Here is a 72,089-nt window from a genome sequence, read left to right on the forward strand (position 1 = left end):
CAGCATTTTGAAGGCTCTGATGATGATGCCCAGCTAGAGCAAGGCAGTAACGTGAGACAGAGAGAGGGAGTGCTCAAGAAGGACAGCAATATGGCAGTCTTGTTGCCCCAGCTGCAGCATACGCCCAGGTTTGCACCAGTGATGAGGAGGGAGGGGATGGTGAGGTCACTGACTCCACCTGGGTGCCTGATAGGAGAGAGGAAGAGGCACATCTCCAATGACAGGTTGCCCTCCAGGGGCCAGCTTAAGGGCAGCACACCGACTGCATCACAATGCAGAGCTCCGCATGTGCAGGACGATGCTGTCTCTGTGCATTATTCCAAAAGTTCTTTGGTGTGGGCATTTTTTGAGACGAGTGCATAAGATCGCACCGCTGCTATTTGCAACATATGTCTCAAGCATTTCTCGTGTGGCCAAAACATCAGCCGCTTGGGCACCACATGCTTGACCAGACATATGTCAACCTGCCATGCAGTTCGTTGGCAAGCGTACCTAAAAGACCCACACCAAAGAACAAAGCGGACCTCTCCTTGGTCCTCGTCGGCTGGGATCTCCAACCCCACTATACATTCAGTCCTCTCTGAAACCTGTACTGAGAGGAATGAAGGTGTAGAATTAGGTGTGTCACAGTCATGTACCTGCAGGCAATCTGTTATTGGTACACCGATGTCCGATTGTACCAGGCAAATTTCCCTGCCCCAGCTGCTGCACCGCCAAAAGAAGTTCACTCACAGCCATCCACAAGCCCAGCGGTTAAATGCTAGCTTGGCTAAATTGCTAGCACTTCAACTGCTGCCTTTTAAGTTGGTAGACTCTGCCCCCTTCCGTGAGTTTTTGGAATGTGCGGTTCCTCAGTGGCAGGTTCCCAAATGCCACTTTTTCTCATGGAAGGCGATTCCGGCTCTCTACCGGCATGTGGAAGGCAATGTCTTGGCCTCGCTGGACAGGGCGGTCAGCGGTAAGGTGCATATTACTGCTGACTTATGGTCCAACAGGCATGGACAGGGACGTTACCTATCTTTCAAGGCGCATTGGGTGACTCGGATAAAAATTAAGGCTAAATGTCTGGACTTTTAAGGCACACTGATATGCAAACTAAAGGTAAAAAAGGTTGTTTTCTCTATTTAACTCTAGACGTAGATAAAATTTTTGAGAAATTATACAAAAAAAAAAAATTATATATATATATATATATATATATATATATATATATATATATATATATTCAATACAGCTAGGGATTCTAGTGCCCCCTATAGATAGACAGATCTGATCTGATATCACATTGCATAATATTGCCATGCTGTAACCACAATAGAAATCGATCAATTGGACTGGGTATAACAGACGATCTCCAGATAGCAGTGTGGTTGTTCAGCAATTGTGAGTCAGGTTGTAAAACCGGGTGAAAGATACTTTATCTAGTTGCTCGACATGTTGCGTGTATGGATACGCTTCTTCAGGAGCATAAATGTTCCTATAATCTAGAAAAATTTGAGTAATGTTATAGTAAAATGCTGGTACCCAGGCAGGTCTCTTTAAGTCCAGGATACAGCAAGTGCTGATAGCAAGACACTATAAAAGCAGGGTGCTTGGAATTCTAGGTGGCATATTTGTTTTCAAGCAGATAGCTTGTGCATTGTAGCGAAGTATATAGCCAAAGGTTCACAAGCAGGGTTAGATGCCTAGCATTGGTGTCAGAATGTATAAAAATCTGAACAGCAAGTGAAACTTGTAGCATCCCGGTGGTGTCAGCTGCATTGGGTAACTCTGCCTGCAGCTGGGAAGGATGCAAGACAAGGTGCAGTAGTGTTGGAGGTTGTTTCCGCCACCACGCCTCCAAAATGCTACTACTGGTGATTCTGACACACCTCTCTCCTCCACCCCCTCCTCTTCTTATTGCTCCATGGCCTCTTCCTGTGCTTTGTCCTCTGAACCAGCGGTGCTCCGTAGGCATTCAAGGGGCTACGCAAGTACACAGGCAAAAAGATGCCATGCGATGCTTGCGCTGGTGTGCTTGGACAGGAGCCACACTAGGGCAGAGATTCTGTCAGCTCTGCAGGGGCAGGCTGAGAGGTGGTTGACACCATGCCAGCTCAAGCCAGGAATGGTGGTTTGCGACAATGGCACCAACCTCCTCTCTGCCCTCTGACAGGGACAACTGACCCATGTTCCCTGTTTGGCTCACGTCATTAACTTGGTGGTGCAGCGGTTCTTGGGCAGGTATCCAGCTTACAGGATGTCCTGAGGCAGGCCATGAAAGTCTGTGTGAATTTCCGCTGGTTATATAAGGCCAGGGCTCGGCTGACTGACATCCAAAAGGAATTTAACCTGCCCAAGAACCGCCTAATCTTTGACATGCCCACCAGGTGTAACTCAACGTTAGCCATGCTGCAGTGGCTGCACATGCAGAAGAGAGCCATCAATGAGTACCTGTGCCATTATGGCACCAGGACAGGGTCAGGGGAGCTTGTTTTTTCCCCGCTCCGTGATCAGGGATGCATACACTGTCCTGTCATCATTTGAGGAGGCCACGAGGATGGTGAGCAGTGACAGTACATGCATCAGTGACACCGTACCTCTTGTCCACCTGTTGGAGCAAATGCTGCGTGGAATGATGGACAGGGCACTTGTGTCAGCATGGAGGTGGTGCCTGGCACTCAGCATCAGCAGCAGTCTTTTAGGGATCATTTACAGTCCCAAGAAACCCATGGACTTGTACGTGGCTGGGAGGAGATGGCTGCAGATCATGTCATCCTTAGTGACCCAGAGGACTCCAGACCGAATGCCTCAGCTAACCTATGCTGCAGGGCCTCCCTGATCCTGCAAAGCCTGCGTAAAGATCCTCGTATTAGTCGGATCAAGGAGAGGGAGGATTACTGGCTGACAACCGTCCTTGATCCACGTTACAAGGGTAAGGTTGCAGACCTTATCTTGCCGTCCCAGAGGGAGCAGATGATGAAACATCTCCGGAGGCCTTACAGAAAGGTGTGTGCAACGCGTTTCCCGGGCCTGGGAGGTTACAAATTCCAGCCGAATTTGAAAGATGCACAAAGTGTGTCAACATGTGCTATCTACCATCATGGGGAATCAATGTACATGTTTTGTGGTTGCAACCCCTTCCTTGCTACTAAAGTGGCTGAGTTGAAGGGGTTGCACCCCCAAAACACGTACATTGATACCCCATGATGGGATATTGCACATTTTGACATTTTAGGCATGAGATCAGGAAGAAAATGCCCCGTTTGATCCCCAATTTGTGTGCATCTTCTAAATTTGGCTTTTACAGGGGTCACACCCCATGTGATGAAGGCAATATCAACACAGGTTGGACATACTCACGCCTGATATTGTTTTCACTTTTCAAAGTTGAACTTTGTAAATCCCTGTGTTCTGTATGTTCTGCTTTGATACATGCCTGTTTTAGACATGTGCAAAAGGAAAAAAATCAGTTTAGTTTTGTTTTGTTTTAATTTGTTAATTAATTAATTTTGTTTCGTTATATTTGTAAAATTCATTAAATTTGTTTTCGGATTTCATTTCATTTTCTCCCGAATTCGAAAAATTGGTCGCATTCGAAAATATTTCAACCAAATTATATTTCTACTGGATTCAAAATGATTTCAACATGATTCGAAATTATTTCAACCGCATTCGAAAATATTTTGCGACCCAAATTTAGGGCCATGTATCTCAGGGTCACTTGGATCTAGAAACCCCAAATTTGGAAACTTTCTAGTGCTAGTTCTATTGTGTTTGCATACCAAATTTGGTGTTTCTAGATATATGTGACCCTGAGATATGTGGCCCCACATTCGGCTCGCAAAATGTAATTCTCTGCTGCAGAAAAGTGCTTGACATTTTGTGACCCGACTTTGGGGCCACGTATCTCGGGGTCACTTGGTGCTAGAAACCCCAAATTTGGAGATGTTGTAGTGCTAGGTCATTCTCTGCTGCAGAAAAGTACTTGGCAATTGCCCATATCTGGGGTCACTTGGTGGCAGGTGACGTGGCAAGTGGACAATCCACAACTTGGTCACGTGGCACTCGTGGCCGGTCACATGGCACTCATGTCAGGTCATGTGGTACTTGTGGCAGGTCACGTGGCACTCGTGGCAGGTGTCGTGGCAAGTGGACAATACACAACTTGTGGCAGGTGACGTGGTAAGTGGACAAATACAATACACAATATACTTGTGGCACGTGGACAATGACATACAGCATATGCACTTGCCTTGCGATCGACATCCGTGACTTCTTCAATCAGGCATGCTGACAACTTAATTGATACCATAAATATAAATGAAATAACATGTGTATGTTTTTTTTGCACTGGTACACTACAAGTATGAAAAGTTGATGTGACAGATATATATTATATATAAGTAAGTAACTAACCATCTTCCAAAAGTTCTAATTCAAATAGAAAAGATTAGAATAGAAAAAAATATAATTTAATAGTATAAAATAGAAAGAATATACAACTATCTTCTGAAATTCAAATTTGAATACAATAAATTAGAATTTCGAATAGTATGAATTAAAATTTTTAAATTATTAATTTTAAATTTGGATAGAAAAGATTATAATAGAATAGAAAATAGACTAGAAAAGGGATAGAACAGAACAGAATAGAATATATTATATTTTATTCTGTTCTGTTCTATTGTATTTCTAGTCTATTCTTTTATATTCTATTAAAATCTTTTCTTTTCAAAATCAAAATCATATACTAAATTCGAATTTCAGAAGATGGTGGTTTTATAATATATATATATATATATATATATATATATATATATATATATATATATATATATATATATATATATATATATATATATAAATATAAAATTTCTTTCCGACATTCGAATTTTGTTTAGAATGAATTTGAAAAGAAAAGATTAGAATAGAAATAGAATAGAATAGTATGTCATTGTCCACTTGCCACAAGTTGTGTATTGTGTTTTTTTTTTTTTTTTTGCTACTTCAGCAAATTTTTCCACGAGGCCCCAATCAACTTTACGTTTATTTACACTCTCCTCATCTTCACATCATTGTAGCTTTATTCTTATCCAATCCCTTGGACAACTCCACCACAGGTGAGTCATTGTTCCCGCAACCTTGCACCTTTGCCAACAGTCCCCTGATTTACTTGGTTGAAATTTACAGACTTTGTCTGGTGTGGCATACCATCTAGAAATGCATCTGCGGGACCTGTATGATGGCAGAACAGGTCCCTGGAATAATGATTCCCAGAGCCTGAGAGGAACTTGAGGTCCTGAAGGCTTCTCCCTATCGCCAAGTACTTCAACGTGGCAACTAGCCTCTGCTCCGGAGTGATGGCTTGCCGCATGCAGGTATCCTGCATGCTGATATAAGGGGTCAGCAAAGCCAACAGATGGTGAAAAACTGGGTCCGTCATTCTGAGATAATTCCTGAAATCATCAGGATTATTCTCCTGGATCTCACAAAGCAAAGGCATGTGCGAGAACTGGTCACGCTGGAGCAACCAATTCTTGGTCCACGAACTCCTCCTCGCCCTGTTAATGGACCGGGCTTGTGTCAAAGCTAAAAGCCCAACACCAAGCCCCCCACACAGCACAAACTCTATGACGAGTACATACACTCAACATGGCTTCAAAACGGTCGGCTGGTCAGAACGGACTAACAGAAAGCACAGATAAACAGCAAGGCCTGAAAGAATGAACTGAAAACCAGAAACGAGCGGACAATAAGCAATGAAAATCAAAGCTTACTATAGCAAGATATAGGCCGCTATGACAAACAAATGCGAACTGACTGCGTGCACTGATAAGCAGATATGCACCGACAAGCACAAACTGAAGAGCAGTAATGATCTGAAGCACAAGTCTGAAAAGCGCAAATCATCTCTAACCAAACTTCTACTAACACGTGATAAACATAAAATCAGCAGAAGGAGCCCAAAGGTTGCCGGACGTGGTGCTGAACTTCCTTTTTCTAGTCCCATCGTACGTGGTCCGACCGTGTGTACGGGGGCATATAGTTTTGTGCGTTACTGTCAGTTTAACGCCATTTACTTCTGTGTGCATTACAGCCAGTTTAACGCCATATAATTTTGAGTGCATTATAGCCAGTTTAACGCCATATTGCTTTGTGTGCATTACTGCCAGGTTAACGCCATATAGTTTTTTGCGTTACTGCCAGTTTAACGCCATTTACTTACTGCCAGTTCCTTGAGTCGGACCAAAGTAGTGCAGGAACTACTTTGAAGTCGCACAGATATTAACAGTACTCATAGGGAAACACGGGGTGCGACTTGTTGTGTGACTTTGGGGTCATCTTTTGCTGGTGTGACAGAGGCCCTTTCTACCTCCATCAGAGCCATACAATCATGAGAAAAACTCTCTGATTCTACATCAGTACCATTTGTTGCATTTTCCTCATCAATTATAGGAAGAAGAGTAGCCGGATTTAAAGTAACACATCGTTTGATTGTTAAATTTGTTGGAGCAAAAAGAGCAGACTGGTACTTGTCAAATCTACTGGCAGACACATGTCTGGTATTTACTTGATTCATGATTTCCTGTACTGTATGTGGCACATACAGGATCAGAGCAGAATCTAGTACAAGCTCAGTTACTTTGTCTAGCAGCAAAATGCAGGCTGTTATGACTCGCATACAACTGGGGGAGCCTTTAATGACAGGGTCTAATGAGGCCGATACATACATCACAGGCCTCTGTTTGTCTCCATGTAGCTGGGGGAGTACACCTGCAGCAAATCCATTGACTTTATGACAGAACAACGAGAAAGTCTTAGTATAGTCAGGAAGTCCAATGGCGGGAGCTTCAGACACAATTTTAATAAGCTCCTTCATCTGCATTTCATTGTCCCATGTGAGTTTGAAAGGGTTTCTAGTGGTAGCCTCATATAAAGGAGCCATAAGTTCTGATGCCTTTGGAGACAATATCCCACTAACTCCAGGAAGGCACGTAGTTGCCGTACATTTCTTGGCTTTTCAAATTTTTATAGAGTTTTAACTCTATCTGGGGTTAGGTGACGGATTCCATGTGAAAGGCAGTGACCCAGGAAGATCACTTTCTCTTGGCAGTATTGTAGCTTATCTTTGCCAACTTTGTTGTTACTGTTATACAGAAACATGAGAAGGCTTACTGTTTCTCTGCTACAAATGTCCTTTGTATCAGAACAAATAAGCAAATCGTCTATGTACTGAAGGAAAACTGTGTTTGGGTGTGAGGGGGACCATTGGTCCAATACTTGCCTTAACGCAGTATTATATTCAGAGGGGCTACTCACACAGCCTTGGGGCAGTCTTGTCCATGCTAACTTTTGGGCATCATTGGTAAAAGAAAAAAGGTGCCAGCAATCTGGATGCAGGGGCACCGAAAATAAAGCATTTGCAAGATCAATCACTGTAAAGCAGGTGCTGGAGGCAGGTTTTCCACTTAGTAAAGTGCGGGGATTGGGCACGATTGGGGTATCTGCCTCAATTATATTGTTAATGGCTCTCAAATCATGCACCATGCGGTATGTCACCTGCCCACCCTTCTTGTCTGGCTTCTTTGCAATTGGGAACATGGGTGTATTGACTTAGGACTTAATTGGTACAACAATCCCCTCAATCTGAGCAATACTCAGTGGGTACTGTTTAATCTGTGGGAGATGGGCTCCTGGGTTAATTTTTATCATGACTGGGGTGCAATCCAGCAGCCCTACATCATATTTTCTGGTGGCTCATAATTCAGCAGGAATCACTTTCAATTCTGGTGGAAATGGCAGAGTGGAGTCTTGGATTAAAAATACTCCACAGGCAGTATTTAAAACTTCTCCTGACAGACTACTGACCACTTGGACTCCTGTAGGAGTGTAGTCTATGTTTGCTAAAATTTGGTTCAAAATGTCAGCTCCCAAAAGATTGGTAGGAACTGTGTCTGAAACTAACACTTTAGTGACAATTTATGTTTACTGTCCTAGCTGGAGTTTAAGTGGCTTGGACTCAACCAAATCAGTAGAGGTCCCGGTTAGGCCAACACCAGAGATAACATTTATAGATAATGATCCTGGAGGTAAATCCTCTATATTAAAAACACTTTGGCTTGTACCAGTATCTATTAAACAGGTTAATTCTGTTTCTCCTCCAGGATAAGGGAGTTCTTGTAAAAATACTTTTACTCTGGCCTCAGGACCATTTTCTCCCCTATATAACATGATTGATACTGGTATGCCGTTTTTCTATGCCTGATCCACTGATTTTGGCAGAGAACTGGGATCAGCATGAGGTGCCTCTAAGCTCTTTTCCAGTCTACGGTCAGGAAGATGGCAGAATTTGGCCATGTGTCCTTCCCCATTACAATTGTAGCATATAATTGGTCCCCGATTGCCATGATTTTTGCCTCTTCCTCTCTGCTTCCCTACGTACATAACCTTGGGTTTGCTGTCTTTTTGGTTAATCCTGTTTTCTATGGATAACAGGATAGGCAGGATGTCTCGAATAGACATATTGCCTGCCTCAGGCCTTGGTGTGAACAACTTTTCTTTTAACTGGGGTATTAAACCATCAAGAAACCTTTGTTTCACCAGTTGTTTAGATGGACTTGCAGTTTCTCCCGCCTCCTCTTCCTCTATTTTAATGCCTGCTTCCTCAGCCATATCACTTAACCTCCTCCAATAAACCCCTGATGCCTCCTCTTTCCCTTGCTTAGCATTCATACATTCAGCATGTCTGGTTTGTCCATATATTTGGGGCAATTTTTCCTTAAATATCTCACAAACCTCCCGTCCACTAACCATCTTACCTAGATTTTTTTACGTCTACACCACATTCTTTAAGTATATAGCCAGACATGTTGCTTCCCACTGCTTTAATAAGAAGCTGATGAATGTCAGTAGCAGAAACCTCATATGCTTCCTGTGCAGTGCTAAGTTTGTTTGCAAACCCAATTGGATTCTTTCTAGGATCTCCCAATCCCTCTAATATGGATCTCATATCTTGGGGACTAAAAGGTACATGCCATTTAATTTGAGACTTACTGTCAACAGCATTACCGTCTTGGGTTAATGTGGAATACTCCCTATGTGGTGCAGACCTCTCGGTTGTTCCCTGGATCCCCCACATGCACAGACATCCTAGCCACAAAACCTCTTCGCTTACAACCTCTACCTTGACTGTATGGGACAATTTACACAAGAAATTCTCCTGGTCTTGCAGCTTCCCTTTAATGCCACTTCTTAACCATCAGTACTTTTTGCCAGGACTACTAGACCCAGAATTTCGGGTATGGTCCCCAGACCGACCCCTGTTACTATACCAGGTCCTCCGGGCCAATGCCATTAAGCCTTTATCAGATATCCTTGGTGCCAAGCCAATTACGTTCCTGGACAGGTGGAGGTATGCTCAGTTACAGTGCTTCCTACGAGCCCTTCCTCAACCATTAAGAGGACCTGAGAACCTAACTGAAATCAAAGAAGTGTTTTATCCTAAGGATCCTCCATTGCACTGCATATCGATTTTCTACAAGGCCCTTACCAAACTCCTTCACCATTCACACCTGCCTTACCTGGTTAAGTGGGAAGAGGACTTAAACACATGTCTTACGGACCAACAAAAGGGAAAGGTCCTGCAATTAACTCACGTCTCATCCCTTGCTTCAAAAATAGCTAAAGTTAATTACAAGCTGCTCACCAGATGGCACTACACCCCGTCGAAGCTGCACCGGATGTTCCCCTGAAAACTCCCCGCTATGCTGGAGGAACTGTGGGTCCAGGGCCACTCACGCACACATCTGGTGGTCATGCCCATCCATCAGGCCGTTCTAGTCCAGCGTTATTCAAATCATACAACAGATCTCTGGCATCAACCTTCCCAATGATCCCTGGGTTATTCTCTTCCACGCCACTACAGATCCCATTGGCTTGTACAAATGCTCCATAATTCCTCACTTGTTGAATACGGCCAAAGCACCAATACCTGCCCTTTGGGGCCAACCCAAGATCCCGTCAATGAAAAGCTGGATGCATAAATTTGCGGACGTTCACCTCATGGAGGACATTACTCATACCAATAAGAATACTTCACAAAGACACTCTTTTACTTGGACCTGCTGGAGGGAATTCACTACCACTTCATTCTATAAGGATCTTATAACACAATCCCATTGAGCTGTGCATACCTTCACAAATCTTCCTGAACATCTCCATCTACCATAGGAGTCGTTCTTTTCTTCTCTTTTTGAAGCCTAGTCTTACCTTACCTATGGTTTAATTGTTGAATTGTAAAGCTTCAGTTACACTGATTCTCTATGTGTAACCACACTCCCTTCTCTCTTCATCCTCCTCCCCTTTCTTTTCCCTCCTACACACTCTCTCGTTTCTCCCTGTTCTACTAGCGGTTTTCCCCTGCTTTTATATGACAGACAACTTGCAGCCCGGTCTTTGAACATGTGTTTTGTAGTACACCCATCCCTACTGAAATGTTCAGTATACTGGTATTGGCATTTTTTTTTTGGTGAGGAGTGCCCACATGTTCTGATTTCTGATGTTAGATGGTAATTAGTAATCTTGTTATCCGGCTACAGGACCTGGGTACTATCTGTTGACTTTATTGTAAATGTTTGTTATTTGTCTTTAATAAACATTTATTTAAAAAAAAAAAAACGTATTACCTTCAAAAACGAATTGGGTTCTGACAGGATAAACTGCAACAGATTGCTCTGTGATGGGGCAGAAGGGGTCTCTTCTTCCTCTCTTCATCTTGCTGCCACAATTTGGAAATGATGGTTTGCTCCGGAAGTTCAGACTCTATCTCTCTTTCTCTGGCCAAAGCCTTAAAGGGGTTGTAAAGCTTTGTTTTTATTTTCTAAATAGGTTCCTTAAAGCTAGTGCATTGTTGGTTCACTTACCTTTTCCTTCGATTTCCCTTCTAAATGTTTTTTTTCTTTGTCTGAATTTCTCACTTCCTGTTTCTCCTCAGTAAACTTCACACCATCATCCGAGCAGTGTTTAGTCAGCCAGTACAGCTTACTGAACAGCTTACTGAGGAGGGACAGGAAGTGAGAAATTCACACAAAGAAAAAAAACATTTAGAAGGGAAATCGAAGGAAAGGGTAAGTGAACCAACAATGCACTAACTTAAAGGAACCTATTTAGAAAATAAAAAATTAACCTTTACAACCCCTTTAAGTTCAGAGAGATCTAGTTTTGCATATGTGCCTTTGGATTTATGCCAATCATCTGTTTCTGGGATACGAGCCAAATTTCTCTTTGTAGGTTGATATGGGGCTGTTAAACCTCTGCTCTCTACTATATTTCCCAGCTCATCTTTTGTGTGCTCCATTTAATCTAATTATTCCTATCCACACACAGTCCAACCCGTGAAGGGGGACACAAACACATTCACACACACACACATTAGCCAACCAGAAAGGTCCGAGAGTGGTCTAGTTTCCTTGAGAACCGACAGATAGGATACATAGGAAAGGCAGAAATATAGAAAGCTTAAAGACAGCTTACCTAGCCAGCATTTAGATGTCTGCTTCCCGATAATCTCGATCAAAGCACGGTTCCTTGTGGAAACTCTGCCAACCTCCTGATATCTGACTCGCCAAATTGTTTTGACTAATTTCTGACTGGGACTCAAATAAAGTTAATACTGCAGCTGCAGGAACAGATTCACAGGACTCAATCACTGTGTTTAAAATGTCCGTTCAGTTTCAAAATTTATTATTACATGTTATTTTATACATAGATAAGTGAGGGGTGGTGTGAGATGTTATTAAAAGCTAACAAATAGAAATATATTATTAAATGCTAGCGAATAGAACAATTGCAAAAGTAAAACATCGAGAAGGGAGGGGGGAGTAGAGAGCGTTTAGTAGGAGATGTGTCTGTGTGTTAGGTGAAGGTTACAGAACACATTTCAACAGTGAGAACAAAATGGAGTCTCTTGTGCTTAAATGAACAGTACAGTGAATGTCCATGTCACAGTTAAATCTCAATTTGCTTGTTCCTTAAGGGCACTTGGAATATATTTACTATTAATTACAGTTCACGACCATAATAATGGTTAGAACAGAAGCTTATTGCAAAAAAAAAAAAAAACATGACATGGGCATTGTTCACCTTTGGGGTTTTCTATAGACTGGAAATTCAATGATCTATCCATCTTCACCTTTATAACCTCATTCCCACCCTTAGTCATGAAGACTTAATACACTTTAGTTACAATATAATGTTTTAATATAGTCAATATATAACTATAAAATTGTTAAATAAATTTGGAATGGGGTAGTATGTGCTAAATATGCAACTACAATATTTAGATATCACCTCATAGTAGTTCAGAGAAAATGATCTCTTAACCTTAACCTTGGCTTTTAATTTCCACCCACACCATTAACCTTAATGACATCTTTAATTGTTAAACCAGTTATATCAACAAGCTAAAAATCTGATATAAATATTTCAGAATGAATAACATAGTAATTCATTAAATACCTGAAACCAAATATTATATGCATCATTTAGATGCTTTTATTATAAGGCTTTTTCCCAGCATGCAGACGATCCGTGTGCCCCCTTTTGTGTACCTCGTTCGCCCACATATTATTAGTGGGAGTCCGACGTAGGCGATTTTTCCCCTGTTAGGGTTATATATTCCCGAGTCACTTATGAATCTTCAGACGCATCATTTGTCTTTAATAAAAATGTACCTTTTTAACCTTTTTTCGTTTCCATTTTTTCTTTTTCTTCTACCTTAGACTCCAATGAGCTCCTCTTCTCTCTCATATTCTTCATGTTCGCACAGGTCGCTCTACTGCACCAGAATTGTATACTTTTTGATAAGTCTTTTTCTCTTGATCAGTTGCCATGGCACCGATAAATATTCTACCCCTGAATGTTCAGGGTATAAAGATACCGCACAAAAGGGCCAAAGCATTTCGCACCTTCCACACACCAAAGGCGCACATAGTATGCTTACAAGAGACCCATTTTCCCAAAAACTCCACACCTAAATTTATGTCTCCTTTTTACCCACAAATTTTTGCCGCATCCGCTAATACCAAACAAAGGGGAACCCTTATAGCATTCCACCGTTCCACCCCTTTCACTTTATTGTCAGAATTTAAGGATCCAGAAGGACGATACATAATTCTTCTAGGACATATAATAGATACGGCAGTTACAATTGTTTCATATTATGCTCCCAATAAACAACCAGCAGCTTTCAGGTCACATCTTTTAAAAGTGGTGAATGCACATAAAATTGGAACGGTGATCATGGGTGGAGACTCTAACCAAATTCTCCTCCCATTTCTCGACAAATCACCATACATCCCACAAAGAACCTTGACCAAATTATCCTTTCTTCCAACTCCTGTCCAAGTACAACTTGGTTGATACTTGGAGAGAAAATAACCCGACAAGGAAAAGATACACTTATTATTCACATCCCCTCCAATCTTTCACCCGTATTGACCATATTTTTTTTAACATTGGTACGATACCAGAGATACTTGCATCTGATATAATCCCCATCTCATGGTCTGATCCCAATGTGGTGTATACAACTATAGCCTCCACCATACCAAAAGCGCATGATCCAACTTGATACCTACCGGATATTATGTTCAAACACCCGCTTCAATGTCAGAAATTTGAACAGGCTCTAAAGGAATATTTACTACACAACAATACACCAGAAATGCCCCCCTTAACTCTCTGGGAAGCCCATGAACCAGTATTACATGGTGCAATACAGAGACAAATGGCTCTGTTCAAAAGGGAACGAAAAAATCTTGCTCGGAAATTAGAAAACAAATTCAATACAGCATCCATAGCTTTTCAGGATAACCCTTCTTTGATTACAAAATCCCATTTTGAAACAAAACACGCCTAGAATATGACTTATTTCTCACGGAATCTACAGATAAAACCTTCAAACGCACTAGACATCATTTTTACATAATAATAATAAGAATAATAATAATAAAACAGGCACATATCTAGCGCGAACTCTAAATTAAATTAAAAAAATCGTACAAACCAATCCGCTTAACCTCCCTGGCGGTATGATTCAGTCTGGAATAAGGTGCTGAAAGCGGTACAATTATTTTGCATGGAAATCTGGCTTTTATTTTGTAGTCCTGTAATTCTTAGGAATAACGCTCTGAAATCTCTTCAAACCAGAGTCTAGCGGACATCCCGGGTATGATAAAGTTTATAATATAATAAAGAATAATAAAAATTATTCAATAATATAATCAAATCCAAAAAAAAATGAAAAAGGGACATGTTTTGGTTGCTATGGACAATCTCCAAATTACAAGCAGTAAAAAACAGTATTTATAATATAAAAGTGCATGCAGGGCATTGCACAGACCACTAGGGACTAGTGATGGACGAACTTCCGACGGGACGTTTCGCGAACGCGAAATGCGAACGGACCCAAACGTTCGCGAAACAGAACGTTCGCCGCGGGCCCCATTGACTTCAATGGGAGGCGAACTTTGCAAACCTTCATGTCGAATTTGCGGCCACGTGGTAATTATTAGGGGGTAAAACGTAGTCCCACCATCTGGACAATGACATAATACATGTATGAGGTGAATTTGGGATCGATAACTACAAGCATTTTTATTTTATTTGGGAAATTGTTCTAACAATTCAGGACTATGGAGCTAATGAAGGCAATGGAGGAGAGGGAAGGTCAGGGACCAGGGTAGGCAAAGAAGAGGGTGCAGGAGATGATCACCAGCAGCGTGACATACCGGAATGACACATGCACCGTGATAGAGGCATCTGACAGCAGCACCGTAATACAGAGCACTGACAGCAGCACCGTGACATACAGCGCTGACAGCAGCACCGTGACATACAGCGCTGACAGCAGCACCGTGACATACAGCGCTGACAGCAGCACCGTGACATACAGCGCTGACAGCAGCACCGTGACATACAGCGCTGACAGCAGCACCGTGACATACAGCGCTGACAGCAGCACCGTGACATACAGCGCTGACAGCAGCACCGTGACATACAGCGCTGACAGCAGCACCGTGACATACAGCGCTGACAGCAGCACCGTGACATACAGCGCTGACAGCAGCACCGTGACATACAGCGCTGACAGCAGCACCGTGACATACAGCGCTGACAGCAGCACCGTGACATACAGCGCTGACAGCAGCACCGTGACATACAGCACTGACAGCAGCACCGTAAGCAGCCCCAGGAGGAAGTCAGCACAGCACAGGGATGGTGTGATCCCCTCATAATAAGAACCCCCAGGAGGAAGTCAGCACAGCACAGGGATAGTGTGATCCCTTCATAATAAGAACCCCCAGGAGGAAGTCAGCACAGCACAGGGATATCATAAGCAGCCCCAGTAGAAATATGACACCGCTCAACCTCTTCAAAGAGGAGGGTAGGGGCATATAGTACGGTGTGCTTTTTTGGGTCAAGGAAGTGAGCCAAATGAATTAAGAAGGTCTGTGTGCTTGATTAAAAAAATAGTTTATAGACATATACATGGTCTACTGGTCACATGTGTTGAATTCCTCCGAGATCCATGCCTCATTCATTTTTAGAAATGTGAGGTAGTTAACACTGTGGTGAGCTAGGCGAGTACGCTTATCGGTCACAATCCCCCCTGCTGCGCTGAACGTCCTTTCGGACAGGACACTGGATGAGGGGCAAGCCAACAGTTCGATTGCAAATTGGGCAAGCTCTGGCCAGAGGTCAAGCCTGCCCACCCAGTAGTCTAGGGGTTCATCACTCCTCAGAGCGTCCACATCGGCCGTTAACCCAATGTAGTCGGACACCTGACGGTCTAGGCGTTCCCTGATGCTGGATCCGGATGACACCTGTCGATGGGTCGGCTGAAAGAATGACCTCATATCCGAAGTCACCAACACATCTTCAAACCGGCCTCTTCTTGCAGGTGCTGTTGGATTGGTACCCGCAAATCCTTCTCTGGGAGTGGGAATTGCTCCTCTGCCAGCGCACGCAAAAGCAGAATGCAGCATTTCTCGAAGCAAGGCCTGGAAGTGCTGCATTCTGACAGCCCTCTGCGACGGCGGTAACATTTCCGCCATTTTGTGTTTGTACCGGGGGTCTAAGTACGTTGCCACCCAGTACTGGTCCTTGACCCTCATGCTTTTTATACGGGGGTCCCTATTAAAACACTGGAGCATGAAGGCCCCCATTTGCACTAAAGTGGAAGCGGTGTGGTGGCCTGGCTCCTGCTCATCATCCAGGATAATGTCGTCCTCTTCATTCTCCTCTCCCCATCCACGCACAACAGGGATCCCAGAAAGGTTTAAAGCATGCTCTTCTTGCTCCTGCTCATCCGCCCCGGCACCATCCTCCTCTGACTCCTCATCAGACTCCTGTTGTTGACTTGTCTCAGATAGAGTAGCCCCCCCTGGGAATTCATCCAGCATTGCGACTTCCTCATCTTCCCGCTCCTGCTCCTCCACAGCCTGATCAATGACACGACGCAATGCACGCTCCAGAAAGAAGGCATAAGGTACCATGTCACTGATGGCGCCATGGCTGCGACTGACCAGTTTGGTGATCTCCTCAAATGGCCGCAGAAGTCTGCATGTGTCGCGCATGAGCAGCCACTGGCGCGGTGAAAAAAAACCCAGCTCCCCAGAACCGTTTCTTTCGCAGAGTTCATACAGGTAGACGTTAACTGCACGTTTCTGCTGGAGCAGCCTATCAAGCATATAGAAGGTTGAGTTCCATCGCGTCGGGCAATCGCAAATAAGACGTCTGACCGGCAGATGGTGTCGCCGCTGAATGTCAGCAAGGCGAGCCATGGCCGTGTAAGATCTTCTGAAATGGGCCGAGATTTTCCTTGCCTGCCGCAAGATGTCCTGGACCCCAGGGTATTTGACAAGGAATCGCTGCACGACCAAGTTTAAGACGTGTGCCATGCACGGCACGTGCGTGATTTTGCCCTGTTTCAATGCGCTAAGCAGATTGGCACCGTTGTCACACACCACTTTACCAACTGTCAAATTGAGCGGTGTTAGCCACTCATCTGCCTGTGAACGCAAAGCTGAAAGGAGTGCCGGGCCAGTGTGGCTCTTTGCTTCCAGGCACAACAGACGCAGCACGGCATGGCAACGTCTCACCTGGCATGTGGAATAGGTTCTGGGGAGCTTGGGCGGTGCAGTGGAAGAGACGCTAGCAGCGGAAAAGGAGGAGGCAGCTGAGGAGGAGAGGGAGGAGGATGGAGTAGGAGGAGGAGAAGAAGAGTCAGGCCTGCATGCAATCCGTGGCGGTAAAACCAAATCTACACGGGTGCCACGGGTTACATGCTTGACGGCCGTCAGAAGGTTCACCCAGTGGGCAGTAAAACTGATATACCTTCCCTGCCCGTGTTTGCTAGACCACGTGTCTGTGGTCAGATGTATCTTGGCACCGACACTGTGTGCCAGAGATACATTCACTTGCCGCTGAACATGGCCATATAGCTCTGGGATGCCCTTCTCTGAGAAATACTTCCTTCCTGGGACCTTCCATTGTGGTGTTCCAATGGCCACAAATTTGCGAAAGGCCTCCGAGTCCACCAGTTTATATGGCAGTAGTTGGCGGGCTATGAGTTCTGACAAGCCAGCCGCCAACCGTTGGGCAAGAGGGTTATCCGGCATCATCATTTTTTTACGCTCAAACATTAGGCCCACGGAAGCCTGCCTTTTTGCAGAAAAATGTGAGCTTGGCGTGATGGAAGGTGGAGTGGAGGACAATTGTGAGGAGAGAGGAGAAGGAGAAGTAGAAGACGAGGCTGGACGGTGAGAGCCTGCAGTGTGGCTTTGTGTGTTCCGTTGCTCCCACTGGGCTCGGTGATGGCTGCTCATGTGCCTTCTTAAGGCGGTCGTCCCTAGGTGAGTATTGGGCTTACCGCGACTAACGCGTTGACTGCAAAGATTGCAGATGGCAACGCTATTGTCAGCAGCGGACACGTTAAAAAAAGCCCACACTGCGGAGCCATGTGCCGGTGTCCTGGGAGCGCCAGATGTGACCGTACATGGTCGATGACTCGCTCCTGATACATTTGCAGTCTGCTTTGTCCCTGCTGTGCAATGTAAGTCATTGCTGCTTCTCCTCCCTATCTGCTGGTCCATATCTCCCTCTGAACTCCCCTCCTCTTCCTCTCTTGTGGGCACCCACGTGACATCACTAGACACGTCATCATCAACGTCACCTTCCCCACCGCTATAAGTAGAGATCTCGGAGTAGGCAGCAACACCGGGGACCAACCTCCTCCTTGGGCTGATCTGGGTACTGGCGTCAGACTGCTGAGTAGCGCTTGTTGCTACCTCCTCTTCCTGATCCAATACCAAGAGTGGCTGCGCATCAGAAATGTCCTCTTGATATGGATCGGAAAATAATTCCAGTGACTCAAGCGGAAGGTATGTGGTGGTGGTGGTGGTGGTCGTGTTGTTCGTGGTAGTGTCTTTGGGGGTGCACATAGCAGAGAGTGAAGAAGAGGGTGCAGATCGAGAGGATGAGGAGGGTGCAGAAGAGTAAGGCTGAGCGAGCCACTCAACCAAGTCTGGTGCATCCTTTAAAGTAATTGAACGCACCTTCTGCAACTTCCCACTTTGGCTCAAGCCTGTTGCTCCTGCCCTACCCCTACCACCCCTGCGGAAGGGCCTGCCTCTTCCTCTGCATGTCATTTTTTAAATGACCCTGTGACAAAACTCTTAGTCCCTATACCGCTGAAGGACTGCTGCAGTATAGGTGAGCGGTCAGCAGTGGTGCACGTCAACCCTATCTATTGTGGACCTATAGCGGTCCTTACAGAACAGCAGACTGTACCGCACTCAAGCCTATGTACCGTAGCACCCTATACCAAGTTACCAGTCCTTATAAGAACTTTTGTGGAACAAGCAGGTTGTGTGTTAGTGATTAGCAGACTGTACGTCAGTCCCTATACCGCTGAAGGACTGCTGCAGTATAGGGCAGCGGTCAGCAGTGGTGCACGTCAACCCTATCTATTGTGGACCGATAGCGGTCCTTACAGAACAGCAGACTGTACCGCACTCAAGCCTATGTACCGTAGCACCCTATACCAAGTTACCAGTCCTTATAAGAACTTTTGTGGAACAAGCAGGTTGTGTGTTAGTGATTAGCAGACTGTACGTCAGTCCCTATACCGCTGAAGGACTGCTGCAGTATAGGTGAGCGGTCAGCAGTGGTGCACGTCAACCCTATCTATTGTGGACCTATAGCGGTCCTTACAGAACAGCAGACTGTACCGCACTCAAGCCTATGTACCGTAGCACCCTATACCAAGTTACCAGTCCTTATAAGAACTTTTGTGGACCAAGCAGGTTGTGTATTAGTGTTTAGCAGACTGTACGTCAGTCCCTATACCGCTGAAGGACTGCTGCAGTATAGGGCAGCGGTCAGCAGTGGTGCACGTCAACCCTATCTATTGTGGACCGATAGCGGTCCTTACAGAACAGCAGACTGTACCGCACTCAAGCCTATGTACCGTAGCACCCTATACCAAGTTACCAGTCCTTATAAGAACTTTTGTGGACCAAGCAGGTTGTGTATTAGTGTTTAGCAGACTGTACGTCAGTCCCTATACCGCTGAAGGACTGCTGCAGTATAGGTGAGCGGTCAGCAGTGGTGCACGTCAACCCTATCTATTGTGGACCTATAGCGGTCCTTACAGAACAGCAGACTGTACCGCACTCAAGCCTATGTACCGTAGCACCCTATACCAAGTTACCAGTCCTTATAAGAACTTTTGTGGACCAAGCAGGTTGTGTATTAGTGTTTAGCAGACTGTACGTCAGTCCCTATACCGCTGAAGGACTGCTGCAGTATAGGGCAGCGGTCAGCAGTGGTGCACGTCAACCCTATCTATTGTGGACCGATAGCGGTCCTTACAGAACAGCAGACTGTACCGCACTCAAGCCTATGTACCGTAGCACCCTATACCAAGTTACCAGTCCTTATAAGAACTTTTGTGGACCAAGCAGGTTGTGTATTAGTGTTTAGCAGACTGTACGTCAGTCCCTATACCGCTGAAGGACTGCTGCAGTATAGGGCAGCGGTCAGCAGTGGTGCACGTCAACCCTATCTATTGTGGACCGATAGCGGTCCTTACAGAACAGCAGACTGTACCGCACTCAAGCCTATGTACCGTAGCACCCTATACCAAGTTACCAGTCCTTATAAGAACTTTTGTGGACCAAGCAGGTTGTGTATTAGTGTTTAGCAGACTGTACGTCAGTCCCTATACCGCTGAAGGACTGCTGCAGTATAGGGCAGCGGTCAGCAGTGGTGCACGTCAACCCTATCTATTGTGGACCGATAGCGGTCCTTACAGAACAGCAGACTGTACCGCACTCAAGCCTATGTACCGTAGCACCCTATACCAAGTTACCAGTCCTTATAAGAACTTTTGTGGAACAAGCAGGTTGTGTGTTAGTGATTAGCAGACTGTACGTCAGTCCCTATACCGCTGAAGGACTGCTGCAGTATAGGGCAGCGGTCAGCAGTGGTGCACGTCAACCCTATCTATTGTGGACCGATAGCGGTCCTTACAGAACAGCAGACTGTACCGCACTCAAGCCTATGTACCGTAGCACCCTATACCAAGTTACCAGTCCTTATAAGAACTTTTGTGGAACAAGCAGGTTGTGTGTTAGTGATTAGCAGACTGTACGTCAGTCCCTATACCGCTGAAGGACTGCTGCAGTATAGGTGAGCGGTCAGCAGTGGTGCACGTCAACCCTATCTATTGTGGACCTATAGCGGTCCTTACAGAACAGCAGACTGTACCGCACTCAAGCCTATGTACCGTAGCACCCTATACCAAGTTACCAGTCCTTATAAGAACTTTTGTGGACCAAGCAGGTTGTGTATTAGTGTTTAGCAGACTGTACGTCAGTCCCTATACCGCTGAAGGACTGCTGCAGTATAGGGCAGCGGTCAGCAGTGGTGCACGTCAACCCTATCTATTGTGGACCGATAGCGGTCCTTACAGAACAGCAGACTGTACCGCACTCAAGCCTATGTACCGTAGCACCCTATACCAAGTTACCAGTCCTTATAAGAACTTTTGTGGACCAAGCAGGTTGTGTATTAGTGTTTAGCAGACTGTACGTCAGTCCCTATACCGCTGAAGGACTGCTGCAGTATAGGGCAGCGGTCAGCAGTGGTGCACGTCAACCCTATCTATTGTGGACCGATAGCGGTCCTTACAGAACAGCAGACTGTACCGCACTCAAGCCTATGTACCGTAGCACCCTATACCAAGTTACCAGTCCTTATAAGAACTTTTGTGGACCAAGCAGGTTGTGTATTAGTGTTTAGCAGACTGTACGTCAGTCCCTATACCGCTGAAGGACTGCTGCAGTATAGGGCAGCGGTCAGCAGTGGTGCACGTCAACCCTATCTATTGTGGACCGATAGCGGTCCTTACAGAACAGCAGACTGTACCGCACTCAAGCCTATGTACCGTAGCACCCTATACCAAGTTACCAGTCCTTATAAGAACTTTTGTGGAACAAGCAGGTTGTGTGTTAGTGATTAGCAGACTGTACGTCAGTCCCTATACCGCTGAAGGACTGCTGCAGTATAGGGCAGCGGTCAGCAGTGGTGCACGTCAACCCTATCTATTGTGGACCGATAGCGGTCCTTACAGAACAGCAGACTGTACCGCACTCAAGCCTATGTACCGTAGCACCCTATACCAAGTTACCAGTCCTTATAAGAACTTTTGTGGAACAAGTGAGTTGTGAATGTTTAGCAGACTGCAGCAGAAGGGCAGCAGTCAAGTATAATATCCTTTCTATATTTGGAAGAAAGAATATTATACATGTACAAGCCTATTACTGTACCACTGATACCAGTCCTGAAAAGAACCTTTGTGGAACTAATAATAACAGCAAGTCTTTAAAATTACCCTCACTGCCTGACAACACTGCTTCCTTCCTGTCCCTATACAAATTGGCAAAAAAAGAGAACGATTAGTGGTTACTGGAACAGCTCTTTTGTGGACCTTGATAGTAACAGCTAATGATGATGATGATGATGATGATGATGAAAGACTAATCTGGCTGTCCCTGTAGCATACACCGTCCTTTCCCTTTCTCTAAACTAACAAAAGACACTCAGGCTGCTGCAAGAATCAGCAGCACAGCAAACCTATCAACACCTAACACCTATACCAGTCCTGAAAAGAACTTTTGTGTACCAAATAGCTAGTGGTTTATCTCTCCCTACTCCACACAGGAACCTGTCCCTATCGTAACAGAAGAAAGAATGTAAAATGGCCACCGGATCGGGTGTATTTATAGGTTAGGGGGAATGTACAAGTGTCCATGTGCTGTCATGTCTCAATTGGCTGTCCTGTATCACATGATAAACGTGTCACCAAAGGTTAAAGTTCTTGTATACATTAAACACGTAAGTCCGCCGCGGCGAACGACGGAAAAAGGCGTTCGAACGTGCGGACCGCGAATGTCGGAAATTCGCCGCGAAACGACCGCCGGGCGAACCGTTCGGCCATCACTACTAGGGACAAAGGGGGTGTGTATTTTTTACTACAGCACTGTAATCTGTAAGATTACAGTGCTGTGTGTCTTTTGTGTCTTTTTACATTTTTGAATTTGCCGCCGTTCTCCGCTCCCGTGCGCCGTAACGTCGCAGGGAACGGAGCTCGGCGGCATTCGGCACTGTGAATCGAGCGGAGGACAGCTCAAACACACAGCGCGGCGGACATCGCTGGATCCAGGGGACAAGGTAAGTGACGTTACCTGTGTCCTCCCCTGCATCGAGCGGTGCAAGCCCGAGTCTGGCTCGGGGTTACCGCTATTGTAATGAAATTCCCAACCCGAGCCAGACTCGGGATTACCGCTAAGGAGGTTAAAAGTATCAAAAGATTGCTACACTTGTAACCCAGTCAAAAATGTTCATAAATTCAAAACCCACCTCGCATCTTTATATGAGTCAACCAAGGATTTCAATATCACCGAAGCTGACGCTTTCTTTTCCAATATTACCTTACCAGCATTATCTTGTGAACACAAAAAATTCATAGAAAAACCTATAAAAATTGAAGAAGTAGCTGACTCCATTATAGATTTGAAAATAAATAAAAGGCCAGGTCCTGATGGATACTCGGCGTTATATTATCGTACGTTTACAGATCTTCTGTCCCCTGTACTGTCTAAGGCATTTAATGTACTGTTAGAAGGCCACTCTTTCAGACAAACGCTAACGGCTATCTTATGTATGATCCTAAAACCTCTTTCTGATGATACCTCCTGCATAAATTATCACCCCATCTCTCTGTTGAATCTAGATATCAAACTATTAGCAAAAATTTTAGCAAAACGTCTTAACCAATTCATAAATAAATTAATTTACAGTGATCAAGTAGGCTTTATGCCAAAAAGACAAGCGGGTGACTATGTGCGCAGGGCGGTACTTCTGGCACAATTTGCTAAAAAAAAAGACAACTCCCTTTCTGTTTTCTATTGCTGGATATTAAACGGGCATTTGATACAGTGTTGTGGCCCTACATGCAATACTCTTTACAAAAATGGGGGTTCGGCCCACATTTCATAAAATGGATAGAGGCACTCTATAATAGACATAAGGCGTATGTCAAATATGCATGGTACAAAACCGAATTGTTCAATATAGAAAGGGGCACCCGTCAGGGTTGTCCATTATCTCCCCTTTTTATTTGCCCTTATTTTAGAACCATTAGCCCAACAAATTAGGACCAATCCTACAATAACGGGTATAGAGGTAGGAGGTATCCCACACAAGCTCTGTATGTTTGCGGATGATATTCTTCTTTTTTCTGTCATCTCCACAAATTTCAGATCTTAACCTCTTACCTATTCTTAAGAAGTTTGCGATCATTTCAGGCCTGGTCATAAATTCCAAGAAATGTATTGCTCTTGATATATCATTAACTGAAGCAGAACGGACTCCTGCAAAAGTGGCACTCCCCTTTATCTATCCCATATCTAGGAATCCATTTGACAGCCTCACATAAAGATTTATTTTCAGCCAACTACCCTCCCTTACTGAAACAGATCACTAATCTATTAAAGCAATGGTCACAACTTCCATTATCCTGGATAGGAAGGATCAATGCAACCAAAATGTCCATTTTACCCAAATTATTGTACCTATTTAGAATTTTACCAATACCAATTCCATCATACTATTTAAGACTGGTGCAAAGAAGAGTGGCAACATTTGTCTGGGGAGCTTCAAAACCACGTATACCTGTAAACATGTTATATTTACCTAGACCCAATGGAGGCCTTGGTTTACCTAACTTTACTAACTATTATAAAGCCGCACATTTAGCCAGTATATCCAAATATCACACTAAATAGAACATTCCATTATGGGTAATAATAGAAGCATCAGAATATGACCCTTTATCTATTTCAAATTTATTATGGCTCCAACCTAAAGATCGCCACAAACTATGTAATCCCATAATGAAACATTTCCTATCCCTTTGGGATAGTCTAAAAATGAAATATCAGCTACAATCAAAACATAACCCCTTTGTAATCCTTTGTCAAATAGTAGGGAAAAGGGAATGGGGAAAATTGGGACTTTAAATGAGGTCATAGCCTCCATCCCTATCACTATAAGGCAAAAATTAAAAAAAAGAGCTTAACGGGACTTTATATGAAGCACGGGGTTAAGAAAGGAAACAAAACTAGCTATTAAGAAAAAGATTTATTATTTATTTGTCTATCAAAACATGATTACATATATTTAATGAGGTGCGCAAACATACATATCATTAATATCAAAATTTTCTTTATACACTCATGGTGACCGATAAAAAATAGGTTATAAATGCGCACCTCAATTGTATACATAGAAACAACCAAAGGTAATGATGGAATAGACAATTAATAAAGTATTACAGCTACATGAACCTGTGACTTCATGATTGTTACATTAAATAAAACAAACATAATTGATACAATATTACAGAAATAAATACTGTAAGAGTTGGGATACCAAAATACACGGCAACTAGTATCTCTACGCATTTCTCGGCTTACTGCCGCTCATCAGGAGCAAGCTCGTGATTGGTCTGAAAATACAGGGTAGTAATCAATTAATATTTATAATAATGGGAGATTGAAAGGCCCACCTAATAATCACTTACATACAGCCATGCAGTCATAGGCGCGGTATCGGGGGCCACCAAACACCCCAAGAGACGGCACGGGAGCTGAGCAGGCCCATCCAGCAGCAATGGGGCCTACGGGGTGCGTACATAGGCGGGCCACTGGGACAAAAAGGGCATTTCTCAAGCTTGAACATAATCAGCATGTAAGTGTATGCCTAATGGGTGAAAAAATGCATAATGGGAACTACAGATGAGAGGATATATAATGTGGAACATATAAATGCAGGTTGAAAAGAGGAGAGGAAGGAAAGTATGCAGTAAAAAGAAAGTGTAAGGTGGATGTAGAAGTGAGTAAAATTAGCGAGGGGAGGAAGGATGGCCAGTATATACCGTCCCCCACCCAAATTCCCAAGCAACAAAGTGACAAGAAGAAGAAAATGGTCAGAACTGTTCAGATACCTCCAAATTAAAAATTTCTTCACACCACTTATAAATATTGAAACGTTCTTGACTCACCTTTCCAGTTTTGAATCAATGTGTAAAAAAAGATCCACTTGCCAAAGGTACAATTTCATCTCTTTATGCAAATTTTTTGACAAACTCTAAGTCTGATAAACCAATATATTCAGAAATGGGAGGAAGATCTGGGATGTAATTTAGCGGACACAGATTGGTCCAGAATCTGGTCTACAACCAAAACATCCTCGCCCAATATTGTGGCAATGGAAACTAATTTTAAAATACTAACCCGCTGGTACCTTGTACCCGCGAGAGTAGCTAAATATGCACCTACTTACTCAGCTCTCTGTTTTAGGGGTTGTTCAGACTTAGGCACTCACCTACATACGTGGCGGACCTGCTCCATCGCCCAATCTTATTGGAAATACATTTTTGGATTAGCCTCAGTAATGTTTCAAACTCCTATGTAACCAGACCCATTCACGGCACTACTTAATTTGAAACCAGAATTTCTAACATCTTCCCAATTTAAACTTTTTGTCCAACTTTCAACGGCTGCTAAACAAACAATAGCGTAAGTGTGGAAATCGCCATTACTAATACTAGCTGAAACGAAAAACAGAATGCATACAGCTATGTCACACGCCAAAATGACTGCTATTGATGATAACCAAATTTTACAATTCCAAAAATTAAGGAATCCATGGATAAAATACCATTTATCATCAAGTTTTGATGATTTGTTCCTTTTGCCATGGTAACTGATTAACCAATTTCAGAATTCACTCTTCTATCTACTTACCGAATAACTACCTTGTATTTTATACCGGTGTCCGGTCCGACCTTGTGAACCTCCTCTTTGTCTAATATCTTTCCTTTCTTCCTCTCCCTTTCTGTTCTCTTTGTTTGTTTTATTATTAAATTTATAAACATTTTATTTAAATATATAGGCTCTATATCAGAATACATTTGCTATATATGCTTATAGTTTAACTGTTATAACCATTTGTAATTTGAATTTTTTTTTTTAAACAGATTAAATGAATCAAATAATTATTTTGGTTATATGAAATAGATTGACTCTAGGAAGACATTCCATGTCATCTGTTTATTTACTTTATATATTTTATTACTCAATTGTATAATTAATTGTACCCTCATATAAGTATGTAATGTATCTTTATTTTGATGTGTAACCAATAAACCTTTTTGACAAGGAAAAAAGAAAAGAGAAATAAGATAATACGGATACGTTCCACAGACAGTTCTTGCGTGACCATGCTTGTGGAGACCATGAGGCTAAGAGAGGCCCATCAATGGGAGCTTTGATTTTTATGTTCCCTCTCTACCCTCCCCCACCAATTACACAAATGGACTACTTTCATTGGTTCAGAGTTGTATCAAATTCTGATTGGCTGTACCTGAAGCCTAGTTGGCCATCATGCTTCTCACATAAGCATTAGACTCTCTTCGGTGCCTCTCTGTCTACCATGTTTCTGGTTGTTGGGTAAGAAACCCTCTTTGATCCGAGTATAACCAGTTCCTCTGATATGTCCATCTCTATAAACAATCGGGGGACTTAGTTATCACCCGACTATTGAAGACATCAAACTGCTTTTGAGAAACATGAAGAAGTCTTGTGAGCCGGACCCAAATCTCATCATAATATCATAAAATATATTATGTACATCATCTTCCTGTAAAAATACACTATATACCGTATATACTCGAGTATAAGCCGAGATTTTCAGCCTCTTTTTTGAGGCTGAAAGTGCCCCCCTCGGCTTATACTCGAGTCATCGCTGTCTGCCCGCTCGATCAGCGTGTCGAGCAGACAGACAGCGGCCATTCTGATTCAAAAGCCGCGCCTCCGGCTCCCCCTTCGCCTGTGATAGGCGGAACACTGAATTTCCCAGCAGCCTGTGTTCCGCCTATCACGGACTTCGTATCATCCTCGTACTACGGACGAGGATGATACGACGTCTGTGATAGGCGGAACACAGGCTGCTGGGAAATTCAGTGTTCCGCCTATCACAGGCGAAGGCGGCGGCGCAGCTTTTGAATTTTACAATGGCCGCCGACGAACGAAGAGGGCACGGGACGGAGGCAAGGCACAGGACGGCACGGCACGGGACGGGACGGGACGGGACCGGAGGCAAGGCATGGCGGCGAGGCACGGCGGCGAGGCACGGAGGCAAGGAGGCTCGGCACGGGACGGAGGCTCGGGACAAAGGCTCAGGACACAGGTAGGCTGGACACACACACACACACACACACACACACACACACACACACACACACACACACACACACACACAGGGATGGATGGATGGATGGAGACACACACACACAGGGATGGATGGACGGACACACAGGGATGGACGGACACACAGGGATGGACGGACACACAGGGATGGACGGACACACACACAGGGATGGACAGGCATGTCTTACCCTCGGCTTATACACGAGTCAATAAGTTTGCCAGTTTTTTTGGGGGTAAATTGGGGGCCTCGGCTTATATTCGGGTCGGCCTATACTCGAGTATATACGGTATATATATACCATCTAACGGGGCATGGTAATATAATTAGAAAGTCCTCACAATGGTTCCCTTGAAGCCTCTTGATATAAATATGAAGCTCAATATTTCCACATCATTGATAATAAACAAAATATATCAGACATTCCAGCGAGAGTCTGAAGTCACCGGATATCAATGAACTGTCACTGAAAGTTGCACTGCGGTGGAATTTTGTCAATATTTGGACTTGATTTATGAGTTTTTGGTTGCACTGCACTATATATTTTGTTTAATAAAATACCCGTCACCGATTTTTATTACCATGAAGGTGAACTGACTCTGTAATACAAATCATAATAGAGAAATGATATAAAAATATATTAAAATCTGCAACATTTCCAGGGACAAACCTCCAAATCCCGGGACTGTCCCTGGAATCCAGACACACCTGGCAGTTTATGAATGACATTTATTATATGTAATTATTTTCCCATTACCACCACCATACATAGTACAGCTGTCATATGGAAGCAATCAGGTGGTGGCACCACAATCACTTCCACCCACCCACAAAGTGCGGTCCTCCCTGGGTGTGCTCCCGCCCATTTCCTGGGCTCATCGGTGGTCCTGTGACCGGCATGGTGGGGCCACCAAGGTAGGGGGAATGGAGATCAGTAAATGTCCATTCTCTGATCTCCCCTTCCTGCTAATGACCCGGAAGTGATGTATAAAATGTCACTTCTGGGTATTGCTGGCACTTTCACCAGCCGGTATGGCCGGGGACTGGGATCTGTGCTCCATTAGCTTCAATATGGAACAGGTGGGACATCAGGGGTCTTTTATACCTCTGATGTCTCATTAACCACTTCAGCCCCGGAAGGATTTACCCCCTTCCTGACCAGGCCATTTTTTGTGATACGACACTGCATCGCTTTAACTGACAATTGAGGGGTACGTGTGACGTTGTACCCAAACAAAATGTATGTCCTTTTTTTCCCCACAAATAGAGCTTTCTATTGGTGATATATGATCACCTCTGCTTTTTTTTTATTTATTTTTGCGCTATAAACAAAAGAAGAACAACAATTTAGAAAAAAAAAATATATTTTTTTTTGCTTTTCCATATTTTTTTATATATTTCCCCATCAGTTAAGGCCGATATATATCTTCTACATATTTTTGGTAAAAAAAAAAAAAAATGATAAAAATCACAATAAGCATATATTGATCGGTTTGCACAAAAGTTATCACATCTACAAAATAGGGGATAGATTTATGGCATTTTTATTATTATTATTTTTTTTTTGGGCGAAATTGCAGCAGACAGATCGGACAATTTTGACACTATTTTAAGACCATTGACATTTATAAAGTGATCAGTGCTATAAAAATGCACTGATTACTGTATTAATGTCACCGGCATGGAATGGGTTAACACTAAGGGGTAATCAAGGGGTTAAACATGTTCCCTGGGAGGTGTTTCTTACTGTGGGGGGGATGGGACTGACTGGGGAAGGAGAGAGATCGCTGTTCCTAAGCATTAGGAACACAAGATCTGTCTCCTCACCCCTTACAGAACACGGATATATGTATTTACACACACAAATTCCCGTCCTGGCTCTGTCAGGTGCGATCTCGGCTGGCCAGTGGACATTGCGGGCACCGAGCACACGCATCGGCTCCTAAGTGACGCGGCGGGTGTACGCACGCTCCCTGTACCCCCTAAAGCACCCGCCATACAGCTACATCGATTCACACAGGGGAGTCATTCTGCCACCGTATAATGACGGCGGACGGTCGGCAAGTAGTTAAGGAGAACCAGTTACCCAAAAAAGCATCACATTGTCTTCATGTGACGAAAAAAAAAGTTTAGTAAATTAGAAATGTAAAAATATTACTATACCGACCAACATTATGAGATGGGAATGAGGGACACCTACCAGCAAATGTATGTAGGCATAGGACACGCCCCCTGCCACACCCCGTTAAAGGAGAAATAACCAAAAAAAGGTTAATTAAATCCACAAGGGATTTCTTTACCACGACTCTTCCTTCATATTGGCTTTTAACATTTACAAATGTAGCAATTTAGAAATTGGATGAAAGTGGGAAACACTTTTTGATAGATAAAAAGTGCATTTTCTATACATCTATATAGATCAGACCAAAATGAGGGACAGATGAGGAGGAAAGAGGGACAGAGGGACTTTGCTCCAAATCAGGGACAGTTGGGAGCGATGATATTACACATAAATTGCCCCTAAAGTCACCCCTACCCCAACATTTTTGAGTGCCCCACCCCCCAATACACGTATGAATGTAAATGCATGTTTCAGGGACACCTACACACAAGGCCATTGCTTGCACTGCACATTACATATCACCACACACACCGGAGTGAGAGAAGAAATTCTCAGCCCATTACTCACAGTTATCTCTAAACTGATGACCTGTAGGGGCTTGTAAAGTGTCGTCTATGAAAATAAAGCGCACCAAAGATTGTTGTCATTTCAGGGACACACACAATTTTAACCTCTTGCTCACGCCGATATACGTCGGCAAAGTGGCACGGGTGCACAAAATGACGTAACCATACGCCGCTGCGTCACCGGCGGCAAGCGGGCGCGCGCGCATTTTTATAGCACTGATCGCTGTATAAATGTCAATGGTCCGAAAATGGTGTCAAAAGTTTCCGATGTGTCCGCCGCAATGTCGCAGTCATGATAAAAAAATCGCAGATTCGCCGCCATTACTAATAAAAAAAATTATAATCAGGGGCCCTTTACCAAGATTGATGTGGCGGTGTGCTAGACTGACACACCTCACCACCGATCGCCGTGATGCGCACCCCAACGGGCGCACGAGAGCGGTCATTTTGGGAGGCCGTCATATGATGTCCACCCAGAACAAGAGCCGCGCCGCCCCCAGCTGTCATATGACGTCCGACGGGCAGCAAGCGGTTAAACATGTGTGCAAAAATGCTAAAACGGTTGTGGAAGAGAAAGGGTTAAAGGGCCCCTGTCATGAGAGAATCATGGGGGCCGCCATTTCTACCATTACTCTCCTTGTGAGAATGCTAGTTCCCTGGCTGTCATGCTGATGCTTTGCCTTCATTACTGTCTCAGTCTGTGACCCGGAACAAGTATAGAGATAAGGAATGCTGACTCTTTTCTGATTCTTATTCCCCCCATGCTTGTTCCGGGTCGGAGACTTAAATTGGTAATAAATCCCAAAAACAGAAATGACAATTATTGGAGCTTACCAATCCTTAGATGTGGTGGCTGCATTCCTTTTCTGTTTTTACCTTTATTTTCCCCTGGTGATCCTGCCAGTAACACACTTCCTGTCTTAGGGCGGCTCCTCTATCTATGGAGGGGCAGTGGAGACCCCCTTGGACAGCAGCCTTGTCTGGAGAGGGGGGTGTTGGACGGACTAGTAGATTTAGATGGACTTTACATAAGTGACTAACAAATTAAAGGAGAACTCCAGATAACACTTTATAAGCCGTTACACCAACATTTGTGTCTCCTTTTGGGATAAAGGTTTTACATCAATGAATAAAAGCTGATCATTGTAAGCACCTCTGTCAGTGGTGAATGGTTTGTCCCAACCCTCTAACTGCCACTTTTGCTGGACAGATTGGTCTGTTATAGGAAGTTGGGAAATAACAGCAGAACCAACAGGTAAAAGAACAAAATTCCAGGAGGACTCCGAAAAACAAAGACTGCTGTGTTCATGTCAGTGACAGACGCCGTCATATCCGTCATTTTATATTTTGTCTTTACTACCACTTTATAAGTTCTTACATTACACACAGCCAGGGAACTAGTATTTTCAGAAGGAGGCCCTCAGACTTCTCCCAGGAGCCACCACTTCCTCCAATCATTGGCTGATCAATGAACCAATCCTACCACCCGTCCCTGTGATGTCACCAGACTGTGGGCGGAGTTCTCACATCTCCCGCCTCCCTCCACATATCTTTATACAACCTCCCCGTACACCTATCACAGCATGGAGGGGCTCAGTGAAGGTGGTGGTGAAGGTGTGGAGGTGTCGGATCGGGTCACACAGATCATAAAAGGAGATCCGCCCGGCCTCATAATCCAGATCTATCCTGACTCTGTTACTGGAGGGATTGGGGGGTAAGAGGATCTCTTTCCTGTCATATATCACCTGATACTGATTATAATACCTGTACAATCCCCAGGACTTCTTATTCCATCCAATCCCTGACCCCCCCCCTCTCCTCTCTATACTGGGGTAACACATCCCGACTCTCCACCAATCTGACCCCCCGACATCCACTTCCCAGTAATGTCTCCCTGAGAAGAAACTCCGACTGCTCAACACCTGAGGACAATGCTGGAATCTCTCTGGTGTTTCTGGGTGATTCTGGACTATATGTGACCCGGATACAGTTTTCCTGTCATCTGATATCTGTAGATAATTACTAGCCGTGTCTCCATCCAATAATATGTCTGCAGCTCCCTGTATATAGAAGTATACATTTACCTCTGTTATTATATCAGATAAACCTGTGTGTAAGACCCCCTCCACATCCAGACCCCCTCCATCATGGAGGAGCTCCTCATGTCTCTCTCTGTCCTCATTATCTCCATCCTCAGTATCACACAAGTCACCTGTGTCTGATTCCTGTAAGACAGTCAGTGGATCCGTCACGTTACACAGCTCCTCAATGTGACGCAACTTCCTGGACAGCTCCTCCTTCTTTATTTCCAGATCCCGGATGGAGATGGAGATCCGCTCTGCCCTCCCGGAGATTTCCCTCAGGACTCTTTTCTCCAGGTCTTCCAGACGTCTCCTGAGATTAGACATGTGCAATTTGTTTAATTCTGAATTCGTTTTTTTAACAAATTTTGACAAATTTGTCAATTTGAAATTTCCAATATTCCGAACTTTTTAATTTCTGAGTTTCTGAAATTTAGAATTTCCAAGTTTCCGAATTTCCGAGTTTTGAATTTCCAAATTTTCCAAAAGTTTAAATTTTCGGAAATATGGAATTCAGAAATTGGAAAATTCAAAAATGTGAGATTTGGAAATTTTCAATTTGGAAATTCAAAAATTCTATATTTCATACATTTGAAAATTCTAAAATTTGTAAATTTGAAAATTTGTAAATTTGAAAATTCCAAAATCCTATATTTCATAAATTTGAAAATTTCAAAAAAATTTAAATTTAAAAAAAATTAGAAAATTAAAAAATAAGAAAGAAAATCTGAAAATTCAAAAATGTGTAATTTTTCAAATTCCAAAATAAAAATGAAAATCTGAAAATTCCAAAATTTGTATATATGAAAATTTCAAAATTTGTAAATTTGAAAATTCAAGAATAAAAATGAAAATCTGGAGTGCGCATGCGCGAGAGCTCCGACATGGCCGCTTAAGCCACGAGCTCCGCACCACCCTGGACCGCCGATCAGCCTTACGCCGCTCTCAGCGCACGGAGCCTCGCCCCAGATATTCCCCCGAACGTGGGAAAGAACGGAGTACTTCAACGGATGCCTGGTCCCCCTGCCCGACGTGATCTCGGGCCGCACTTCAACCGTACAGCGGGAAAAGGGTGTAACAAGATGGCCGCCGGCGCCTCAGCCACACAGTCTCTCGCGGCCTACAAGGACAAACCGCCAGAACCCAGGCAAGTTTTAACCCCAGCCACACTGTCCTACTCTCAGGTGGCACGGAGCGGCTCCCAACGCAGGCATAACCCGCCTGATGATCCCTGCTCCCCTCAGGTTCCGTCACCTGCTTCCACCGAATCCCTCATAGGCCACCACATGGAGGACTTCCCCCCTTCCCCAGAAAGCCCAGGCACTCCGCAGCCACTGGGACCTGCACCTCAGCACATCTCCATGACGGACATTTCCACTCTCCAAGCTAATCTGTTCTCCAAATTCTCTGAGCTCTTGGACAGGGGACTTGCTAACACTGCTACTCAGATTACAAACAACATCAAATCTGACTTTGCCAATCTGGGCTCCAGAATTGAGGCCATAGAAAACAAAATGGACACTACGGTCGCCAGGACCAACCAAAACGAAGCACATATTAAAACTATCCAGGACCAACTTGACCTTGCCTTTGCAAGAATCGATGACCTTGAAAACAGGTCAAGGAGGTATAACTTCCGAATCCGTGGCCTTCCAGAGTCCTTTGATGACATCCCCCTTACAGTTCGGGACATCATTTCCCACTTGGCCCCACAAATACCTCCACAACGTCTGGACCTAGACAGGGCGCACCGTTCTTTGTGACCCCCCAGGAAAGATGGCTCCCCAAGGGATATTATTGTGAAACCACATTACTATACCACTAAAGAAGAAGTGATGCGTCAATCTAGATTGCAGTCAGATCTCCAATTTCAGGGCCATCGTCTACAGATTTTTGCTGACCTGGCTCCCTCCACCATACAAAAGAGAAGGGCACTTAAACCACTTCTGGTGGTGCTTAACCAGCATGACATTAAATACCGATGGACTTTCCCGTTTGCAGCGAAGTTTTCCTTCAACGGTAAATCTTACACTTTCTCCAATCTGACGGATGGTGAAAAACTCTTTCTACACTTGAAGCTGATTTCTCAGGAGCTCCCCATGGACTTCTCTTCTTCTTCAGCCGGGTCAGCCAAGAGACCCCCCCATCTAGCCCGGTTTCCCCACTCTGGCTTAACGGTCGCAACAAGAAGAGCAAGGATGGAGGTCCCCCCTGATGGATGTCTATTGCGAAGCTGACCTTTTCGTTGCTTTTCCTAACCTCGAGTGGTCTTCCTCGGGCACTAGCCCACTCGCTGGCCGGAGGGATAACCTCCAACCTCACGGTTGTATTGACATTTTCATCCTTGTTCCCGATTGATCTTTTAAGGCACTTAGTTCCGGTTTTGTTTTTATAATTATTTTTTTACATGTACACTTTTTCTTATAGGGTTGGCCTCCGGGCAATTAAGCGGGTTTATCTCCCTATAGCCCCTCAACGGTATGGTCGTGGATGGGCTCTAGGAACACTTTACTGGTGGCTGCTGGGTCTTTTGGGAGGAGTCCATCTGCCCGCCTGGGGGCCCAGGCCTAACCCGGTCCTGTCCCTCGGGGTCGGAGCAGACCCCCTTTGTATTTGTAGGTCTTTGTGGCTCATAAGTCTACCTGGTATGTGTGGGTTGAGGGTTCCACAAATCCCCAGGCTCCCCCTCCCCCTACTCGGTATCCTGTTGCTCCCTAGTTTATTAGTTTGGGGGCTGGAGGTGGATGTGGTTTAATAGGACCAATGGCTCGGGGATGGGCGGTAGCCCGTCCCATCATTTCAATGTCTCCTCGCCACAGCCATAGATTTCCGCACCTTGGGCTTGGACCTAGCTGGACCAGGTCGGACTCTCTCCTCCCTCGACAGTTGCTCTCCAGAAACAGCCAGGGTCCAACGGCTGGCAGGATATTGATGCTCTTAATTTTATAGCGTTCAGTCGCCATGTTTTCTAATGTTTTATATAGTTGTATGTTAGGGTCCGGGGTGGGCCCAATGTGCTCTCACCCATCTCATAGAGGTAGTTTTCTCCTCTCTGACATGGGCCTTTGGACGATCCATGGGATCGCTCAAAGCATTTTTGTTGAGGGTCGGTGGGTTCTGTCGCACCGACCCTACACCAGTCTTCGTAGAAGACATGTTTCTGTGTTTTGTGTCTCCCTTCCCTCCCAACCCTCATGTTCTCTCCTTCTCTTCCCCCAAGCGTGTCCGCAGACGAATAGAGTGATTGGCTCTGGGGTCATCCGTGTTTTCGGAATCGATCTGGGGACTTCGACTCGGAGGGTCACCACCCAAAAGGTTAGTGGATGTATTTGGTTGATCATCTCCCCTCTCTGTTCTCATGGCTGATACCCCATTCTCAACAGGGATCTGAGACTGGTCTCACACAATGTCCAGGGGCTTAATTCCCCCAAGAAGAGGAGAATAGCATTCGATCGGTATAGAGCCCTTAAAATTGATGTCGTCCTGCTACAGGAAACGCACTTTCCTACGCGATATAGACCTAACTTTATTCACTCTTCCTACCCCACGTTTTTCCTGGCAAATGCCCCTACAAAAACCAAGGGGGTCGCGATCCTCTTCTCTAGACACTGCAACTATACACACATTTCAGAATATAGGGATCCAGAAGGCAGATTCATTCTAGTGAAGGGTACGTTTGAAGGAATACTATATTCCATAGTCTCATACTATGCTCCCAATAAGGGTCAAGCCAAATTTTTCAATTCTCTCTATTCAAAATTGGGGCCAATGCTGGAAGGTAAAATCATAATGGGTGGTGACTCCAACGTAGCCTTCGACCAGGGTCTTGACAAGACTAAACCCATTAAAGATCAAGCGATCAGACCCTCAAAAATGAGCAGTAAAATTGCAAAATTCCTCCACTCTAAAAGCCTAGTAGATATCTGGAGGGAATTAAACCCTAAGAGTAAGGACTACACACATTATTCTCCCCCGCATCAGTCCTATGCCAGGATCGATCATATTTTGATCCCCCCGACGCTAGTTCCTTTGGCCCTGAAACCATCCATTATTGATTCCTCATGGTCGGACCACTCGCTGGTCTTTCTGTCCATCCGCAATGTCTTCTCCAACAAAGGAGGAACACACTGGCGCCTAAACGAGTCTATCCTCAGTAACCCTATTCACGCCAAATGCATAGCCGATTCCATCAAGGAATACTTTTCCACCAACGCAACGGAAGGCATCTCCCCAGAAATTATTTGGGCGGCCCATAAAGTTACTATCAGAGGTGAACTGATTAAACTATCCTCCCGTCTCAAGAAAGAACGAGTCGTAGAAATCCGGGCTCTAGAATCCAAATTTGCGAACCTAAAAAGGGCACATAAGCAGCACCCCTCTAAGGCCTCGGCGGACCAACTAGATAAAGTTAGACTAGAACTTAACTTAAAATTAACCGCATCAGCAGAGAAACAAATCAGATGGAGTGGGGCCAAATACTACATGCATAAAGACAAAATAGGAACCATGCTTGCACGTAAACTCACCCCTAAATTCAAATCGCTTGCGTTCCCCAAACTCAGAGTGAATGGCCAACCCCCTACTTCTAACCCAACTAAGATCCTGAAGGCTTTTCAAGATTATTACGCCAAACTATATAGCCAAGACACCACAGGGAAGGCCCCAACTATGTCGGCCTTCTTTCAAGGCATTAGCCTGCCGTCCTTGTCTTCAGCACATAAAGACATTATGGAAGATTCCTTCTCGGAGGAAGAAGTCTTGGCAGTCATTAAGGCCTTGAAACCTGGCTCAGCCCCCGGCCCTGACGGACTATCTACCCCATACTATAAGACCTTCGGAGACATCTTAGCTCCGCACATGGCAAAATTCTTTAACTCTAAAACGGAAGGATCCCCCTTAGACCCACACCTCAACACCGCCTTTATCACGGTAATTCCTAAGCCCAACAAAAATCATGAAGAAGTTGAAAATTACCGCCCTATCTCCCTTATTAATAATGACCTCAAAATTCTAACCAAAATTTTAGCCAATCGCCTCTCTTCTTTCATTAAATATTACATCCACAAAGACCAAGTAGGCTTCATACCGGGCAGACAGGGACCTGACCAGATTAGAAGAGCAGTTGACATTGTCTCCCTACTCCAATCTGGCTGGAACGGTAAACAAGCTCAGGAAGGGATGATTCTATCCCTAGACCTACACAAGGCCTTTGACGCAATAGACTGGACATATATTTTCCTTCTTCTAGACAAATGGGGATTTGGTCCCCGCTTCAAAGGAATCCTGGGCTCGTTGTACTCGACTCCTACAGCCCTGATTCGTATACAGGGTCAGCACTCAGAACCACTAAAAATAGCGAGGGGCACTCGGCAGGGCTGTCCGCTCTCCCCCCTAATTTTCGCTATGGCGATCGAGACCTTGGCTATTGCAATCCGCTTAAATCCAGATATTCAAGGTGTCTCAGACGGGACAAGGGTTCACAAATGCGGCCTCTTTGCAGATGATTTACTTCTCTTCCTTACTTCACCGACAGTCTCCCTACCCAATCTATGTAAACTCCTCCAGGATTTCTCAGACGTCTCGGGTCTCAAGGTAAATTACACTAAATCACATGCCCTGAATATCTCTCTTAGACACGAAACCAGATTAGCTCTACAGAGCTCGTTCAATTTTAAATGGAACGACTCCTCTATAGAATACCTGGGCATCAACCCAACGGCCAGGATAGAACAGTTGTACGATGCAAACTTCCCCACCATTTATCGAAAACTTGAGGAAGATCTGAGACAATGGGAGAAGGGAGGGTTATCATGGTTGGGTAGAATACATTCAATTAAAATGACTTTGCTTCCAAGATTGTTATACCTCTTCAGGGCTATACCCATCAATATCAAATTGGACCATCTAAGGTCTTTCCAAGCTAAAATAAACAAATTAATTTGGGGAGGTAGAGGCTATAGGATCCCCCAGCAAACTTTGTACGTCCTCAAATCACAAGGTGGCCTGGGGTTGCCAAGATTGCTCTGGTATTTTCAGGCAGCCAGAATAGCTCAGCTCTCAATAATTTATAATAACCCTGAAAAACCTGACTGGGTATCCCTTGAAAATCAAGCTGCCCCAGACTACACCATTGAGTCGCTACTTTGGTCCCCCCCAAGGCTTCGGCCCCCCATTCTTTCCCCGATCCTCTCACAATCGCTCCTCCTGTGGGACAGGTTGAAAAAATCCCCCCACCTCATCTCTTATCTAAAACCACTAGCTCAAATATTCAACAACCCAGATTTCCCCCCGGGCCTGGACCCCACGGTTTTTAAATGGTGGAGGGATAAGGGTCTATATCGCATAGGTCACTTTCTGGGCGCTCGGGGCCCTATTACCCTGGGACATTGTGTGAGCCAACTAGAGATGCCTCCCTCAGAACGCTTTAGGTTCTACCAAATCCGCCATTTCCTTCTACAGCTTTGGATGGGTAAGCAAGCCTCCCCAAGCTGCACTCCGTATGAATCATGGTGCGGACAAGCCTCGGAACAGAGAGGGGCAGTCTCAGTGGTATACAAGGCCCTGGCCCATCAACCTAATAGATCCTCTTACATGACGGCTTGGGAGACCGAACTGGCATTTGGCATGACGGTAGAGCAGTGGCAGACTTCCTTCTCCAGAGCTTTTAAAGGCATTAGAAATGTTTCACTAATCGAGGCCAATGTCAAGGTCCTCACCAGGTGGTATCTAACCCCCTCAAGACTCTCCTTGATGTTTCCCTCAGCTGACCCCTGCTGCTTCCGGGGGTGCCATCTGACGGGGACCATGGCCCACATTTGGTGGGAATGCCCCAGAATTAGGCCTTTCTGGAACAAAGTCCTAACCTTAATAAAGAATGTCACTAAACATGTTATCCCGAGAAGTCCTGCCATTGCACTACTCAATGCTAATCTCCCTGGGATTCCGAAATACACTCGTAAACTAATTCACTCTATATTCCTGGGAGCCAAAATGACAATAGCCAAAGCTTGGAAACTCCCTAAAGTTTCCTTTGCAGCCGCCGTCAAAAAAATCTCTTGGATTATGGTGCAAGAGAAACTTTCCGGCATTCTACTAGACAATACGACTCAGTTTGAAGCTACGTGGGAGCCTTGGGCTCAACATGTGGGCATTTCGCTCATTCCGGGTGTCCCACCCTAGTTCCCTGGATTACCCTCGATTGTGAGGGACGCTCAACTGCGGACACGCTCCCTCCCCCCCCCTTTTTTACCCTGTTCCTCACCCCTCTCACCCCCTGTCCACAGGTACAGATGCCTGTTGTATTTTGTTAAGTTGGGTTTCAGTGGGTTGCCTCAACCCCCAAGACCTGCACGGCTCTCTCCTTTTATGCCTTATGTGTTATATACTACTGCAGAGACGAGGTGCGGGCAACGCACTCACACCACTAAAATGATACCTCACCACCTGGTTTCGGGAGGTCTCCTCACCTCTGGCGGTTAGCGTCGGTTACCGAGAGTCCCCTCCACCGCACAGTGTGCTCCCAGTCGGGGTGCGGGGGAGGGCTAGTTGGTGATATCCAGAGTAGACCTCGCTCTGCCTTAAGCAAGCAAGAAAACGTCTTCTACGGAGTGTGTTTATGCCTTATTTCCCTGTTGGTATACTAGGTCACCCCTGAAACATTTTATTTCTATATCTGTTACCTATAACAAGTTTGTATGTTCATTTGTTTTGTAATGTTCTGTTTTGATTCTCATGTCTGTCAAAACCAATAAAAAATTTTGAAAGTAAAATAAAAAAAAAAAAAAAATGAAAATCTGAAAATTCAAAAAAATTGTAAATTTGAAAATTCAAAAATTTGTAAATTTGAATATTCCAAAATTTGTAAATTTGAAAATTCCAAAATTTGTAAATTTGAAAATTCCAAAATTTGTAAATTTGAATATTCCAAAATTTGACAATTTAAAAATTAGAAAAAAAAAAAAGAATGAAAATCTGAAAATTAAAAAATGTGTAAATTAAAAAATTCCAAAATAAAAATGAAAATAAGAAAATTCAAAAAATTTGTAAATTAGAAAATTCCAAAATTTGTAAATTTGAAAATTCCAAAATTTGTAAATGTAATAATTAGAAAATTAAAAAATAAGAATAAAAATCTGAAAACAAAAAAATGCGTAAATGTGAAAATTCAAAAATAAAATTTAAATTTGAAAATTTCAAAATTTGTATATTTGAACATTCCAAAATTTGTAAATTTGAAAATTCAAGAATAAAAATGAAAATCTGAAAATTCCAAAATGTGTAAATTTGAAAATTCAAAAATAAGAATAAAAATCTGAAAATTCAAAAATGTGTAAATTTGAAAATTCCAAATTAAAAATGAAAATAAAAAAATTCTAAAAATTTGTAAATTTGAAAATTCCAAATTTTGTAAATTTGAAAATTCCAAATTTTGTAAATTTGAAAATTCCAAAATTTGTAAATTTGAAAAGTCAAGAATAAGACATCTGAAATAAAAATGAAACAATAATAAATATTAAATTATAGGTAATGGAATTTTCTTTCAAATTTGGCTGTTAGTGAACGTAATGAATAGGAATTCATCCAAAGTTACAAATTATCTCAAATAACGGATCTAAACAAAAGGAATGTAAGGATCTAATAATAATAAATAACAATAATAATAACAAAACCTTTTATTATTATTTTTGTTTAGATGTGGCATTCATTATTTCGGATAATTCATAACTTCAGATACATTTGTATTTGTTACATTCACTAACAGCCAAATTTGAAAAGAAATTCCAATACCTATAATTTAATACTTAGTTATTATTTCAAATTTTACAGATTTTTTTGCTTTTTTTCATAATTTCAAATTTTTGGATTTTCTAATTTTTGAGTTCCAAAAATTTGGAAATTGGAAAATTCAAAATTCGGAAATTGGAAAATTTGGAAATTAGAAAATTTGAATATTCAGAAATTTGAAATTCACAATTCGGAAAGTTGAAAATTCAAAAATTTGAAAATCAGAATTTTCTCATTTCCAAATTTCCGAAAAAAGCAAAAAAAGAATGACAAGAAAACAAATGAATTTTTTGTCAGTGCACATGTCTACCTGAGGTCTCTAAACAGGGCAGTGACTCTCTCGGTGTCACCGGCTGCTTCTTCTTCTACTTTCCTCCGGTGTTCCTGCAGACTCTGGACTCTTTCCTCCGTCTTCTCTCTCTTTGTCAGAAGTTTCTGCAGAACATTCCTCAGTGTCTCCTTCTTCTTCTCCGAAGCCTCATCCAGTGACTCCATCTCATGTCCTGTGTGATCTCCAATCACATAACAAGACATACAGACACAGCTACCATCATTAGTGCAGAAATACTTCAAAACTTCCTTATGGACGGAGCATTTCCTGCTCTCCATGGACAAGGTGGGGTCACATAAGACGTGTTCTGGGGACTTTTTGTGGACTTTCAGGTGTTTATCACACAGAGAAACCTCACAGAGCAGACAGGATCTAACAGCAGGTACAGGATAGTCCACACAGTAAGTACAGAAGACCCCGGACTCCTCTTGATCTTGATGAGCAGACAGGAAAGGCTCTGCTATGTTATGTATTGTTATGTTCCTCTGCAGTGCAGGCCGATCCGGAAACTTCTCTCTGCATACAGGACAGGAATATCCTCCAGACCCCTCCTGTGCATCCAGCACACCATCAATACAGACCCGGCAGAAGTTGTGACCACATTTCAGGGTTACAGGATCCGTATAAATGTTCAGACAGACGGAACATTCCAACTCAGCTCTCAGATCACCAGACGCCATCGCTGACAGCAGAAGAGAAAGGAAACTGAAAGTCTCTGACACCGGAGAGAAATGTGGATGGGGGAGGGGTGATGTCCTCCTACACAGGGTGAGGCTGAGCTCAGCTCTCTGTTGACTTAGAAACCTTTCTATGTCAGATTAGGACACGCCCCATGACTGTGTACATTTACACTTATAAACATCTATTTAACCCCTTGAAGGCCACCATGACATACTTTTCTTCCAGCATTTGTACCCACAGACCACATCTGGGTGCAGCACCTAGGGGTGGGGCACATTTTTCTGGCAGCAAGCCTGTTATACACCCAGAGCTGAAGAGAAGACCGTGGAGTCTAATCAAGTCTTCATCCTCCTCCTCCTCTGTCTTCCAGGATCAGGATAGATTGAAGTCATCAGTAGCTGCTAAAGCTCCCTGTTCTTCCTCCTCATCCACAGATACTCCTGTCATTGCCCCACCAATTGGCATGGAGAAGTCATCTGAGATATTTCAGCACAGTGTCAGTCACTTGCTCCATGAGGATGCACAGCAATTAATGAACGGCGAGGTTGGGGAGGAGACCAATGGGAGCATAGAGGGGAGTGACATAAGGCAGGATCAACCAATTGGCACCAATGTTCCTGCAGCTGAGACCTACTGCCACGTTGGAAAACATAAAAGAACATAGGCACTCAGTAAATCAATGTAATCAATCAGTGAAATATTAACACAAAATTCATATACAAATATATATAAAGATATTGCCTAATTCTGACTTTTTTTTAAAACTTAGTGGGAGAAATGAATAAAAAGTCTATTAAGATACTTATAAATGTCCAATCAGTCCCAGGGAGAGGAAATTCTTGCTGGACAGGCAGGCAATAATATATGCTCTTTCACTGAAGGCTGCTGATCTTAGAGTGAAGCCGGCTCAATCACATAGAAGAAAACAAGTAGAAAAGCGCCACTTAGTAAAATAAGCTTTAATTCATTAAATATCAAGTTTCTGTCACTTACATTTACCGAACAGAAAGCTGGGGATAAACATAGTCAAGTCCTGTGGTCCTCAGCATGTCCTTAAAGCATCCAAAAAATCAATCGGAGCCCCTAGTGTTGATGGCGAGACGCCGGGGGAGAACCCAGCTGTGTCTCACTGCTGACCGATTGCAGAGCGGCTCACGGAGACGGCGTGTGATGTCACAGGTACAAGGGAACACACAACGCGTTTCTGAGCATGTGCGGGTTCCGTACGGAGCCAGAGTGCTCCTTTGTCAAGTGTAGAAAAAGAAGGGAACGGAGTGACGGCTATTAAATACCTGCATTCATTAGACAAACAACGGTGTATAGTTTGGGCCGAAAAGGTTTAAGAAAAACTAATGCTGGCCATATCAAATAAAGAAAATACAGTGTTGCCATGTCAAATGATAAATCAGCTCATAAGTAAATAAATAAACAACCTCTTAGCATTATGTTCTTGATCTTGCAAGAATCTTGACATAAACCACTGTATGAAAATTAAAAAATACTAATAATAAAAATAATAACGAGAATAATGAATCAAATAAATAAATAAACGATAGAACAAAAAACTAATGATAATAATAAGTATGAAATTATTATTATTGGAGGGATCCAAGATGGCCGCCAGCGCCTGATCCTCCGCACCACGCCGGACCAACGGAGCTTACAGAGCGGCGAATAGCTCTCCAGGAAGGTGACACTCCGAGGCCCCTGTCTCCCGAATACCCAGGGAGCCCCCCCGAATGTCCGCCGTAGCGACCAGGCGCGATCTAGTGCCGCAATTTGAGGCGGCCTCCAGAGCGGGGTGTACCAAGATGGCCGCCGCGGCCGAAGCACACAGACAGCCTGCAGCCCACAGCGCGGAACACGGCGCTGACCACAGGCAAGTGCTGTCCCCGGCCATCCTGAATTATACTCCCACTATCCAGGGGAACTTCCCCATGCGCAGATCCCCATCACCGGCCTCCACAGAGTCCCTGATAGGCATGACTATGGCGGACCAGGCCTTGTCTCCCACGGAGGACTGCAGGCCTTCATTCCAAGGCCCCATCATATCAGGTCAGTTCCCTCAGGAACAAGACCTGTCCACAGCAGACCTTTTTATTAAACTCTCGATGTTACTGGAAAGGGGATTGGCCTCTACAGCAGCGAAAATCACAGGGGAGATTAAATCAGACCTACAAAACATTGGCCAGAGAATGGAAGCTATAGAATCTAAGCTAGATGTTACGGCCGCAGTGGCCAATCAGAACACTGACTTGATACATTCAATGCAGGACCAGTTGGACACTGCGCTTTCGCGTATTGACGACCTTGAGAACAGGTCGAGACGATATAACTTCAGAATCAGAGGGCTGCCGGAATCAATCACGGACGTGACTGCTGCCACCCAGGACCTGATCAAATCGCTATTGCCCAATATTGATCCTCAGCGACTGGAACTTGATAGAGCCCACAGGGCCCTGGGTCCTCCCAGGAAGCTGGCCCCGTCAACCATTCAACGTAGACGTGCTTTGAAACCACTTTTGAATGTTCTTATACAGAAGGACATCAAATATAAATGGGCTTTCCCCTTTGCGGTTAAGTTCACACATAAGGGATCAAACTACTCCTTCGTCAACTTTTCATCTGGCGAACAAACCCTTCAACGCCTGAAGCTTATCTCCCAAGATGCCGGAATGGACACATCTGCAGCTCCACCGACTTCGGCAAAAAGACCTCCCCCGGCCAGCCCATCAATCCCACTTTGGTCCAAATCCAAATCGCGACGCTCCAGTGATAACGGTCACACCTGAAATTTACTGGACGAGTCCATTTCCTACATCTCCCGTGATCAGAGTTGGTCGCGCAACTCGACTCACCTCTTGTTGACTTTCCCTGGGTAACCTCACCTCACCTCAGAAGCATCCCATGTTTGAAGGGGGCCTGTGTCCCCTACTATACCACCGGAACTCCTATGTTTTCCTATTTCCCACCTTTTTGTGGTTTTTGTTTTGTTTTTGTTCGGTACTATACTTTTTCTTCTACGCGGCTCAAGATATTTACCTTCATAGTACATGAACGGAAGCTGACCATGACTGTTTAAATTAGAAACTAATGTTTTTTTTTTTTTTATATATATACTATCTGCTCCTTTATATATCTACTCTCCTAGGAGGTGCACTTGTTTACATCACAAGTTAATGTTTTTACCTTTGCTTTATGTGAGTTCCTGGTGGTCTTTTCATGTTTAACTTCTTCAAGCCGTTTTAGCACCATGCTATTTACATTTTTCAGAAGCCCCTTGGTCCGGGGCGGTACACATGTGCCTTTGCCTACCCCCTGCAATCCTGCAGGCTTTCAGGGGATAGGACTTCCGAGAGCACGCTCTCGGTGATTTCTTTTTTCTCTTTGGAGATTTTTGACCCCGGAGTTTCTCTCTCCCCTCCGGAGGCAGACGCTTTTCTTGGGAGACTATTCTCTACTCTCTTCCCTCCCCCCCCCCTCAGGTAGAATGCTTTGCGTTTGCTATATTACCCTCATTATTTGTTTTTTGCTTAGCAGATTCTCCGCTACTAGAGATGGTTACAGCACGACTCCTTTCGAGACTAGAAGTCTCCTCTTCGGTCCCAGAAATTTTCTACTAATGGTAAGTGAAGATGTTTATGCCCGAGATCCGACCCTCTGCTCCCATGGCTAATACCATTCCTAAGTTGCTGAAGCTAGCTTCTCATAATGTGCAAGGGCTAAATTCTCTCCTTAAACGCAAGAAACTGTTCAGCCTATACAAATCCCTTAGACTAGATATTTTATTCCTTCAGGAGACGCATTTCCCGAGCCGGTACAGCCCACCTTTCCTGCATGCCAACTATCCTAAATTTTTTCTTGCGAATGCCGAGAACAAGACAAGAGGAGTTGCGGTTCTTCTGGCGAAAGACTGTAACTTCACGTTGACTTCTGTTTTCAGGGACCCAGATGGCAGGTTTATCTTAGTGAAAGGCCTTGTGGAAGGGCAACTGTATTCTCTGATATCATACTATGCCCCTAATAAGGGGCAAGATAAGTTTTTTGAGAAACTCTTCCACACCCTTAACCCTATGCTCGAAGGTAAAGTGATTCTTGGGGGGGACTCTAACGTAACTTTTGAACAGGAACTAGACAGAACTAGACCCTTGGGGCTACAGCTTATTCGTCCACGCAGAGTCAGCCACAGAATAGCAAAGTTGTTACACTCTCAGGGCTTAACCGATGCATGGAGGGAACTAAACCCGTCCACCAGAGACTACACGCATTACTCAGCTCCTCATAACACATATGCTAGGATTGACCACCTTTTTGTTCAAAGTCACGCGCTCCCTTCTGCTGAGCGCTCTTTGATAAAAGACACGGTCCTCTCAGATCACGCGATTGTGATACTATACTTACGCCTCAATTCCCAACCCCCGGGTTTCAAGACTTGGAGACTTAACGAATCCCTTCTGACAGACCCTAGCAGAATCCCCGATTTAGAATCAGTCCTACAGGATTACTTCAAACTCAACACTACTAAAGATACTTCTATGGAGACAGTGTGGGCGGCACATAAGACAGTGATTAGGGGTGAATTCATAAAGCTGGCCACTCATCTAAAAAAGGAAAGAACCTCGGCAATTACCAGACTAGAATTGGAATACGCAAATCTCAGAGCGAAACATAAAAAAAAAACCCTAAAAGAAAACATCCCACAATTGGATAAAATAAAGCTGGAACTAAACCTAGCCCTCACGACCCGTGCGGAGAAAAGTATTAGATGGAGTGGTAATAAATTTTACACTCAAAAAGATAAAATTGGTACTATGCTCGCCTCCAAATTATCCCCCAAACCGAGATCTCACGGTATGCCCCACATCAGAATGCCAGGGACAGGACTTTCGTCTAATCCAACGAAAGTCCTGAAAGCTTTCCAAAATTTTTATTCTGATCTCTACTCCGCTCCTAAGACTGACCTCCAAGAAGACATCAACTCCTTCTTAGACACGCTTCCAATCCCTCGTATTTCTAATGCACACCGGGATGTCCTCGAAGCCCCCTTTACGGAAGAGGAGGTTCTCGAAACTATTAAGGGACTGAAAGGTAACTCAGCCCCTGGGCCGGATGGGCTATCTAACACCTATTACAAAAAGTGCAAATATTTTAGCACCACACTTGGCCAAATTTTGTAACCACAAGACCAAAGGAGACCCGCTTGACCCTCTCCTCAACTTAGCTTTTATTACTGTAATTCCCAAACCAGACAAGAACCCAGAAATTGTAGACAATTATCGCCCGATCTCACTTATTAATTGCGACCTTAAGATCCTAACTAAAATTCTAGCAAACAGACTAGCTTCTTTCATATCCATATACGTCAATAAAAATCAGGTCGTGTTCATCCCTGGACGGCAGGGGCCAGACCAAATCCGAAGAGCTATTGATATCATTTCAATATTACAATCAAACTGGGACGGCGGTCCTAAACAAGAAGGTATGCTCCTATCGCTAGACTTAAAGAAAGCCTTTGACTCAGTTTCCTGGAACTACCTCCTTCTGCTCTTGGACAGATGGGGATTTGGAGATAGGTTCATGGGGCTGATCAAATCCTTATACTCCACTCCTCAAGCCAGAATAAGGCTTCAGGGCCACTACTCTGAGCCTATACAGATAGCTCGAGGGACCAGGCAGGGGTGCCCTCTCTCCCCGCTGATTTTTGCCTTGGCAATTGAAACTCTGGCTATCGCACTGAGGGAGAATCATAATATAAAAGGAGTGAACTGCGGATCGCAAATACACAAATGTGGGTTATATGCAGATGATATCCTCTTGTTTATCACTTCCCCTATCACCTCCCTTCCAAATCTTCTTCAAACCCTTGGAGGGTTCTCTAAAATCTCTGGCCTACAAGTGAATTATAACAAATCTCTGGCAATGAATATTTCGCTGCAGCCGCAAATGGTTGTTCAACTGCGTCAGTCCTTTCCTTTCGAATGGAATGACACAGCCATCAAATATCTGGGAGTGTACTTAACACCTAAAATCGAATCCTTATACAACACTAATTATCCCCCGATGCTCTCTAAGTTAGCCTCTGATCTTAACACTTGGGCCGGATACAATCTATCATTATTAGGAAAAACTAATTCTATTAAAATGACCCTCATGCCTAGACTCTTATACTTATTTCGTTCCTTACCCATCCCTATCATCAGAAAGCATCTGCAGTTATTCCAGAGTAAGCTACTTAAGTTTGTATGGGGCAAGAAGGGGTACAGGATACCCCAGAGTATCTTATTTCATCACAGGAAGAAAGGAGGACTCGGTCTTCCCAACCTCCATTACTACTTTATAGCTGCCAGACTGTCACAGATTTCGATTATTTACTCCAAGTTTGAAAAGCCAGATTGGGTTGGGATTGAGAGACAAGCTGCTCCACGTCACACTATAGACTTTTTAATGTGGTCCTCTCCTAAAGGAAGACCCCCGATACTAGCACCCACTCTATCACACTCTCTAGCCCTCTGGGATAAGACTCGCAACTTGGGCTCCATCTCATCTCCGTCCACTCCGTTAGCACATCTGTTTAATAACCCAGCCTTCCCCCCAGGTCAAAATATATCAGCATTTAAATGGTGGTTGAACAAAGGGCTGTACCGGATCGGGCATTTCTTCTCCAAATCGGGACCTCTCCCTCTGAAACACTACATTAAAAATCTAGAATTACCAATGTCGGAGAGGTTCAGATTCCATCAAATCTCCCACTTCCTACATTCTATCTGGTTCGAAAAACCTTTTCCTCCTAGTTTCACAGAATATGAGACATGGTGTGGTCAGGGCCCGGAGCAGAGGGGAGGTATCTCTTGCATATACTCTTCACTGACGCAGCCCAAATCTAAGACTTCAGTCATGATCAAATGGGAAGAGGATCTCCAGTTTAATTGGGACCTGGGGCCCTGGCACACGGCGATCTCGTTGGCCTACAAAGGAATACTAAACACGTCTTTAGCAGAAGCTAGCCTAAAAATTATTCTACGCTGGTACTACACCCCGGCTAGGCTGGCCGGCATGTACCCCTCCGCTGATCCGCTGTGCTTCAGGGGTTGTCATCTCAGGGGTACTCTGGCCCACGTTTGGTGGGAATGTCCCAGGTTACGATCCTTTTGGAAAAGAATTTTCGAAATTATTGACGGGATCGCTGGGTTCCGGGTCCCCCGGTCCCCTACCATTGCTCTTCTTAATGCTCCAATTATCAAGACCCCCAGGCATTCTATGAAACTGATAAGATTTATTCTAATAGGAGCCAAGCTCACCATTGCAAAAGCTTGGAAACAGCCCTCAGTTTCGGTCAAGGCGGCTCAAAGGAAAATCTCATGGATCATGGCTCAAGAGAAATTGACTAGCATTATATCTGACACACGCCCTAAATTTGACATTGTTTGGGAACCATGGGCTTTGCTCGTGGGCATCTCCTTAACCCACGCCCCAACGAAGCTATGATCACCTGTTCTTGTTTCTAGAGCATCGGAACTTGGGTAGTTAACACAGACTTTTGGTTTAACTATGGACCATTCTACTTGATCCCCCTCCCCTTTATCTCTTCCCCTCTTTTCCCCTTCATCTTCCTTCTTTACTTCTCTTTTTTTTGTTATGTTTGGCTCGGATGGCCGACAGCTGACCTCAAAAAATTTTCACATGTCTTTATAGTGATGTCAGATATGATCCGTTTTGTGAGTTTAGGGGTGGGGGGATTGGCCTCCCATTTATGGGGGCCCTCTGGCTAGGTCCCTCACTTGGCACAGCATGATCCCGCGAGGGGTGCCGAGTGGCCCAGGGACCGCTAGGGCTTTTCCCCTATCCCGGGTCCTGGAATCTGTAGGGGATATCTTTAGATTGTTTTCTTCCCTGGACAGTGCTCTCCCTTTCTAGAGTACTGGTATAGGTTAGGTTTCTGGACCTTAATAATACTATGTTGGTTGGATCAGACTCTAATAGGCTTAGCTTTTCTTTGGTCAAATGTATGATTGTGCATGGTTCAAATGCTCTGTTAAATCATCTGTTGGCCATGTGGGCCTATTTCTTGTTTCCTATGCTGTATTCAAAAATAAAATATTTTGAAAGTAAAAAAAATAATAATAATAATAATAAAAAAAAAAATAGAAAAACTAAAACGAAAAACGAAAAATAATAATAAATATAAAAACATAAATAAAAAAATATATATAATAAAATAATAATGAGAATAATGAATCGAATAAATAAATGATAGAATAAAAAAAAAAAAATAATGATAATAATATGTCTGAAATTAATTTAAAAAAAATTAGAAAAACTAAAAATAAAAACGAAAAATAATAATAAATAGAAAAAAATAGAAATAAAAAATATATATAATAAAAATAATACGTAATAATTAATAAAATAAAAACATTAACAAATAATCTTTACAGAAAAAGCAATTTTCCAGTGTCTTTGTTGGTTATATCCGCGATAACGAGTCACAAGATAGTGTTTATCTCAATTTCCTCGTTAAGGCCATTAGGGGCAAGCGTATCCAAAGTAAAAATCCAGAACGTTTCACGCTCACACAATTTCGTGAAACGACATGCTTCAGAGATGTCACCAGGTATTGGTTCAATCAACCATACCTGGAGGCCCAACGTGGACTGATTATGAAACTCTAGAAAGTGTCGTGGCACACTGTGTTTATCACTGCCTAATTCTGTGACCCGACGATGCTTGCCAAAGTGTTGTCTGAGGGGACAGATAGTACGACCCACATATAGCATTTTACATGGACACATCAAGCAATAAACAACATAGTCACTAGAGCAATTATGAAATTGATTAAAATGATGGGTTATTCCTTTATGGGTAAACATTTTTTTGGCCATGGTTACCAAATTGACAAGTTTTACAGAGAGGCTTATTACACCTATACATCCCTTTAAGTGGAATAAGACACAGAGGATTTGTGTCACGTTTATATTTCAATTTACTGGGGGCAATCTTATTGTTACGTATGGGGGCCCTTCTATAGGTGACCTTGGGTGTAGAGCTCAGATGAGGATCTTGTTTCAAAATACTCCAATCTTCCATTCTTTTATATTGTCTGTGAAACCCTGTAATAAAACGCACATTAGATTCTACTTGGGGTTTGGCCACCTTGGACTTCTTCCCCGAGAGGAAGGTGATGTAAGTGTGTTCTTCTAGCTGTGAAGGATAGCCTTTCTCAATGAACTTTTCTTTGAGAGATACACTCTGTGCTATATAATCACAATCCCTGGTGCAGTTCTGTCTCAATCTACAGAACTGCCCTTTGGGGATATTGTTCAACCATACAGGGTGATGGAAACTGTCATAATACAAGTACGATTTGACAGTAGTTGGTTTGGTATAATTTCGAGCAAAGATGCTGTTTACTTTACTTACATGTATACTGTACATCTGCAGATGCCTGTATTACAGAAACAGAACAACACCAGCAATACGGGGTATTTTGATGAGTATATATTCCCCAGTGACGTGTGGGTGACCCCGCCCCCTCTGATGTAACGCAGGTTTCCATTACATCAGAGGGGGCGGGGTCACCCACACGTCACTGGGGAACCCCTGGCTTCCCTCTCCTGTGTCAGAGGGGCGGGGTCAGGTGACGGGTGGCCCCGCCCTCCCAATATAAGAAATGTCAGCGCTCGGCTCTCTGCAGTGTCTCCAGAGAGGAGACAGAAGACGGATGTATGGACAGCGCTGGACTGAGAGATCCCCGTCGCTGGATATGATCATCCATCGCTGGACCCCGGAGACCCGTCGCTGGATAGCAAGAGTGGATTAGCACCGCTGGAATTTTTTTAAAATTTTTTTTATTTTTAATAAAGGAATTTTTCAAAAGTGTGTTTGTCTTATTTAACCATTTTGACACTTTCTTTGTGAAATGGTAGGGGTACCTTTGTACCCCCTTACCATTTCAAATGGGGGGGGCGGGATCTGGGGGTCCCCTTGTTAAAGGGGGCGTCCAGATTCTGATAAGCCCCCCGCCCGCAGACCCTCACAACCAACGGCCAGGGTTGTGAGGATGAGGCCCTTGTCCTTATCAACATGGGGACAAGGTGCTTTGAGGGGTCACAGACCCCCAAAGCATCCTCCCAATGTTGAGGGTATGTGGCCTGGTACGGTTCAGGAGGGAGGGGGGGCCACTCTCCCAACCCCCTCCTCTTTTCCTGCGGCCTGCCAGGTTGCGTGCTCGGATAAAGGGTCTGGTATGGATATTTAGGGGGACCCCCACGTCAATTTTTTTTTAAAATTTGATGCGGGGTTCCCCTTAATATCCATATCAGACCTGAAGGGTCTGGTATGGATATTTGGGGGGACCCCCACGTCAATTTTTGTTTTAAATTTGACACGGGGTTCCCCTTAATATCCATGTCAGACCTGAAGGGCCTGGTATTTAAATTTAGGGGAACCCCCACGCTTTTTTTTTTTTTTTTTTTTTTTTTAATCAATGAATGAATGAATTGTCGGCTAATACAGAGAACACTCATTGAGTGTTCTCTGTATTACGGAGACCCGACAATTTAGCCGCAAGTGATTTTAAAAGACTTTTTTTCCTGCACAAATGACACTTTGTGCAGCGACAGTTCTAAGCACCAGAAACATGCGCCCCTTCACAGGCATACTATAGATACCCCCCAGCTACGAAATTTAAAGGAATATTACACTTTTATTGTTTCACTTTAATCATTATTAAAATCACTGCTCCTGAAAAAACGGCCGTTTTTAAAACTTTTTTTTGCATTGATCCATGTCCCCTGGGGCAGGACCCGGGTCCCCAAACACTTTTTAGGACAGTAACTTGCATATTACCCTTTAAAATGAGCACTTTAGATTGTGAACGTTCGAGTCCCATAGACTTTAATAGGGTTCTAAAGTTCACACAAAGTTTAGGTCTGTTCGCAGGTTCTGGTGCGAACCGAACAGGGGGGTGTTCGGCTCATCCCTAAACAACACCAGCAATAAGAGTTAGCTTCAGGTGTATACTGTGCAGGAGGCACACAACACCTACTTTAACTGCTGCAGATGCCTGTATTACAGAAACAGAACAACACCAACAATAAGGGGTAGCTTCAGGTGCATACTCTGCAGGAGGCACACAACACCCACTCTAACTGCTGCAGGTGCCTGTATTACAGAAACAGAACAACACAAGCAATAAGGGGTAGCTTCAGGTGTATACTGTGCAGGAGGCACACAACACCCACTTTAAATACTGCAGATGCCTATATTACAGAAACAGAACAACACCAGCAATAAGGGTTAGCTTCAGGTGTATAATGTGCAGGAGGCACACAACACCCACTCTAACATCTGCAGATTCTTATATTACAGAAACAGAACAACATCAGTAATAAGGGGTAGCTTTAGGTGTATACTGTGCAGGAGGCACACAACACCCACTTTAACTGCTACAGATGCCTTTGTTACAGAAACAAAACAACACTAGCAATAAGGGTAGCTTCAGGTGTATACTGTGCAGGAGGCACACAACACCCACTTTAACTACTGAAGATGCCTGTATTACAGAAACAGAACAACACCAGCAATAAGTGGTAGCTTCAGGTGTATACTGTGCAGTATACATGTGGTTCCAAATCAAAATTCGGATGATTACAATGCTAACAAATTCAACCGAATTCGGACGAAATTCAAATCAAATTCGAAAAATGACATTTTGCGACCCGACTTTGGGGCCACGTATCTCGGGGTCACTTGGTGCTAAAACCCCCAAATTTGGTGATTTTGTAGTGCTCGTTCTACTGTGTTTGCATACCAAATTTGGGGTCTTAGCTACAAGTGGCCTCGAGATACATGGCCCCAAAGTTGGGTCGCAAAATGTCATCTCTTCTGCAGCAAGGTACTTGACATATTGTCCATATCTCGGGGTCACTTGGTGCTAGGAACCCCACAACTTGTGGTAGGTGACATGGCTAGTGGACAATCCACAACATGGTCATGTGGCACTCGTGGCAGGTCACGTGGCACTCATGGCTGGTCACGTGGCACTCGTGGCAGATGTCGTGGCAAGTGGAAAATACACAACTTGTGGCAGGTGACGTGGCAGGTGGACAGGTGACGTGGCAGGTGACGTGGCAAGTGGACAATGACATACATATATACGTGACTTCTTCAATCAGGCATGCTGACAACTTCATTGATGTGATAAATATAAATGAAACAAGATGTGTGTGTTTTTTTGCACTGTACACTGCAAGTATGAGAAGTTGATGTGACAGATGTATATAAGTAAGTAACTAACCATCTTCCAGAATTTCTAATTCCAATAGAAACGATTATAAAAAAATATAATTTAATAGAATAAAATAGAAAGAATATACAACCATCTTCTGAAATTCAAATTTCAAATAGAATAAATTTGAATTTCGAATAGTATGAATTCAAATTTTTTAATTAATTAATTTTAAATTTGGATAGAAAAGATTATAATAAAATAGAAAATAGACTAGAGGGGGCGGGGTCAGGTGACGGGTGGCCCTGCCCTCCTAATATAAGAAACGTCAGCCCTGGGATCTCCGCAGTGTCTCCGCAGTGGAGACAGAAGTGTATGGACAGTGCTGGACTGAGAGATCCCCCCGTCGCTGGATATGATCATCCATCGCTGGACCCCGGAGATTCGTCGCTGGATAGCAAGAGTGGATTAGCACCGCTGGAATCTTTTTTTAATTTTTTTTATTTTTAATAAAGGAATTTTTCAAAAGTGTGTTTGTCTTATTTAACCATTTTTACACTTTCTTTGTGAAATGGTAACCCCCTTACCATTTCAAACAGGGGGGGGCAGGATCTGGGGGTCCCCTTGTTAAAGGGGGCTTCCAGATTCTGATAAGCCCCCCACCCGCAGACCCTCACAACCACCGGCCAGGGTTGTGAGGATGAGGCCCTTGTCCTCATCAACATGGGGACAAGGTGCTTTGAGGGGTCACAGACCCCCAAAGCATCCTCCCAATGTTGAGGGTATGTGGCCTGGTACGGTTCAGGAGGGAGGGGGTGCTCTCTCGTCCCCCCCTCTTTTCCTGCGGCCTGCCAGGTTGCGTGCTTGGATAAAGGGTCTGGTATGGATTTTTAGGGGGACCCCCACGTCAATTTTTTTTTTTAATTTGATGCGGGGGTTCCCCTTAATATCCATATCAGACCTGAAGGGTCTGGTATGGATATTTAGGGGGACCCCCACATCAATTTTTTTTTAAATTTGACACAGGGTTCCCCTTAATATCCATGTCAGACCTGAAGGGCTTGGTAATTGAATTTAGGGGAACCCCTACGCTTTTTTTTTTTTTAATCAATGAATGAATGAATTGTCGGCTAATGCAGAGAACACTCATTGAGTGTTCTCTGTATTACGGGGAGCCGACAATTTAGCCGCAAGTGATTTTAAAAGACTTTGACAAATGACAATTTGTGCAGGGACAGTTCTAAGCACCAGAAACATGCGCCCCTTCACAGACATACTATAGATACCCCCCAGCTACGAAATTTAAAGGAATATTACACTTTTATTGTTTCAGTTTAATCATTATTAAAATCACTGCTCCTGAAAAAACGGCCTTTTTTAAAACTTTTTTTTGCATTGATCCATGTCCCCTGGGGCAGGACCCGGGTCCCCAAACACTTTTTAGGACAGTAACCTGCATATTACCCTTTAAAATTAGCACTTTAGATTTCTCCCATAGACTTGTATAGGGTGTTCCGGCTTTTCGAATTTGCTGCGAACACCCCAAATTGTTCACTGTTCGCTGAACAGGCGAACAGGCAATGTTTGAGTCGAAGCTCATCCCTAGTTGTAACTGCTATAAATCATATTGCAATTAGGTGTGCATCAGTTAACTACCTCCTCTACTACAAACACACATAGGGTCCAAGTTTGCGCTAAACATTCTTGAGATAACAGTAAAACCTTTTGTTAAGCATTTCTTTTAGAATACTTCAGAAAAGTCCACAGAGGGGATTCAACTATTATTTAGTTTGGGAAATCTCCTGGCTAATTTGTTGAAGGACTATAGCCAGTACAGGAATGTTCTGGCAAGTAGTGAAAAAAAAACAGCAACGTTGACAGTGGCAGGACCTGTCTACCCAATTCTTGGCCGGAGAGTAACTATCTCTGAAGTTAAGGCAACCTATAAAGAGGTTGGGGAGTCAGTTCAAGGTCTTTAGTAAATATGGGTCTTGGGTTGTGAAATCAAGATTGGGATCGCTGAACTGGGAAAAAGTATTCTAAAAGAGGTACTTTTAAGAGCCCTGTGGTACAATCACTGCGGGATGATGATACGAACGAACAAAAGAAATGCGTGGAGTGCGTGGATGGCAGAATATGTGAATATTTTAAAGGAGAAAACACACCAAATGCTGAGAAGTAGGGACAAGCAGGGACAGCTACTAGAGCTACATCCCAGCAAGCCAGGTGCAGCAATCCAGGGAAAGGGAATGTTGGAATCAAGGGAGAAATGTCTCCCCAGTTCCGGAGACCATATACCATCAAAAGGTATACTTTCTTCCCCTCGGATGGAAGAACCTCCCGAATATAGTAATCCCTCATTTACTGCTGCGAGCCAGCATTCTCACCTAGACGTTAGTCAACTAGCAATTCCACTGCTGTAAGCAATACTGGCAGTTCTGCTACAGAGTACACGGCCTATGTACCTTTACACCCCCAAGTAACTAGTTCCCCACAGCAAGGACCTGTGTGGTGTCACTCTAATGTAGAAAGCATATCACCCAACGTGGGCACACCTGTGTACCATGGGACTGTTAATGCCACCCTTCAGTAGATATGGGCGCCGTCAATAAATTAGTTTCGTTCTGTTCCATTACGGTTCGTATTAAAATTAATTCGTACTTCGTATTTCGTGTCCGAAATTCCGTTTAGTTTCGTACGAAATACGAAATTGCCGTTAGGTTCGTTAATTTGTATGAACGACGTTCGTTACGATTAATTTAACCACCTCGTGCCCGCCCTACAGCCGAATGATGGCCGTAGAGCAGGCGCTTTCGTCCGGGTGGCCGTCCCTGGACGTCCTAATGTTTACTTCCGCAATGCGCGCTGCCGCGGGCACGCATCGCGGAAATTCTGTGTTCGCCGTGTCCCCCGGGGACAGGCAAACACAGATCGCTGTAAACGGCCAATCACAGCAGCCGTTTACAGCGCGATCGGCGTGTCCATGTAAACATATGAGATCATCTCTCAGCGCCACTCTCCCTCCTCACACAGACAGAGTGTGAGAGGGGAGAGATGAACGGCTGCAGCAGCAGCCATTCTGCTTTGCTTCGATTTAAAAAATAAAATAAAAAAAGTAAAAAAAAAGTGCCATCCTCCCCCAGCAGTGCCATCCTGCCCCAGTGCTACCTGCCCCCAGTGCCATCCACCCCAGTGCTACCTGCCCCCAGTGCTACCTGCCCCCAGTGCCACCTGCCCCCAGTGCCACCTGTTGTCAGTGCCATTTGTCCCCAGTGCCATCTGTCATCAGTGCCACGTATAAGTGTTATCTGTCATCAGTGCCATCTGTCATCAGTGCCATCTGTCATCAGTGCCACATAGTGCCATCTGTCAACAGTGCCACGTATTAGTGCCATCTGTCATCAGTGCCATCTGTCATCAGTGCCACGTATCAGTGCCATTTGTCATCAGTGCCACCTGTCAGTGTGACGTGCCATCTGTTGTCAGTGTCACGTGTCATCAATGCCACTTATCAGTGCCATCTGTCATCAGTGTCACGCGTCAACGGTGCCATGTATTAGTGCACTAATACATGGCACCGATGACGCATGACACTGATGACAGATGGCACTGATAAGTGGCATTGATGACACGTGACACTGACAACAGATGGCACGTCACACTGACAGATGGCACTGATGACAAATGGCACTGATACGTGGCACTGATGACAGATGGCACTAATACGTGGCACTGTTGACAGATGGCACTATGTGGCACTGATGACAGATGTCATTTGTCATCGGTGGCACGTATTAGTGCCACGTATTAGTGCCATCTGTCATCAGTGCCACGTATTAGTGCCACGTGTCATCAGTGCCACGTATTAGTGCAACGTGTCCTCAGTGCCACATATAAGTGCCACGTGTCATCAGTGCCACATATTAGTGCCATCTGTCATCAGTGCCACGTATAAGTGTCATCATTGCCACGTATCAGTGCCATCTGTCATCAGTGTCACGTGTCATTGTCCTGGTGCTTCAAAAGTGTAATAAATAGTCAACAAGTTAGATGTATAATTTATGTTCCTAGAACACATGATGGCGCTACCTGCATGTTGAGCCTCTCTATGTGGCCAGGCTGTGAAAAAGTCCCACACATGTGGTATTTTAATACTCAGGAGGAGTAGCAGAATTTTTTGGGGGGTGTCATTTGTGGTATACACGTGCCATGTGAGAGAAATAACCTATTACAATGACAATTTTGTGGAGAAAAAAAAAGTGAAAAATCTTAATTTTGCAAAGAATTGTGGGAAAAAAATGACATCAAAAAGCTCACCATACCTCTTACTAAATACCTTGGAATGTCTACTTTCCAAAAAGGGGTCATTTGGGGGGTATTTGTACTTTCCTGACTTGTTCGGGTCACAAGAAATGATAGGCCACCAGTACATCAGATGTGATCAATTTTGTGTGATTCGCACCACAGCTTGTAGACTCTCTAACTTTCACAAAGACCAAATAATATCCACTAATTTGGGTTATTTTTACCAAAGATATATAGCAGTATAAATTGTGGCCAAAATTTATGAAGAAAAATTAATAACTTGCATAATTCTGTCACAGAAACAAAGAAATATGCGTTTTTTTTTCAAAATTTTCAGTCTTTTTTCATTTATAGCGCAAAAAATAAAAAACCCCAGAGGTGATCAAATACCACCAAAAGAAAGCTTTATTTGTGGGAAAAAAAGGACAAAAAATTAATTTGGGTACAGTGTTGCATGACTGAGTAATTGTCATTCAAAGTGTGAGAGCATCGAAAGCTGAAAATTGGTCTGGGCAGAAGGGTGTTTAAGTGCCCAGTAAGCAAGTGGTTAAAGGCAAAAATATACCTCAATATGACAGTCGATGCTGATGGAAGTTTGGTTTTTATCCGAAATACAAAATTCCGTTGAAGAATTTCCTATCCGAAATACGAATTTTCATTAGATGAGAAAGAGAGAAGCGGATTGTCTGCCATGCACCGCTGGTCCAGTTTGCGCCAGGAATGGTGGAAACCCCTCATAATGAGCACAGCAGAGGTATAGCACCCAGAAGAAATCAGCACAGCACAGGGATGGTGGAAGCCCCTCATAATAAGCAGCCCCAGGAGGAAGTCAGCATAGCACAGGGATGGTGGGAGCCCCTCATAATAAGCAGCCCCAGGAGGAATTCAGCACAGCACAGGGATGGTGGGAGCCCATCATAGTAAGCAGCCCCAGGAGGAAGTCAGCACAGCACAGGGATGGTGGGAGCCCCTCATAACATGCACAGCAGAGGTACAGCCCCAGGAGCAAGTCAGCATAGCACAGGGATGGTGGGAGCCCCTCATAATATGCGCAGCAGAGGTACAGCCCCAGGAGGAAGTCAGCATAGCACAGGGATGATGGGAGCCCCTCAAAATAAGCAGGCCCAGGAGGAAGTCAGCACAGCACAGGGATGGTGGGAGCCCCTCATAATATGCGCAGCAGAGGTACAGCCCCAGGAGGAAGTCAGCACAGCACAGGGATGGTGGGAGCCCCTCATAATAAGCAGCCCCAGGAGGAAGTCAGCACAGCACAGGGATGGTGGGAGCCCCTCAAAATAAGCAGCCCCAGGAGGAAGTCAGCATAGCACAGGGATGATGGGAGCCCTTCATAATATGCACAGCAGAGGTACAGCCCCAGGAGGAAGTCAGCACAGCACTGGGATGGTGGGAGCCCCTCATAATAAGCACCCCCAGGAGGAAGTCAGCATAGCACAGGGATGGTGGGAGTCCCTCATAATAAGCAGCCCCAGGAGGAAGTCAGCACAGCACAGGGATGGTGGGAGCCCCTCATAATATGCGCAGCAGAGGTACAGCCCCAGGAGGAAGTCAGCATAGCACAGGGATGATGGGAGCCCCTCATAATAAGCAGCCCCAGGAGGAAGTCAGCACAGCACAGTGATGGTGGGAGTCCCTCATAATATGTGCAGCAGAGGTACAGCCCCAGGAGGAAGTCAGCACAGCACAGGGATGGTGGGAGCCCCTCATAATAAGCAGCCCCAGGAGGAAGTTAGCACAGCACAGGGATGGTGGGAGCCCCTCAAAATAAGCAGCCCCAGGAGGAAGTCAGCATAGCACAGGGATGATGGGAGCCCCTCATAATATGCACAGCAGAGGTACAGCCCCAGGAGGAAGTCAGCACAGCACAGGGATGGTGGGAGCCCCTCATAATAAGCAGCCCCAGGAGGAAGTCAGCATAGCACAGGGATGGTGGGAGCCCCTCATAATTAGCAGCCCCAGGAGGAAATCAGCACAGCACAGGGATGGTGAGAGCCCCTCATAATGAGCACAGCAGAGGTACAGCCTCAGGAGGAAGTCAGCCTAGCACAGGGATGGTGGGAGCACCTCATAATAAGCATAATGACTGAGTCGTCGATGTGACGACAACTGATCCGAAATTCATAAACAAAAATTTGTATTGCATACAGAATTCGGACGCACGGCAATTCGTATTTCGGATCCTCCCGAACGTACGAATTTTGGGAAATTCGTACGAATTTGAGATTCGTACAAAACGAATTGCACATGTCTACCCTTCAGGGCACTTTGCTGTTGATTAAAGTGCCCCCACCTGGCAGCAACTAGTGATGGCCGAACGGTTCGCCCGGCGGTCGTTTCGCGGCGAATTTCCGACTTTCGCCGTCCGCGGGTTCGAACGCCTTTTTCCGTCGTTCGCCCCGGCGGACTTACGTGTTTAATGTATACAAGAACTTTAACCTTTCGTGACACGTTTATCATGTGTTACAGGACAACCAATTGAGACATGACAGCTCATGGACACTTGGACATTCCCCCTAACCTATAAATACACCCGATCCGGTGGCCATTTTACATTCTTTCTTCTGTCACTGTAGGGAAAGGATCCTGTGTGGAGTAGGGACAGAGAAAACGCTAGCTATTTGGTACACAAAAGTTCTTTTCAGGACTGGTATAGGTGTTAGGTCAGCAGCCTGAGTTTCTTTTGTCAGTTTAGATAAAGGGACAGAGCGCTGTATGCTGCTATTTTAGGGACAGCTCAGCCAGATTAGTCTTTCTTCATCATCATCATCATCATCATCATTAGCTGTTACTATCAGGTCCACAAAAGAGCTGTTCCAGCTAATCGTTCCAGCCTACTCTTTTTTGCCAATTTGTATAGGGACAGGCAGGAAGCAGTGTGTCAGGCAGTGAGGATAATTTTAAAGACTTGCTGTTACTATTAGTTCCACAAAGGTTCTTTTCAGGACTGGTATCAGTGGTACGGTAATAGGCTTGTACACGTATAATATTCTTTCTTCCAAATATAGAAAGAATATTATACTTGACTGCTGCCCTTCTGCTGCAGTCTGCTAATCATTCACAACTCACTTGTTCCACAAAGCTCTTTATCAGGACTGGTAACTTGGTCTGTCTAGGGTGCTACGGTACATAGGCTTGGGTGCGGTACAGTCTGCTGTTCTGTAAGGACCGCTATCGGTCCACAATACATAGGGTTGCCGTGCACTACTGCTGACCGCTGCCCTATACTGCAGCAGTCCTTCATTGGTATAGGGACTGACGTACAGTCTGCTAATCACTAACACACAACCTGCTTGGTCCACAAAAGTTCTTATAAGGACTGGTAACTTGGTATAGGGTGCTACGGTACATAGGCCTGAGTGCGTTACAGTCTGCTGTTCTGTAAGGACCGCTATCGGTCCACAATACATAGGGTTGCCGTGCACTACTGCTGACCGCTGCCCTATACTGCAGCAGTCCTTCATTGGTATAGGGACTGACGTACAGTCTGCTAATCACTAACACACAACCTGCTTGGTCCACAAAAGTTCTTATAAGGACTGGTAACTTGGTATAGGGTGCTACGGTACATAGGCCTGAGTGCGTTACAGTCTGCTGTTCTGTAAGGACCGCTATCGGTCCACAATACATAGGGTTGCCGTGCACTACTGCTGACCGCTGCCCTATACTGCAGCAGTCCTTCATTGGTATAGGGACTGACGTACAGTCTGCTAATCACTAACACACAACCTGCTTGGTCCACAAAAGTTCTTATAAGGACTGGTAACTTGGTATAGGGTGCTACGGTACATAGGCCTGAGTGCGTTACAGTCTGCTGTTCTGTAAGGACCGCTATCGGTCCACAATACATAGGGTTGCCGTGCACTACTGCTGACCGCTGCCCTATACTGCAGCAGTCCTTCAGCGGTATAGGGACTGACGCACAGTCTGCTAAACACTAACACACAACCTGCTTGGTCCACAAAAGTTTTTATAAGGACTGGTAACTTGGTATAGGGTGCTACGGTACATAGGCCTGAGTGCAGTACAGTCTGCTGTTCTGTAAGGACCGCTATCGGTCCACAATACATAGGGTTGCCGTGCACTACTGCTGACCGCTGCCCTATACTGCAGCAGTCCTTCATTGGTATAGGGACTGACGTACAGTCTGCTAATCACTAACACACAACCTGCTTGGTCCACAAAAGTTCTTATAAGGACTGGTAACTTGGTATAGGGTGCTACGGTACATAGGCCTGAGTGCGTTACAGTCTGCTGTTCTGTAAGGACCGCTATCGGTCCACAATACATAGGGTTGCCGTGCACTACTGCTGACCGCTGCCCTATACTGCAGCAGTCCTTCATTGGTATAGGGACTGACGTACAGTCTGCTAATCACTAACACACAACCTGCTTGGTCCACAAAAGTTCTTATAAGGACTGGTAACTTGGTATAGGGTGCTACGGTACATAGGCCTGAGTGCGTTACAGTCTGCTGTTCTGTAAGGACCGCTATCGGTCCACAATACATAGGGTTGCCGTGCACTACTGCTGACCGCTGCCCTATACTGCAGCAGTCCTTCATTGGTATAGGGACTGACGTACAGTCTGCTAATCACTAACACACAACCTGCTTGGTCCACAAAAGTTCTTATAAGGACTGGTAACTTGGTATAGGGTGCTACGGTACATAGGCCTGAGTGCGTTACAGTCTGCTGTTCTGTAAGGACCGCTATCGGTCCACAATACATAGGGTTGCCGTGCACTACTGCTGACCGCTGCCCTATACTGCAGCAGTCCTTCAGCGGTATAGGGACTGACGCACAGTCTGCTAAACACTAACACACAACCTGCTTGGTCCACAAAAGTTTTTATAAGGACTGGTAACTTGGTATAGGGTGCTACGGTACATAGGCCTGAGTGCAGTACAGTCTGCTGTTCTGTAAGGACCGCTATCGGTCCACAATACATAGGGTTGCCGTGCACTACTGCTGACCGCTGCCCTATACTGCAGCAGTCCTTCATTGGTATAGGGACTGACGTACAGTCTGCTAATCACTAACACACAACCTGCTTGGTCCACAAAAGTTCTTATAAGGACTGGTAACTTGGTATAGGGTGCTACGGTACATAGGCCTGAGTGCGTTACAGTCTGCTGTTCTGTAAGGACCGCTATCGGTCCACAATACATAGGGTTGCCGTGCACTACTGCTGACCGCTGCCCTATACTGCAGCAGTCCTTCATTGGTATAGGGACTGACGTACAGTCTGCTAATCACTAACACACAACCTGCTTGGTCCACAAAAGTTCTTATAAGGACTGGTAACTTGGTATAGGGTGCTACGGTACATAGGCCTGAGTGCGTTACAGTCTGCTGTTCTGTAAGGACCGCTATCGGTCCACAATACATAGGGTTGCCGTGCACTACTGCTGACCGCTGCCCTATACTGCAGCAGTCCTTCATTGGTATAGGGACTGACGTACAGTCTGCTAATCACTAACACACAACCTGCTTGGTCCACAAAAGTTCTTATAAGGACTGGTAACTTGGTATAGGGTGCTACGGTACATAGGCCTGAGTGCGTTACAGTCTGCTGTTCTGTAAGGACCGCTATCGGTCCACAATACATAGGGTTGCCGTGCACTACTGCTGACCGCTGCCCTATACTGCAGCAGTCCTTCATTGGTATAGGGACTGACGTACAGTCTGCTAATCACTAACACACAACCTGCTTGGTCCACAAAAGTTCTTATAAGGACTGGTAACTTGGTATAGGGTGCTACGGTACATAGGCTTGAGTGCGGTACAGTCTGCTGTTCTGTAAGGACCGCTATCGGTCCACAATAGATAGGGTTGACGTGCACCACTGCTGACCGCTGCCCTATACTGCAGCAGTCCTTCAGCGGTATAGGGACTGACGTACAGTCTGCTAAACACTAATACACAACCTGCTTGGTCCACAAAAGTTCTTATAAGGACTGGTAACTTGGTATAGGGTGCTACGGTACATAGGCTTGAGTGCGGTACAGTCTGCTGTTCTGTAAGGACCGCTATAGGTCCACAATAGATAGGGTTGACGTGCACCACTGCTGACCGCTGCCCTATACTGCAGCAGTCCTTCAGCGGTATAGGGACTGACGTACAGTCTGCTAAACACTAATACACAACCTGCTTGGTCCACAAAAGTTCTTATAAGGACTGGTAACTTGGTATAGGGTGCTACGGTACATAGGCTTGAGTGCGGTACAGTCTGCTGTTCTGTAAGGACCGCTATAGGTCCACAATAGATAGGGTTGACGTGCACCACTGCTGACCGCTCACCTATACTGCAGCAGTCCTTCAGCGGTATAGGGACTAAGAGTTTTGTCACAGGGTCATTTAAAAAATGACATGCAGAGGAAGAGGCAGGCCCTTCCGCAGGGGTGGTAGGGGTAGGGCAGGAGCAACAGGCTTGAGCCAAAGTGGGAAGTTGCAGAAGGTGCGTTCAATTACTTTAAAGGATGCACCAGACTTGGTTGAGTGGCTCGCTCAGCCTTACTCTTCTGCACCCTCCTCATCCTCTCGATCTGCACCCTCTTCTTCACTCTCTGCTATGTGCACCCCCAAAGACACTACCACCAACAACACGACCACCACCACCACCACCACATACCTTCCGCTTGAGTCACTGGAATTATTTTCCGATCCATATCAAGAGGACATTTCTGATGCGCAGCCACTCTTGGTATTGGATCAGGAAGAGGAGGTAGCAACAAGCGCTACTCAGCAGTCTGACGCCAGTACCCAGATCAGCCCAAGGAGGAGGTTGGTCCCCGGTGTTGCTGCCTACTCTACTTATAGCGGTGGGGAAGGTGACGTTGATGATGACGTGTCTAGTGATGTCACGTGGGTGCCCACAAGAGAGGAAGAGGAGGGGAGTTCAGAGGGAGATATGGACCAGCAGATAGGGAGGAGAAGCAGCAATGACTTACATTGCACAGCAGGGACAAAGCAGACTGCAAATGTATCAGGAGCGAGTCATCGACCATGTACGGTCACATCTGGCGCTCCCAGGACACCGGCACATGGCTCCGCAGTGTGGGCTTTTTTTAACGTGTCCGCTGCTGACAATAGCGTTGCCATCTGCAATCTTTGCAGTCAACGCGTTAGTCGCGGTAAGCCCAATACTCACCTAGGGACGACCGCCTTAAGAAGGCACATGAGCAGCCATCACCGAGCCCAGTGGGAGCAACGGAACACACAAAGCCACACTGCAGGCTCTCACCGTCCAGCCTCGTCTTCTACTTCTCCTTCTCCTCTCTCCTCACAATTGTCCTCCACTCCACCTTCCATCACGCCAAGCTCACATTTTTCTGCAAAAAGGCAGGCTTCCGTGGGCCTAATGTTTGAGCGTAAAAAAATGATGACGCCGGATAACCCTCTTGCCCAACGGTTGGCGGCTGGCTTGTCAGAACTCATAGCCCGCCAACTACTGCCATATAAACTGGTGGACTCGGAGGCCTTTCGCAAATTTGTGGCCATTGGAACACCACAATGGAAGGTCCCAGGAAGGAAGTATTTCTCAGAGAAGGGCATCCCAGAGCTATATGGCCATGTTCAGCGGCAAGTGAATGTATCTCTGGCACACAGTGTCGGTGCCAAGATACATCTGACCACAGACACGTGGTCTAGCAAACACGGGCAGGGAAGGTATATCAGTTTTACTGCCCACTGGGTGAACCTTCTGACGGCCGTCAAGCATGTAACCCGTGGCACCCGTGTAGATTTGGTTTTACCGCCACGGATTGCATGCAGGCCTGACTCTTCTTCTCCTCCTCCTACTCCATCCTCCTCCCTCTCCTCCTCAGCTGCCTCCTCCTTTTCCGCTGCTAGCGTCTCTTCCACTGCACCGCCCAAGCTCCCCAGAACCTATTCCACATGCCAGGTGAGACGTTGCCATGCCGTGCTGCGTCTGTTGTGCCTGGAAGCAAAGAGCCACACTGGCCCGGCACTCCTTTCAGCTTTGCGTTCACAGGCAGATGAGTGGCTAACACCGCTCAATTTGACAGTTGGTAAAGTGGTGTGTGACAACGGTGCCAATCTGCTTAGCGCATTGAAACAGGGCAAAATCACGCACGTGCCGTGCATGGCACACGTCTTAAACTTGGTCGTGCAGCGATTCCTTGTCAAATACCCTGGGGTCCAGGACATCTTGCGGCAGGCAAGGAAAATCTCGGCCCATTTCAGAAGATCTTACACGGCCATGGCTCGCCTTGCTGACATTCAGCGGCGACACCATCTGCCGGTCAGACGTCTTATTTGCGATTGCCCGACGCGATGGAACTCAACCTTCTATATGCTTGATAGGCTGCTCCAGCAGAAACGTGCAGTTAACGTCTACCTGTATGAACTCTGCGAAAGAAACGGTTCTGGGGAGCTGGGTTTTTTTTCACCGCGCCAGTGGCTGCTCATGCGCGACACATGCAGACTTCTGCGGCCATTTGAGGAGATCACCAAACTGGTCAGTCGCAGCCATGGCGCCATCAGTGACATGGTACCTTATGCCTTCTTTCTGGAGCGTGCATTGCGTCGTGTCATTGATCAGGCTGTGGAGGAGCAGGAGCGGGAAGATGAGGAAGTCGCAATGCTGGATGAATTCCCAGGGGGGGCTACTCTATCTGAGACAAGTCAACAACAGGAGTCTGATGAGGAGTCAGAGGAGGATGGTGCCGGGGCGGATGAGCAGGAGCAAGAAGAGCATGCTTTAAACCTTTCTGGGATCCCTGTTGTGCGAGGATGGGGAGAGGAGAATGAAGAGGACGACATTATCCTGGATGATGAGCAGGAGCCAGGCCACCACACCGCTTCCACTTTAGTGCAAATGGGGGCCTTCATGCTCCAGTGTTTTAATAGGGACCCCCGTATAAAAAGCATGAGGGTCAAGGACCAGTACTGGGTGGCAACGTACTTAGACCCCCGGTACAAACACAAAATGGCGGAAATGTTACCGCCGTCGCAGAGGGCTGTCAGAATGCAGCACTTCCAGGCCTTGCTTCGAGAAATGCTGCATTCTGCTTTTGCGTGCGCTGGCAGAGGAGCAATTCCCACTCCCAGAGAAGGATTTGCGGGTACCAATCCAACAGCGCCTGCAAGAAGAGGCCGGTTTGAAGATGTGTTGGTGACTTCGGATATGAGGTCATTCTTTCAGCCGACCCATCGACAGGTGTCATCCGGATCCAGCATCAGGGAACGCCTAGACCGTCAGGTGTCCGACTACATTGGGTTAACGGCCGATGTGGACGCTCTGAGGAGTGATGAACCCCTAGACTACTGGGTGGGCAGGCTTGACCTCTGGCCAGAGCTTGCCCAATTTGCAATCGAACTGTTGGCTTGCCCCTCATCCAGTGTCCTGTCCGAAAGGACGTTCAGCGCAGCAGGGGGGATTGTGACCGATAAGCGTACTCGCCTAGCTCACCACAGTGTTAACTACCTCACATTTCTAAAAATGAATGAGGCATGGATCTCGGAGGAATTCAACACATGTGATCAGTAGACCATGTATATGTCTATAAACAATTTTTGGAATCAAGCACACAGACCTTCTTAATTCATTTGGCTCACTTCCCTGACCCAAAAAAGCACACCGTACTATATGCCCCTACCCTCCTCTTTGAAGAGGTTGAGCGGTGTCATATTTCTACTGGGGCTGCTTATTATGAGGGGTTCCCACCATCCCTGTGCTGTGCTGACTTCCTCCTGGGTGTTCTTATTATGAGGGGCTCCCACCATCCCTGTGCTGTGCTGACTTCCTCCTGGGGGTTCTTATTATGAGGGGATCACACCATCCCTGTGCTGTGCTGACTTCCTCCTGGGGCTGCTTACGGTGCTGCTGTCAGCGCTGTATGTCACGGAGCTGCTGTCAGCGCTGTATGTCACGGAGCTGCTGTCAGCGCTGTATGTCACGGAGCTGCTGTCAGCGCTGTATGTCACGGAGCTGCTGTCAGCGCTGTATGTCACGGAGCTGCTGTCAGCGCTGTATGTCACGGAGCTGCTGTCAGCGCTGTATGTCACGGAGCTGCTGTCAGCGCTGTATGTCACGGAGCTGCTGTCAGCGCTGTATGTCACGGAGCTGCTGTCAGCGCTGTATGTCACGGAGCTGCTGTCAGCGCTGTATGTCACGGAGCTGCTGTCAGCGCTGTATGTCACGGAGCTGCTGTCAGCGCTGTATGTCACGGTGCTGCTGTCAGCGCTGTATGTCACGGAGCTGCTGTCAGCGCTGTATGTCACGGAGCTGCTGTCAGCGCTGTATGTCACGGAGCTGCTGTCAGCGCTGTATGTCACGGAGCTGCTGTCAGCGCTGTATGTCACGGAGCTGCTGTCAGCGCTGTATGTCACGGTGCTGCTGTCAGCGCTGTATGTCACGGAGCTGCTGTCAGCGCTGTATGTCACGGAGCTGCTGTCAGCGCTGTATGTCACGGAGCTGCTGTCAGCGCTGTATGTCACGGAGCTGCTGTCAGCGCTGTATGTCACGGAGCTGCTGTCAGCGCTGTATGTCACGGTGCTGATGTCAGTGCTCTGTATTACGGTGCTGCTGTCAGTGCTCTGTATCTCCTGCACCCTCTTGTTTGCCTACCCTGGTCCCTGACCTTCCCTCTCCTCCATTGCCTTCATTAGCTCCATAGTCCTGAATTGTCAGAACAATTTCCCAAATAAAAAAAAAATGCTTGTAGTTATCGATCCCAAATTCACCTCATACATGTATTATGCTATTGTCCAGGTGGTGGGACTACGTGCTACCCCCTAATAATTACCCCGTGGCCGCAAATTCGACCTAAAGGTTTGCGAAATTCGCCTCCCATTGAAGTCAATGGAGCCCGCGGCGAACGGTCGTTTTCGCGAACGTTTGTGCCCGTTCGCGTTTCGCGTTCGCGAAACGTCCCGTCGGAAGTTCGTCCATCACTAGCAGCAACAATCTTCTCCATTCTTATTGAGAATCTGTGACAGAATCCCAAAAGACCAATCCACAACTGATATCTTTGTCAGATGACATATCTGTCTATCCTGTAAGAGAACAGGTGGTTTATGATAACAGTGGGAGCTCCACTGGAAAGATGACACCATCATCATGTGCCGTGGAGTCCCTCTGAGATGAAGGGATTCTGAGTGTTATCCCCATCCAAGGACAGATCCCATAAAATTTGCCATAGAGCTGCTGGACATCCAGGCAAGCTACATTGCAAACTGGGGTGATATGCTTCAAATAAGGAAAAGGGTGTGGGGAGATGGGGACTTGGATGTAATCCTCAGCAAAACTTGTATTCCACAGACCCTGTACGTTGACTCCAGCCATCTAGGAGATATACTCACTAAGCAATTGGCGTAGTTGATTAAAACAGTCTATCCTCCCCATTCTTGTCAGGAGTAATCCAAGGTCCACAGGAAGATTGTACGACATACTACAATCACTTTATACAAGCTGTGGAAACAGCTGGTGAGGACATTACTAACAGTGCCCTATCACCCGTATTGATACATAGCTTCATTACCGGGTTGAGAGGAAACATCAGAGAAAAATTGATGACTGCAAATCCATACTGGAGAGATAAGCCCCTCTCCTCTTTGTCATCACTTGCAACTGCTATTGAAAAAAAAATATAGCAGATTGGGAGTCACAGAAACCTCAAAGGATCTGCGTTACTAGTTCCAATTTACAAATGCTTATGTCCATTTCTGTTCATTCTGTTTTGTTCAGAAACTATTTATATAGTCCTCTCCAGCTCGCATGTATAACGTTTATACGAGGATTGTATACAAATCATTGAGAAAAATGGCATGGGTAGCCCTCCCTGCCCATTACCAGCCCCTTTGGGTCTTGTACGCATATTAAGGGGAACCCCGTACCCATATTAAAAAAAGGAAATGCGTGTGGCCCCCAGGCCCTATATACTCAGAACAGCAGTATACAGGCAGTGCAAACAAGACAGGGACTGTGTAGGTTTGTTGTGTTAAGTTGAATCTGTTTGTAATTTTCAACTGGTATATTTTTAAAGTGTAGCTCTAGTCAAAAAAACAATTTTTAAGCTTTTTGGAAAACATAGGGAAGGGTTATCACCCCTGTATAAGTTGTTTTGTCGTCCATCTTTTTTCATCTCACTTGCTGTTGTCTCCTTCCGTTTGCAAGTAGGAGATGTTTGTAAGTTGGATGTTTGAAAGTAGGGGCCTGCCCTATATGCTCTACAGAAATGGCGGAACAAGGTGTTGGTTTTGCCACAACATTGTAAGCCCTCAAAGTGACTCTTGCTGGGCGCTGGAGCGCCCTGCTGTGAACGATTATATCAATAATTGTAATTACATACCATTATTGAACAGTGGTAGAAAAATTGACCTTTGGTGGTTGTGGTGCTGGTGCCACAACACTATAAGTCCTCACAGTTACTCTGGGTGGGCACAGGAACGGGCCCTCCTGTGAAATATTATATCAAGAATTGTAATTACATGTCCCTGTTAAACAGGGGCAGAAAAATTGGGCCTTAGGCACTGGTGCTGGTGCCACGACACTGCAACCTCTCCCATATACTCTAGTTTTATTGCAGGAATTAGCCCTGCTGCAAAGCATTGCATCAAAAATTGTAATTAAACGCCCCTGTTAAACAGGGGCAGAAAAATTGGGCTGATGGCATCACCCAGAGCCAGAAATGTTCTTCCAACATATCAGCGGAGGAGGAAGAGGATAGACAATCAACATAACAGGACAGTCACTCAGCATCAGCATAGGCAGTCTTGAAGGGATGTGATATTTCAAAAAAAAATATTCGGTTACATCAGCTTCAGGTGCTTGGTAGCTGTGGGTTATCCAAGACTGATTCATCTTGATGAAGGTCAGTTGATCAACTAATTCGGTGGACAGGCGCATCCTGTGATTGGTAACAAAGCCACCAGCAGCACTGAAGGTGCGTTCCAAAAGAACGCTGGATGCAGGACAGGCCAGTAGCTCAATTGCATACTGTGCAAGCTCTGGCCAGTGATCCATCCTCAAGACCCAGTAAGCCAGAGGATTTTCGGTGGGAAAGGTGTCCAAGTCTGACCTTGCCCCTAGGTATTCCTGTGCCATGTAAATCAGACGCTGGCGATGGTTGCTG

At 45.0% G+C, this 72,089-nt stretch overlaps 1 protein-coding gene across 1 annotated transcript; it reads right to left on the minus strand.

Annotated features, from left to right (window-relative positions):
• Positions 1-29,325: 29,325 nt before the first annotated feature.
• Positions 29,326-42,552, minus strand: LOC143961870 (E3 ubiquitin-protein ligase TRIM21-like). The gene is made up of 2 exons (XM_077471206.1): positions 41,743-42,552; positions 29,326-32,961 (listed from the first exon to the last, which is right to left on the minus strand). Exons 1-2 carry the CDS (start codon positions 42,441-42,443, stop codon positions 32,091-32,093), a joined length of 1,572 nt encoding a protein of 523 aa, XP_077327332.1. The 5' UTR covers positions 42,444-42,552; the 3' UTR covers positions 29,326-32,090.
• Positions 42,553-72,089: the final 29,537 nt, after the last annotated feature.

The sequence above is a fragment of the Lithobates pipiens genome, unplaced genomic scaffold, assembly GCF_037356315.1.
Source record: "Lithobates pipiens isolate NorthernLeopardFrog02 unplaced genomic scaffold, aLitPip1_a1.2 Scaffold_8, whole genome shotgun sequence".
Lineage (NCBI taxonomy): Eukaryota > Metazoa > Chordata > Amphibia > Anura > Ranidae > Lithobates > Lithobates pipiens.

What these genes read in the sequence shown, in the direction of transcription:
- LOC143961870 (XM_077471206.1), bottom strand. Translation starts at nt 42,443, where the DNA reads ATGGCGTCTGGTGATCTGAGAGCTGAGTTGGAATGTTCCGTCTGTCTG. An exon ending in GCCCTGTTTAGAGACCTCAG is followed by an intron (nt 32,962 to 41,742) that starts GTAGACATGTGC and finishes GTCTAATCTCAG; the next exon opens with GAGACGTCTGGAAGACCTGG.